Here is a 72089-nt window from a genome sequence, read left to right as displayed (position 1 = left end):
TATTTCATAAATTTTTATAACTCTAGGATAGCCGATCAATAGTGTAGGTTTTATATGTAATTTGATTACTTGTTTGTAATGTACATTTTGATTCTCTGAATTTATCTCTATATTTATGTATTTGTCTGGATGGGTACATTTTGATCAATATGTAGGTTAATTTATATGGTTTAGGGACAATACAGATTGCACTAAAAAAACACTATTTACAAGTGCGGTTATTTACCAAAGCCGCATTTGTAAATCAAAAACATGATTTACAAATTCGGCTATTACCAAAGCCGCATTTGTAAATCACATTTACGAATGCGGCTATGGTAATAGCCGCATTTGTAAACCCTAAACCCCCTCACCTCATTCAGAAGAATATACAAATGCGGCTATTTGAAATAACCGCACTTATCAATAGTATTTACAAATGCGGCTGTATAGCCGCATTTGTATCTCTCTGATTTATGAATGCGTGTTGTTCAAATGCGGCTCTATAGCCGCATTTGTAAATGTAAAATAACCGCACTTGATTAGCATTTCTAGGCTAGTGAGTGGTTTCCAACCGATTTGTTCTGCTTTTATACGATCATATGTGTTCTTTTTATGCTTTACCAATTCTCCCTACCCTTTTGTATCTGGTCTGATTTTTATTTTTTTTTAATATTAAATATTAATTTTCCATTTATGCCAATTTCATGTTATTTCAGATATTATAATAATATGAGAAGAAATAATGGATTGTTATATTTAATATTAATTATTATTTAAGATTGTTTTATATCGATTTTATTTATATTATAGCAAGAGTTTAAAAACTATTCACACCCTACCTATATGATACCACAAAACTTAATATAAATTACTTGATGACTCAAGCATTTTTAAGAGGAGAGAGAAAGAAAGAAGAAAAGAAGAATAAAAAGAGAAAACATTTTAAAAATAAGATATGCACACAAAACAACTCTTTTCTAATCAGAAAAAAAGAAATTAAAAAAGAAGCGGGTGCTTAACCTTTTAAAAAGACCATATCTTGAATGTACCGGCAGGTACCAGATGAGTCAAGTTCTACCTCGGTGACCAACCGTCTGAGTCATAACACGTAAAGGTACATAATAAATAAACAAGAAACAATAGTTATTATGACGTTGAATGAGTCAAATTATATCCCAAAATATACGAAAAATATCTCCAACATAAAAGATAAAACTAAAAGATACACGTTCCTAGTATTAAGGAACCACTATGCTGTTGGAGCAACTAGAGGAGTAGCTTCTCCGTATGAAGGCTGCCATCCACTCTTCTTTATGGGATTATACAGTTTTATAATTGTGCATCAATATAGAAACTCAAATTCTTATTCTTATCATGACTGTAATCTTTGGGTTATATATGATCTTTGTATGATTGTTGGTTCTTGTATAAGGGTTGGGACACCCCTAAAGTGTTTTTTTTAATTTAATTTTATTCTTTGCTGATAAAAAGAAAAGAACCACTATGCATGTCAATTAATAACTGATGTTCAGCCCATAAGGGTCAAAGCCCATAAACCAATACTATAAATAGAGCTCTTCATAGAGGAGTAAGGTACATTTTTCTCATTCACTAGAATACGCTTATCTGAGCACTTACTTGAGCGTCGGAGTACCTTTTGCAGGTAACCTCCAACCGAGCCTCAACATTGGAAGGAAGAGACTTAAAGGAGCAAGAAAGAGTTGAGCAAGTGAGTGGCTGATGAACAAAGGAGATGAAACGAGCAAGTGAGTGCGAATGAAGAATAGTGTGAAAGAGATAAATATCAAGTTCTTTCTGTTTCGACTATATTTGAAATTTTACTATTTTTCTTAATTAAAATTCCTAAGAAAAATTTCAATTTTTTTTTAATTTCTTTAGTTTCTTTTATACAATACCATTTGATATAAGTTACATTAATAGGAATAATATAAGCTCATTCTATAAGAGAATAATAAAACACTTAACTAACCAATAAACTTGTAATCAAATAACTTAAGATGTATATATGTATATATGTATATATATGTATATATATATATGTACTCGGTCAATATTTTATGTAAAAAAGATGGTAGCAAGTGGGATGTTGGTTTATTGAGCAGTTCGGGAATCCATTGGACATGTTGTGACGCGGAAGAAAAATATTTAATACTTCATAGTTTTCTTTTTTACGATTAAAACAAAAAAAATACTTCGTAGTCTTCTTTTTTGACGATTAAAAAAAAAACACTCCGTAGTCTTCCTCTTTCAATATTTTATGTAAAAAATGGTAGCAAGTGGCATTGGTTATTGAGTAGTTCTGGAATCCATTTGGAAACACTTTGCCAACAACCAAGTTGACTTAGAAACACTCTTTGGCCTTCCCATCTTATCCTCTCCTCTGCTGTTTGCATTCAAGACAACTATGGCCGAATCATTTCTCTTCAGCATTGCAGAGTCACTCATAGCAAAGCTTGCTTCTCATGCTTTTCAAGAAGCTTCTCAATTGGTGGGTTTATATGACAATCTTGGAGACCTTACAAAGACTCTCTCTTTAGTCAAGGCTGTGCTGCTAGATGCTCAGCAAAAGCAGGAGCACAATCATCAGCTGCGCGAATGGCTCACTCAGCTTAAAACTGTCTTCTCCGATGCCGAAGATCTTTTGGATGAATTTGAGTGCCAAACACTGCTTAAGAAAGTGGTCAAAGCTCATGGTAGCACCAAAGACAAGGTAAGCCACTTCTTCTCAACCTCTAATCCACTTCTCTTTCGTTACAAAATGGCCCAACAAATTAAAGATATCAGCAACAGACTAGACAAGGTAGCAGCTGATAGGCATAAATTTAGTCTTCAAATAATTGATGTTGACACACGTGTTGTTCATCGGAGAGATATGACACACTCCCGTGTCAGTGATTCGGATGTCGTAGGAAGGAAACACGATAAAGAAAATATCATAGAACTTTTGATGCCGCAGAATTCTAATGATGATGATACAAGTCTTTCTGTTATCCCTGTTGTGGGGATTGGAGGCTTGGGAAAGACTACGCTTGCAAAGTTTGTGTTCAATGACAGCAGGATCCAGGAGTGTTTTCCATTGAAGATGTGGGTGTGCGTTTCTGATGACTTTGACATTAAACAACTGATTATCAAAATCATCAATTCTGTCAATGATCAAGGTGCTCCTCCTAACCAACAGAATTTGAACATGTTGGATCTGGAACAACTGCAAAATCAACTCACAAACAAACTTTCCGGTCAAAAATTCTTACTCGTCTTAGACGATGTATGGAACGAAGATCGTGTTAAATGGGTTGAGCTGCGGAATTTAATCCAAGTAAGTGTATCAGGAAGTAAAATTCTTGTGACCACACGTAGTCATTCAATTGCTTCCATGATGGGCACAGTTCCCTCTCATACTTTAGAAGGTCTTTCTGAGGAGGATTCATTGTCTCTGTTTGTCAAGTGGGCATTTAAAGAAGGAGAAGAGGAAAAACATCCTCACTTAGTAAATATTGGGAGAGAAATTGTAAAAAGATGCAAGGGGGTTCCTTTGGCAGTGAGAACATTAGGTAGTCTACTATTCTCGAAATTTGAGGCCAATGAATGGGAATATGTGAGTGACAATGAAATTTGGAATTTGCCTCAGAAAAAGGATGACATTTTACCTGCCCTTAAATTAAGTTATGATCTCATGCCGTCCTATTTGAGGCATGTTTTGCAATGTTTTCCCTTTACCCAAAGGATTTTGCTTTCGATAATTATGAAATAACTGCGCTTTGGGGGGCACTTGGACTCATTGCACCACCAAAAAAGAACAGGACACTTGAAGATGTGGCCAATCAATATTTGCATGAACTTCTGTCCAGATCTTTTCTTCAAGATTTTTCAAACTTTGGCGCTGTTTATAATTTTCGAATACATGATTTGGTGCATGATCTCGCTCTATTTGTTGCAAAGGATGAGTATGTACATGTAAGTTCCAGTATTCAAAATATTCCAGATAATGTTCGGCATGTGTCTTTTGCTGAAAGCAATCTGTTTACCAATTTATACAACAAAAAATTGGTTGCTGTTAGAACCATACTGTTTCTAAATGATGCAGCAGAAGTCAACGTTGAAACATTACTAAATATGTGTCTGTCAAAGTTCAAATGCTTGCGTGTTTTGAAATTATGCAGTGCGACATTCGAGACTTTGTCTCGTACCATTGCTAAGTTGAAACATTTGAGATATTTGGAAATTGGCCAAAATCTCAACATTAAGAAACTCCCGGAGTCTATTTGTAAGCTCCAAAATTTGTTAATATTGAAGCTTGAGAATTGCACGGAGCTGGAAGCATTGCCCATAGGATTAAGAAAATTAATCAGTCTCAGGCATTTAGAGTTCAGCACAAAGCAATTTATTTTGCCTGACAATGAGATTGCTAGTCTGGAGTTGCTTGCAAATCTGTCTATTATATCAAGCTAATTTGGAGTCTATCTTCGGAGATGTGGAATTCCCTGCTCTTAAAGTGTTGAGTGTTGTTGACTGCCAGAGTCTAAAGTCTTTTCGGCTTGATGGTAAAAAATTTCCTGAATTAGAAACATTGGCTATTCATTCCTGTGGTAATTTGGACTTGGAACTGTGGAAGGTCAACCACCTTGAAGAACAAAGCCACAAGCTAAAGTTAAAAACTGTTCTATTTTCAAATTTATCACAGCTGGTGACCTTGCCTAAATGGCTTCAAGAAGCTGCCAACTCCTTACAGGGCTTGTTAATTATAGGTTGCGATAATATTCAAACACTTCCAGATTGGTTAACAACTATGAGTGACCTGAAAACTTTGATGATTGATGGTTGTCATGATTTATGTGAAAAATATCAACCCCATGTTGGAGAGTTTTGGCCCAAAATATCACACATAAAAAACATTTACATTGATGAACCAGAAGTCTAAGAAGAATTAGAGGAAGAGCAAGACGAAGAGGAATGCATTAAGGAGACAGATAAGCCTTGAAGCCCTATTTTTATTGGTTTTTTTTTTTTCTAGAAGTATTTTTCTTAATGAAGACTTTGCATTTGATAATTCTCTTAATATATGTTTGAACTTTTTTTTCACATGAAATTGCATTGGATCATTTGTTTTTTTTTTTTTTTTTATCAGCAATGAATAAATAAAATTAAAGGGGATACTTCAGGGGTATCCCAACCCATATACAGTACCCAGAAGTGGACTTCCTATAATATCCACAAGCGAAACTCTCCTTTATGGTTGGAGCAGAACAACCTTAAAGTGAGAAAACCCTACCCAAAAAAATAACCAACATCGGCGACCACCAATTACACAATGGTGAACGCCGCTTCATCGATCGGCGATCATGTTGATCTTTGCATACCTACGGCGACCTCCGACTACGCACATGGAGATTGCCGTTTCATAAACCGGCGATCATATTGGAGAACGCCGATCCATACCGGCGATCATGTTGATCTTTGCATACCTACGGCGACCACCGACTACGCACATGGAGATTGTCGTTTCATAAACCGGCGATCATATTGGAGAACGCCGATCCATACCGGCGATCATGTTGATCTTTGCATACCTACGGCGACCACCGACTACGCACATGGAGATCGCCGTTTCATCAACCGGCGATCATGTTGACCTTGTATAACTTCAGCAACCTCCGACTACACACATATGGAGAACGCCGCTTCGTCGATCGGCGTTCATGTTGACAGAACGCCGCTTCATCAACCGGCGATCATGTTGACCTTTGCATACCTTCGGCGACCACCGACTACGCACGCATGGAGATCGTCGTTTCAATCGACGACCACCGATTACGCACGCATGGAGATCGCCGTTTCATCGACCGACGGTCATGTTGACCTTTGCAACCCTTCGACGACCACCGACTACGCCCGTGTGGAGATCGCCGTTTCATCGACTGGCGATCATGTTAACCTTGTATAACTTCGACGAACGTGGCGGAATTTTCCTCATACAAACCTTACTGGATTTGAATCTGCACACATCAGTGAATACCTACAGCATATCATGGCCCCTTCTTGCAGCGTTTCCCCTTTCTTACACATGTGGATTCCATTGTAATTCAGTGTTTGCTATCCTCACGGTCTTTGCCCTGCACATCTTCAATATTCTTCTTGACAGCCATGACTTAGTAGATAGCCATCTATGGTAGCTGTACTGTTGTAAAAAGCCAGATTTTGCACCACAGGCCATCCCAGCTAGCCTTTAACGATATCAACAAGTTGACTCCTTCATCCAGTTGCCATCAGTTTTGGCCCTCCTACCTTCTCTCATTACAGCTACTCATACACAACCTTGGATTCATCATCCAGTCCGCAAAACAGCGAGCAACAACCTGTTCTTTATGTTTAAGCCATAGCCAAGATTTGAGTTGTGCCTTGTGGAAGATTTCTTCCGCGTCTGCCACTCCGTTATCAAACACGATCAAGTTCCTTTGTTCCCAAATGCACCGAACTACAGCTGCCCACACTCCTCTCCAAATCAGATTATGTTTGTTGCTACCTTGAGCCAAGTAGAAGCTTTCAAAGTGAGTCATAATCTCATTATGTTGAACAGATAAAATCCCAATCCATCTGTGGCACAGATTCCACACTCGTATGGCATGATCACACTCCATGAATAGATGCTGGCATGATTCTTCCATTGTTTGACACAAGGCACATAGAGTGTTCTGCATCACCACCCCTCTCCTACTTAAGCTCACTCTAGTAGGTATTCTACCCAAAAGTACCCTCCAGGATGTAATCATCACATTGGGAAAAGCCTTAGCCTTCCAGAGATTCTTAAAAGCTTGACACTGAGGGCCCCTATCAGGTTTGTCTATGAGATCATAAGCTGATCTCACAGAGTAACTTCCTGATTCATCACCCGTCCATACCTGGGCATCATTGACTTCCTTGACAACATGAGCACTAGCCAAAAGCACTCCGAGCTCAAGTTCTAAAGGGATTTCCCACTCAAATCTAGCTCGCCTCCACCTTAGGGACCACCTCCACTCCAGATCATCCCATACTCCAACCTCTTGTACCTTTTGGCCTTGGTTTAGAGATAAGGAATACAGTCTAGGAAACAAAGATTTGAGGTTGACTCTACCAACCCATGTATCCTCCCAGAACCTAGCTTTGTCCCCAGCCCCTACTTTCCAAACAACTGCGTCCTGAAACCACCCAACTCCACCTTCCTCCCCACATACTTTCCTTAAATCTCTCCACCACCATGATTGATAATTCAGGGGTATTTGTACAGCGTCTTGCTCCGTTCCATACTTTGAATCCAGGCACTCCTTCCATTTCCCTTTCTCACTTGATATGCAACGCCATTTCCACTTAGCCAGGAGAGCTACATTGAACTTGCGGATGTCTCTTATGCCTAGACCTCCCTCTTCCTTTGGTTTACATAAGTATTTCCACCTAACCCAAGATATTGGTTTTGTCTCCTTGCCCCAGCCCCACAAAAATCTCCTTTGGACACTGATGATAATTTTATAGACCGAATCTGGCACTTTAAACAGGGATAGGTAGTAGAGAGGCAGCGTTGATATAACAGATTTTATTAGACATATTCTGCCTACCATAGACAGGAATCTTCCTTTCCACATACTAAGCCTGGATTTCAGCTTGTTTATGACAGGTTCCCAAAACTTTTTCTTCCTTGGATTGCCCCCCACTTCTAGACCCAAGTACAGGAACGAAATACCCATCTGTGCACAATTCAAAGTCTTTGTGTAGCACTCGATATTTCTACTAAGGACATTAATACCAGCTAACTTTGACTTATTGAAGTTAATCTTCAAACCCGATGCCAACTCAAAGCCCCTGAGGATAGCCTTAAGAGTAACCACATTGGCATAGGAATCCTTGCACAGGAACAGGGTATCATCGGCAAACTGGAGAAGGCTCACCTCGACCTCCTTCCTTCTTATTTTTAGTCCGCTTAACAATTGGGCTTTCACTGATTGCCTTACAAGCCTCGCCAGACCTTCAGCTACTACTAAAAAGAGAAATGGTGCCAGAGGGTCACCCTGCCTCAGTCCCCTAGACGGCATAAACTCATTCGTAGGACTCCCATTAACTTACACTGAGACTGTAGCACTTTCAAGGCATCCTTTAACCCACATAATCCACCTACTATGAAACCCCAGCCTTTGCAACATATAATAGAGGAAATCCCATATGACAGAATCGTATGCCTTTTCAAAGTCTACTTTTAGGCACAAACCTCTTCTCCCTTCCCTCCTTAGGTCCTCCACCATCTCATTAGCCGTGAGCACACTATCTAAAATACCTTTGTCTCTAAGGAATGCCGACTGACTTTCATCTATAACAGACGATAACACTTTTTTGATCCTTTCCGCCAACACCTTTGCTATGATTTTGTACATGGCACCCACGAGGGAGATAGGTCTATATTGCTCTAGATATGCCGGATCCCTTACTTTTGGTACCAAAGCTATGAAGGAGGCGTTACACCCTTTTGGAATATACCCCGTTTCCTGGAAGAGAATCACTGCTTCCACCATGTCAACCTTAATGGTTTCCCAACAGCTCTTTAGGAAGTTAAAATTAAAGCCATCAGGACCTGGGCTCTTCGTGCCTTCACACTGCCACACCGCATTCCTTATTTCTTCCTCAGAGAATTATATACCCACTCTTTTGTGTGTAAAAATACATTTTATTTTTTATCTGGCAAAGACATTTTAATTTAGAAGCTCCATCACAGTTGTGTAATTGTGGAATATTTTATTATTTTTGTAATTGTAGATTTACTTGGATTTATCAACTGAAACAAAAATCTGTATTGAGGAGAATTAAATTTGTGGGTATTTTGGTCTTTATAGCGTGGAACGGAACTTCACACGTAAGTTTCTTATAAGTTATAGATTGTTCATAAAAATAGTGAATTCTGAAACAAACCCTACTTCGCCATTTTCGGTGTTAGCAATCACTTTTCTAATTCCAATTGGAAGAAATTAAAAATTTTAATTAATTTGTGGTGTTATGTTTGCAATCATTTCTTTCTAAATAGAAATAATTTAAATATTTTTATTCCAAATTCATGATTATATATAATTGTAATTTAAAACTATTAAAAATTGTAACAATACTACATAATTAAACAAAAAAAAAGTTGTAACACTATCACCTTTTAAAATTTCAATATTATAATGGTCTAGACTATTTTTTATATTAAATTATTTAGTAGAAACATTACTTTCATTAATCTTTAATTATAATACTCTATATAAATATTTATTAAATTATTTTAATTCAATTGTCAATCAAAATAACATTTTCCCTAAAAAATAAAATAAGAACTTTAAATTCACACTTTTAAAAAATAATAAATTTAAAATATCAAACCATAATCTATCAATATATTTCCCTTTCAAATAATTAATCGATCTCGTAGTTTAGGCTTTAATATGATCAACTTTTGTTTTCACTGTAAGAAAAATTTCCTTCAAATTGACTACCTCCATTTTTTATTTATTAAAGATAACATATTTTATAACATTTTTTTTTTCTTTTTCTCTGTTGGTTCAAAATAATGTTTAAATAGTTGTCATAATAAATATCACTTATTATGTCCGTTCAGAAATATTTCATGTTACTTATTGTAAGGCATGTATCTATATCTTCTGTCGATTATTACTAGTTATATAGAAAGTAGGATTTATTATGACCATTATTGCTAGTAAATCATAGTTTTTTTATCTTGATTTTAGTAGTAATTGACATAATTTTATTAATTTCAAGTATTTTTATTTCAGTGATTTTTCTTCCTGAATAGCAATATAGAAGATGTGCATATATCAATTTGCAGTTCCTAAACAAGCTTGTTCCTTTCAAATTAAATGCTATTCCAATCGCACAAATATTATTATTCTTAACTTAAATTAAAATTAAATTTTTTTATTAAAGTAAATAAACACAAATTAACTGTATAAACCGTACCAATATATAATGATAAACGTATAAGGAGGTCAAATGTAACATTTTCATGTACATTTTTATAAAACTGTAACCTGTAAAAAATACTTAAAAATATGAGGCTCTCTACTCAAGTGTTTTCTATTACTTCATACTTCTATTAAAATGAGTCACTCAATATTTATATATTCAAAATTTTAACAATGTTAATAAATATAATTGTGTGAATGTGTCTCATTATATAATATCTACATATCTACACTCGTGAGTCTTGTCACTACAAGAAAAAATGATTTTAACGATAGTTTATTTTTACTCAGGGTTATAGTTTCCCCGCTAAACCATCTCTAGGAAATGTGTTCCCCGGGGTTTTTTTAAACCTCAGGAAAAGCCTTTCAAAACTCTTGTTAAATACCATGAGTTTAAGAACCTCCGTAAAATACCATGGGTTTCAAAACCTCCGTAAAATACCACAGGTTTTAGAACCTCCGTAAAATACCATGGGTTTCAAAGCCTCCGTAAAATATAATGGGTTTCAAAACCTCCGTAAAATACCATGAGTTTCAAAACCTCCGTAAAATATCATAGGTTTCAAAATCCTCATAAAATACCATGGGTTTCAAAACCTCCATAAAATGTTTTAGAACCTCCTTAAAAAATACCATAGGTTACAAAATTATGAAATTTGTTTTTTTTTATTCATTTACCATTTAGGCATTCATGTGTTTTTTAAACCACAATTATTTACATCTATTGTATTTATTTATGTTTGTTAAAGTATTTTTTTCAATAAATAAAAGAAATAAATGGGACCAAGCTTTATCTTCAGCAATATCGTAGGATGAAGATTAAGCAAAGATAAGTTAGTGTTTAACAAGCACTAAGTAAATGACTTTTCTATGTAAATTAATACAATAGATAGTTATAATTGTTATAACATTTACAACTTTTAATTATAACTGAAAAAAAATAGTTATAACTAAAAATTAAAAATATTATATCAAAACATATTTATCATCTAATAATTCCCATCATTCCTGTGAGTTGGAGAACAAAATGGTATTAATTGAGGTCTTGAGTGAATTAAACTAATAATTTATATAACTTAATTATCAAATTCGGAGAGTCAGTACGTATTCCTTAATATATTATTAAAAAAGTAAGATTGATATGTGTAGACACAAAGCAACCATGAAGGGTTAATTTAGACAAAGTTCACAGAGAAACAAATCAACAACATGAATGGGATTATAGGTTCAAAGATATCCACTGCAAGATAAGTTAATCGCGTTCATTCGAAGGCTCTATTTTTTTATCTCTTATTTTTAAACAATATTTGAATTAGAGACAGAAATTGGGTATAGAAGCAATTTAAAAGCCACCAAAGAATGAAAGAAGCTGGATATGTAAGAGTTTATAGCATGGTCGGTGGGAAGTGGCAAGAGATTAATCTGACAGTTTCTGAGTTTTGGTGACGCTCACATTCATCAGGTAGTCTTTTACAGAGGAAGAAATTCAGAATTTATATCTATATATGCTCCTTTCACAAACAGGACACAAAGCTACTAAGTATTACCTTGTCTACTGCTCCTTGAATTATTGTTGCATCTGAACACCCATAGACAGTAGCATATCTCAAAGGTGCTAAGATGTATATGGCAGACTCGTGACAATTTAGAACCTATAACGATCAAACAGAATTTTTATTAGCATACTACATATAGTTATCAACCATAATTTGAAGTGACCTCTCTATTTCCAAACAAACATGATTCAAGCAGAAAAAACATATATTCACTCAAACAATACCATATCATAAAATGGTGACATATCATTTTTAAGGAACTAAATGTTAAAAAGTTTACTATAGATGTTCAAAAACTAAGCACGAAAACCAAACTTAACCCAATACAAACTGATCAGTTGGCAATTTTATGCCCTCATTTCAAATATGGCTATAACATAACCAATATCAATCAGAGTTGTTAAATAGCAGCCATAGAGATGATATAGCTCAACTGCATAGCGGTATTTCTTGGATCCACAATTGCGAATCCATCTTCAATTACAACCTCTATCATTGTTGTGGTTACAACATACATCCTCTAGTCATCTTTGGTGAAATTTAGGGGGGAACTTGGTTTAAGTTATATAATTGTAATACCAGGAATAACATTACAGAGAATTTTTAGTCAGAATCTTATTCCTAACAGGTAAAACCAGATCCCATGGAAATGTACCTTTCTCACCCCATTAGCACGTAAAATCAGTTCAGATAATGCAACTTTCCCAGGAATATAAGATACTGAGAAATATTTTGATAACCTCCTAACAGGTTTTGATAACGTTCTAATCCCACATGAATTTTTAATTTGTTGAATGAGTGTGTTTGGTGCATTATTATTATTATGGTTTTGGTTTTGCCTTCCTAATTTTTTGGCACACTTCCTTGATCAGACACCTACAATATAAACATATATCACAATTAAAAGTGTAAATCTGAAAAATAAAACAAGTTATTTAAATTTTTTAAACATTACCGATGAACGATTGAACATAGTCAACTCAGGAGGCAATTGACCTTGATAACTTTGAAAGAAAAAATTCATCATTATCTCAAATCTTTTTTCATGTTCTTCATATCTTTTTTCACGTTCTTCATATCTTTTATTTTGTTCATCCAATTGTGACTTTAATGCAATAACCTATATTAAAACATAATTTATCATGAAAAAGAGTGAGAAAACCATACACATTAAAAAATAACCAATTTATCAAAAAAAGCTATACTAAATTTCCTATAATTTTGTGTGAATAATATTCAACACAACATTTCCAATCTTGGCATGATAATCTAAAGTAAACAACACCAAATTGCTACATAAGAAAATGCATGTTCAAAAACTTGATTCTCCAATTCTCTATAAGAAGTAGTTGAAGATATCCCAGTGCGAGAATTTCTAGTATATCCAAACACATGAGAAGGGCAAGGTCCCAATCCCATCCCTCGAACACGACCACAATGTTCTTCACTTCCAAAGGCATGAGCTAGTGAATCATCAATTGATATATCATGTGAGAGGGAAGATGTATTTGACTCATATACTTGAATCTTTTCCTACAAATAATGAAAAAAGTTATAAATGAAGCTCACATCCAATTTGGTTGAGTTTTCATCTTTACAAAAATGATACTTACCCCAATCTCTTGCCCCATCATTCACAAATTCTCCGTTAGCATGTTTATGTGTTGCTACTCATACTTCTCCCCTACTAACTTTGCGACCAAGCTCTTTCTCCTATAAAATGTAACAAAAGTATATGAATCATGATATATGATATAAAAAAAAATTATAGGAGAATCAAGTTACCATCTCATCTTTCTTCCGTGCAATGCTCTTGGATCCACCAGTATGAGGAACTGTTTGCTTCTTTCTATTATCCTTGTTCTGTTTGGCAATTTCCTAAGCATACATGTAGTAAAAGAACTAAATATAAATAAATCAACACTTTAAAGAATAAAGTAGTTTTTATTACCTTTGTCCTTGAATTTAAACGGTAGTCAACAAAAGAAGCCCAATGGTCTTTATTCATTACTTTTAGACACATTGCAATAATTTCATCTCTATTGTGTGTTCCATTATTTCTTTGTTGCCATAGTTGTTGCCTATACGCAGTCCACTTTGTGTTAAGTGATTTGAAGATATATCTTACATGAGCATCAGATTCAACTTCAAACTTAGCCTTCAAAATTATTACACAAGTAAATGTAACGATAATTGCAATATAATATCAATTAAAAAACAGAAAAATCCAAAAATCAATTACTTGAATGGTTTTCTTAAGTATATCTTCTTTGTAATCTTTGGGAATCTTCCTCCAACTTTGATAGCTAATAGGAAATGCATGAACATTTATTGCAACATGACCTAAAAATCTATTCAACAATGCTCCATTATCATCAACTGGTTAGTTCTCGTTATTCCAGTTAACAAGAATCCTCTCACCAACAGATAAAAACCAGACATAATTTGTTGTTAATTGTTTCCTAACCTTTTTGCCTTCACTATCTGTCAAAATTATTGTTAGTTTAAGATGACGAACATAGAAAACAAATACAATGTGAGTTTGCAATGTATTGATTCAAGCTTACCAATGACATCAACAAGCCATGATCTTTTACGTGATACATGCTTTGATTGTTCAGTTTGCATCTCAATACCCACATTTTCTTCCCTTTCTTCATCAGATTGTAACCTTGGTGTAGGTTCAAATGTAGATTCATGGACAGATTCATTTGTATTATCAAATTGAAATTTAGGTGCAGAAGTGTTCTTAGTAGTAGAAATCAACCTATGAGGTGCATGTAGGGGAGAAGGCTTCTTATTATTATTCTCTATAGGATGAGAATTCACATGAGGTGTTGCATAATAATTAAATGAATACATGTGAAAAATAATATACTTTTAAAGAGAATGCCAAATTAAAATATAAGTACAAACATCTCACTAAATGGAAGTTGTGTATGAACTTACTTGAGTTATTAAGGGCTGCAAGTTGGTCAAAAGTGTTATTGAGGGTATCATGTTCTGTTGCTCTAGTCTTCTTGATGGACATTTTCTTCATCTTCAGGTATTCTTGAAATAATAACATTAATACAAGTCAAAATAGAAATTCAATAAATCATAATATAATGCATGTATAAACAATAATGTATAAGTAATAAGGATGATAATTTAAACAAAAATAATATACAAGTGTTCAATTAAAAATAGGACCTTGTTAACGATATACTCCCTTCTCCATTTACAAATAAAGTTTCAAAATTGTTTTGTACAAATGCTTCACATTCATGAAAAGTGACATCATTATCTTCTCCCATGTCATATAAGTCTCGTGGCTTTAGATGCACAGGAATGCTCTAATCTTTAGCTAATTCATCCACTACATAATAAACCATTTGTGCTTCTTTAGCTTGGATGTATGGTTCATCATCATCATTATCACCAATGTGTATCAAACGTGTAAAGTTTACTAGTGTAAATCCAAGATCATCTGTCATAATCCCTCTAGAAGTAGTTGTATTAGCCCACATACATTTGAACAAAGTAACAGAAAATCGACCATTATAGTTTATCTCAATTATGTCTACCAATTTTCCATAATAAGGCACACCCCCAAATAGCATTTGATTGTCGATGCTACTTGCATAACTCCTTGTCCCAAAAGTATCAAATATCCCACTGTTTTGTGTTTTAAGTCCTTCATCTCTCTCCAATGTACGGAACTTGAAGCCATTTACATTGTAAGCATTGTAACGTTTTGCACAATCAATTGACCCCATAGCTAAGAACTTTAAATCATTTGAGTGAGGTCCATTCAACTAATTTCTTATCTAAAAAAGAGGAAAATATGATCAAGACAATTCTATATATTCAATATAATCAAACCTCAACAATATAAATTATACATACACGACGAGAAAACCATTCTGCAAATTCTCTATGAACCCTCTTATCTATCACAGAGGATGACCGTGTACGACTTCTTAATTGTCTTCATATAATGTCTATAAATTCTCTAAATTAAATAAATAATAATTACATGGTTAGTGTTCAATTGCAGATGAATCATAATAAGTTATAAAATCAAAGTACTTACTGAAGGAAAGGGTCAACTTGAGCACAATTAGTCAATATATGACGATGTGCTTGTAACTTTTCCTTTGCTGATAAAGAGAAGTAAGTAAAAGACCCAATTGGTTTTCCAACACGTGGAAACAAAGTGCTTGCACTAGATAACATAGTGTCTGGTTCATCATTAACACGCCTTATTTGATTAAATACAGTCACAATTTCATTTAAATATCTTGAAGAAAAGGTTAAAGACTCTTCAGCCATGTAGCCTTCAGCTATTGAGCCTTCTGGTTGTGCCTTGTTACGCACATAAGATTTCAATTTTCCTAAATATCTCTCAATGGGATACATCCATCTATACTGGAAAGGTCCTCCAAGCTTGGCATCTTTCACCAAATGCACAATCAAATGAACCATGATTGTAAAAAATGCAGGAGGAAATAATATCTCCATGTGACATAATGTGAGAACAACTCTATTTTGCAGTTGGTTAAGTTCATCCACTTTTAAAACTTTACTACATAAGTTTCTAAAAAATGAACACAAATCAATCAAAACATAGCACACTTCCTTAGAGAGTGTCTTTCTCATTGCTAAAGGTAGAAGTTGCTCCATCAAAACATGTGAATCATGACTTTTCAATCCTCCAAGCTTACATTGTTTGACATCAACACATCTACTAATGTTACTTGAGTAGCCATCTAGAACAGTGATGTTCTTTAGTGTTGTCAGAAATGTATGCTTATTTTCTTTTGTCAATGTATATATAGCAGGAAGATATTTATTATTTTCATCAGGCCAAAGATCAGGTCTAACACCCCAATCTTTTAAGTCCTTTCGTGCCTTTAGGTTATCTTTTGATTTTTTACCTTGGTTCAATAATGTATACACCACATTATCACATACATTTTTTTCAATGTGCATAACATCTAGATTATGGTGCAATAAATTGTTTACCCAATAAGGAAGTTCAAAAAATATACTTTTTTTCGCCATTGTAGAGGGCCATCAATAGCATGGTGATCTCTGTGTTGTCTTTTCCCCAGTTCCTCTACTTCTGGTTCTTTCCCAAATATGATATTGACATTCTCAACTTGTCTTCAGACATCTGTTCCTGATATTGTCAAAGGACAATTTCTATTTTCCACACTTCCATCAAAATGAATGCGGGCTAATCTAAATTTGTGTCTTGCATTTAACCAACGTCGATGATTCATGAAACAAAATTTACCATGAATCTTCTTAGGAGTAGTGTCAAAATTACACCTAGGGCAAGCCAACCCAGTATGTGTATTCCACCCAGATAAGGTTCCAAGACCAGGAAAATCACTAATGGTCCACAATATAGTTGCATGCATATTAAACACTTCATTGTTATATGAATCAAAAGTTTTAAGTCCATTGTTCCATAGCTCTTTTAATTCTTCAATTAATGGCCTTAAATATACATCAATATCATTTCCTGGTGCTCTTTTACCGGGAATGATCATGGAAAGAATGAATGAACTTTGCTTCATACACATCCAAGGAGGAAGATTGCAGGGTATGAGTACAATAGGCCAAGTACTATGACTTGTACTCAAATCACCAAATGGATTGAATCCATCAGCAGCCAAACCAAGTCTAACATTTCGAGCATCTGAAGAAAATTGAGGATTCATTAGATCAAAGTTCTTCCATGCTTCTGAATCCCTCGGATGCCTTAGTATGCCGTCATTTGTACTTCCTGAAGCATGCCATTGCATATGCTCAGCTATTTTAGAAGACATAAACATTCGTTGTAAGCGTGGCCTCAATGGAAAATATCTTAAAACTTTAGCAGGAACTTTCTTTTGCTTTTTCATAGTACCATCAATAGTCTTGTTCTTCTTTCTTCTTTTCCATCTAGATTCATTACATTTCTTACAAACTTCTTTGTCTTTGTCTTTGTCTTCTTCATAGTACAACATGCAATCATTTGGGCAAGCATCAATTTTGGTGTAATGAAGGCCAAGCTTATAGATGATTTTCTTAGCTTCATAGAAGGAACATGGAATTTTAGCATAATCAAAGGCATCTGCTAACAACTCCAATATCATTGACAATGCCTTGTCAGTCATTCTACATAGACATTTCATGTGGTACAATTTGAGCAAGAAAGAAAGTTTAGAATACTTGCCACATCCTTCATACAAACTTTGTTGCCTATCATGCATAAACTTCAGATACTCGACAATTTCATCAGGCATCATTTCGCTTGATCTAGGACGCATATCCTCATCATCCTCCACGTTATCATCATAGAAAAAAATTCTGAATGCGTCATTAACCATGACACGTATGGGATCATTACCAGAAACTTTATGCTCATTTGATTGGAAAACTGGAGGTGTTTCAGTCATATTTTGTACAAAACTTGTCTCGCCATGTAGAAGCCAGAAAATGTATAAACTTTTGGAAAAGGATGAAGAATCAAGTGCTCATGTGTTGCTTCTCGAGTTTGCCATTTTTTAAGATTTCATTTCGGACATAGGCAAATTATCTTACCCTCAACGCTCTTATTAGCAAATGCAAAGTCCAAAAATTTATTTAATCCGTCCATGTACTAACATGTATTTCGAGGCATGTTAATCCAAGATTTATCCATATCTAAATGGAATTGTTTGATAAAAATAAAGCAAACCTAGCATGAAAGTTTAAAAAAATAACATGTGTCGACAAGAGCATTAGAATGCGTAAAAGAATAGAAGTGAAATAAGTGTATAAAGAAGTTGTACAAAGTGTATGAAGAAGATATGAAAGTGATAAAAAAAATATATTTTATTTCTATTTGAACTCAATTAATTATTAATTAGTATTCGAATCTCGATACTCTCAATTAAGACATGATCAAGATTGATCTAAAAAAGATTAACATGGAATATTACATGTGTGGACATTCAATTTTGAAAAGCAATGTTACAGGTGTACAAACAAAGCATATGTGAAGTTAACACCTAATGGTGTTAACCAAGGTAGTTGAATTGACACAAGTGGCTCCAAAACAACATGAAAAATATAGAAAATTGCAGCATGCACTTGTCTGTGTGTATCACAAAATGATATATATATATATATATATATATATATATATATATTGATGAATGTAGTGATTAAGGTTAAACTCACGTTTTTGGTTGCGGAGCTGAAAGCCTCCCTGTGGCTGATATTTGGATTACTAGCCTTAATTCTTTAGATTTCCTCCCTGCAAAATCAGACACTTGAAAAGACTTGCTATTTGTTTTTACTCAATGGAATCATCTTTAGTCTATTTTCATGTTTCTTTTTTAAATTATTTTAGAATTATAAGAGATCATTTTTACTGGACTACGTACTCCATATATTTTAATAATTCTTTTATGTCTTAGTCATTTCTTATCATGCAACATTTGAAACTTATTTCTCTAAAACTAAAAAAAGACAAGGAAAAAAGTTGTCTCATCTGAAATTGTGAAAAATAATAAAAAATTGGTGTTATGGTATTGAGTTTGATGATGGAAGAATTGATAGTGGCACTTTTACTTCAATTGTTTTAGACATGTTGGTGATGGAGGACTCCAACACTGACCTAAAGTACATATAAAAAAGATTGAGACGACCACTATACGCTAGGTTTTTCCTCTATTAATTAGAGTTAATCAAGCAAACTTGTAAACTCAATGGCATAATGGTATAATGACATTAGTTAGAAGATACAACAATTATAGAATTAAAAGCATCTAGTAACAATGAAAAAGTTAGAATAATAAATGTCAAATAATTTATGTAAAGCAAGTTTTTCAGGTGGTGGTGCAGAGGAGTTAGTCTAGGTGGTTAGCAATGTTGAAGGGAAGGTATCTGATGTATAGGACATGTTTAAATCACAGCAAATGGGTTAATATATCTTCAGCTTTTATGGCAGTCATATCACTCAGTTCCTGTTCAAAACCAAACATAACTCATTACCACTCTCATTCCCCTACAAACATTCACAATAAGGTAGCTTACCTTGATAGAAATGTTCCCCTTGTGCTTCTTCATAATGTCCAAGAGAACCCTTGTAGCTTAGCAGAAGTTAATTCAAAGTTAATTCATCATCTCATAACATTGAGCAACAAAAAGGAATGAATTGTTTCTTCAGCAATCATTTCTCATCAAATCTTGATTACTCAGTTATCCATATATAAATATATATATATATATATATATAATCAAGAAGTTCCAAAACCTACCGTTCACTGTTGGCCTATCGTGCCACCCGCTATCGGGCCGCTATCATGTTACGAAGTGGACTTTAAGCCTAACTCAACCCCATAAAACCGGCTCAATAAGGTGAGGTTTGCACCCATTTATATATTATGAAATGTCCTTATCTCTAGTCGATGTGGGATCTCCAACACACCCCCCTCACGTCGAGAGTGATAGATAGAAGCTCGTGCATGGGACTATATATTATGGGTGGTCCGATAGCGGCCCGATAGCGGGTGGCACGATAGGCCCAACACAAACACTCGCTAGGATAGGCTCAAAATGGCTCTGATACCATATTACGAAGTGGACTTTAAGCCTAACTCAACCCCATAAAACCGGCTCGATGGGATGAGGTTTGCACCCACTTATATACTATGAAAGGCTCTCATCTTTAGTCGATGTAGGATCTCCAACACACCCCCCTCACGCCGAGGGTGATAGATAGAAGCTCGTGCGTGGGACTATATATTATGGGTGGTCCAATAGCGGCCCGATAGCAGGTGGCCTGATAAGCCCAACAAATACTCGCTAGGATAGGCTCGAAAATATGCTCTGATACCATATTACGAAGTGGACTTTAAGCCTAACTCAACCCCATAAAACCGACTCGATGGGATGAGGTTTGCACCCACTTATATACTATGAAAGGCTCTCATCTTTAGTCGATGTGGGATCTCCAACATTCACCTTCCTGGTTTGTATGGCTAATTACCTCATCATCCACCAAAACCATGTTCTTGTTTTTCCTTTTTTTTATTCCCTTTCAAACCTTCAATCATATTACAAATATATATACATGCGTACTTGATTAAGTTTACTGGTAAAAAATAAATTATTTTAAAATCATTATTTTTCCCATGATGTGCTTATTAATTTCTTGGCTTTGGTGTAGGTTATGCAGAAGATGATATAGGTGCTCAATTTGAGTATGATTATAGAAGAGTTAGATTTTTTGGTGGACGATCACTTGGAGATAATAGATCAATCCGCTTCAACATTGTATATGCAGTTCCTATGAATTGTGATGTGAACAAGTTGAAAGGTATGTTCTAAGGAGAAATTTACAGTATTATAATGCAAAAGGTAACCATATCAAGTGAGAATGGTGAAATGGAAACTTGTGAGGAACCAAAATCAATAATTGAGAGTCAAATACAAGCTAATGAGGCTTTAACCTCACCAAAAGCTACAAGTGATTTTGTGCCTCAAAAGGGTGAAGAAGGAATTTCAAAAAATGCCAAGAATCAAAGAGAAGTAAATTTTGAAAGTAGTGAAAGGAAAAGGGTTAATGGGAAAGAAAGGAAGATAACAATTGCGAGCCACACAAAGAAAACAAGTACAAAGTCCTTCCAATAAATGTTTCCAAGGAAGTTCACCTGCATGCATAGACCTTCCTTTATGGCATATAATAGCTTAATTTGATCATGTTAAGAACAAATGGACAAGTGTATACCAACCTCAGTTTTTCTAGTATCCTTTGCAGCCCCTTCTTTTACACAACCTGGAAGATACTCAACCCATTGACTAATTGATGAGGCATTGTGATTTGTGAGTTTGTTATACCTGCAAATCCACCACATTTCACTTTTGTCAGATGTTTTAGTTTAAATTAGGTTATAGCTTTTGTCATAGTCTAGCATTATTATACATACTAATTTGTAATGGGATGAACAATAACACCTTACATCATTAGTGCATGAACTATGTACTCCTAAATTAGCTAGAAGAATAAACTACTCTAAATTAACTAGTAGCACAATTATTGGTCCAAATATTTATTTTATGTATACACAGTAATGGTTCTATAGTGGGTTTTGGATTGAGAACATTGACTGAAAATGAATCAGTTACTACTATTTCTTAGTGGAAGCACTGTTGTTATAAAAAGATTATAAATGCATGGATAAGATATAGAAACAATTTCATGATGTCGACACTGTTAATTGTAGTTAAATGGATCCTTACCAAAAATAACCTAATTTAATTCACCAGCAAACCCAAAGAAAACACCATTTCATTTTTTCCAAGTAAAATGCTAAATTCCTCCTTAATAAGACCTATAAGCACAAACTAATGAGTTCACGAAGAAACTTCAACCCTCTCTTCACAATAGCAGTCTTAATTCGAAAGTTTATAGGTCTTATCATAACTTAACTCAGTGGCCTCGTATTTGTTGGACCTGTAACAAAATCGTCAACATTTTTATTTCGGTCAAGCGTTAGGGATTATGCTTCAACTACTGATTCAAATAAGCATTTGCGAACACGACACGAGCAACTCAGAAAATTCAATGCCAACTGAAGAAATCGACAATGGAAACAGAGAAAGGATAATGAAAAAAAGAGCAAAATCGATGGTGATGACGGTGGTGTTGCGTTCGCCGGAGAGAACAATGGTGGTGGAGCGTATAGGGGCGTGAGAGAGAGAATATGTACTGATAAGAGGAAGAAGAAACCAATTACCGTGGTGAAGTAGCAAAAATAGGTCCGTGGTGGAGGAGAAGAAACTTTGTGGTAGAGGATGAGAAGTAGCTCTATGATGGAAAAGGAGAAATAGCTACGGTGGAGGAGGGAAACAATAATGAGTTTTTTAGTCAAAAGTTTGAAAAAGTGAGTATTTTCCTGAGGTTTGAAAATAAATCTTTGGAAAAGTTAAAAAAAAAGGATAATTTTTCTTTATTTTAATAAAAATATTTATATAAAATAAATAAAAAATTAATTAATTTTAATTAAATAAATAATTAAAATTAAGAATATTTTTTTAAAAAATTATATGTTTAAACTTACACATTCAAAAACTTTAAGAATTTAGTTATCAAATATATTAAAATTATTTTTAAAAAAAAATTTAATTATATTTATTTATTGAAATTTGAGAAAATTTAAAATATTTTATTGATGTTTTACAATAAACATTTCAAACTTAATGAAAATTAAAAAAAAACTCTATTATTTTGATGAGATTTTAGAATAAATTAATGAAACTCAACAAAGGTTAAAAAGTCTCAACTATTTTGCAGAGGTTTTAAAATAAACCTTTGGAAATTAACTAAGGTTAAAAAATCTCCGTTATTTTGTGGAGGTTTTGAAATAAACCTATGGAAATTAATGAAGGTTAAAAAAACCTCAGTTATTTTGCGGAGGTTTTAAAATAAACTTTTGAAAATTAATGAAGGTTAAAAAAATCTCCGTCATTTTGCCGAGGTTTTAGAATAAACCTTTGAAATTTAACTAAGGTTAAAAAACCTCCGTTATTTTGTTGAGGTTTTAGAAAAAACCTCCATTAATTAAATCAATTCCTAGGGTTATGTTAACCTCCGCTAAATAACCTCTACTAAAACCTTTTTTTCTTGTAGTGTGTTAATGTCAGCGGAAAATGTTAAATTTAGATAATAATAATACTGTACTTTATATATTACAATGAATAATAATTATGTAAATAACTTATATCAATATTTTGTACCTTTTTTTATAAGTAAAATCCTCGCAACCTCAAATGAAATTACATGGCTCTAAATTACATGGCTCTGTACAAATGTCAAATAAATTTATTAGTATTAAATTATAAGTATAATTATATTTTTTTTATCCCTATTAAGGGTCAATAATCAATTTAATATAGTGATTTAAAAAAAATAATTTAGTCCCATGGTTTTTTAAAAAGTATGCAATTCGATCGATTTTGATATATTGACATGAATGATGTTAGCTGGTTATGATGTGATATAATGAATGACAATGTTATGCACACATGGAATCCACATGTGTCCACCTGTCCAGTCTCTCTTGTTCCTCAACGACATTGTTTGCTCCTGCCTTTCAATTCCTGGAAGTTCCACGTTCGTCACAATTATTTGTTCCATCTCCATCGTTGTCGAGATCCTCCCTGTCTTTTCCGTTGACTGCCCGATTGCAACGGAGTACGGTGGTAGGATGCCCAAACTGCTCCTTTGGATTTCGAAGTTGGCTGCAATGCAGACGCTCAAGGGGAGTGATACTTTCTGGCAAAGTTCTACACAAGAATATTCCCCACGCTTTCTCTTATGCCTTACACCAGTCCTCCAATCAACTCAATGACCACCTGGGAGGTCACACGGGTGGTGGCAATGAGTACACTGAGCTTTTGTGACAACTTAATGTTGTTAGCAGTGTGCTTGACGTCGTTACTGTGTAGCCTCCTACGAGGTCATTGGGTGGATCAGAGGACTCGTTAAGGGCATCGGAGATAGCGTGAGAAATGTTCTTGTTTTTTTTTATCAGCAAGAAAAGATATAATAAATGTGACCCACTTTAAGGGTGGTCCAACCCTCTTACAGAGCAAAAGAAACATAGACTTGAAGAAAACCCCAACGGCTTACCCTGCCACAACTAGCTAAAAAATGACTTAAAATTCAAAGACCAACCCCGCCACCCTATCAACAACTATTAATTGAGTACATACATACCAGGGGTTCTGGGCACCAATCAAAGAACGGGAAATTCGCTGATGGTACCTTTGACGAGATCCAAGACCAAACTTTAACATGTGCCAAGGAGAAGACTTCATAATAGTCTACCACTCCTCCGTTGAATAAACAATTATTCCTATGCCTCCAAATATCGGTTACCAACGCAATCCAAACATAACCAAAATAACATTAACTGAAATTGTCGCATTAAGAGTGTTAAATTGCTCGAAATGTGACCCAGGAGAGAGAACATTTATCGAACTCACTCTTAACCAAGTGTAACAAAGATTCTAAGGTACCCAAGCAACTCTACAACCGAAGAACAAATGACTTGTCGACTCCTCTAATACCCTACATAAACAACAAAGATTGCTCTCAACCTGAACCCCTCGTCTCAACAGGTTGACCATGGTAGCAATCTTTTTTTCAATCACCCTCCAAGCAGTGACATGAGCTGAAGGAAAAGCCTTAATCCTTCCAAAAAAAGTTGTACATCCTCAAACAATCCTTTGCTTCCTCTTCCCTTAATAAACCGTAAGCAGACTTGACAAAAAACTCTATAGTCGCAACCCTTCCAAACCCATTTATCCTCAGTCTCCAACGCGAGGCTCTTACAGGATACCACCTTAAACAACTAGCATACATGAGACTCTTCCCAAGCAAAAAGCCCCCTTCTCCAAGTCAAGTTCCACTGCCAAACATTATTCTTGTGCAAAACATTGCCAAGTTGGTATCATTCCCTTTCAACATCTGCATCGCACCCAACTTCGACATCCAAAGGAGCAATTTGGGCATCCTACCACCATACTCCGTTGTGATCGGGTAGTTAACGAAAAAGGCGATAAAATGGATACAAGGAGTTGTCCAGGATGCAGAAGGCAGAAACAAACACGACGTTGAGGAAAAAGAGAGACTAGATAGGTGGACGACACACATGAAGTCCATATGTGCATAACAATGTCATTTTGTGTGTCACATCATCACCAGTTAACACTGTCCATGCCAATTTAACATAAGTGACTGAATTGCATACTTTTTAAAAAACCTTATGACCAAATTATATTTATAGTAGAATTAGAAACTTGTGCATACAAGAAAATCATTAAATAGTAACCAAATTTAGAAACCAAAAATAATTAGTCACTATATTGACTAAATTAGATACTATTTTATAAACTAAAAAATTATTGGTATCTAAAGTGGTTTCTATTATTAATAAAATATTATAAAATAGTTTCTAAATTGATATATAAATTAGCTACCAAAGTTTTAGCTACTAATATTTTAGATTCTAAATTAGTCTCTAAATGACTAATAGAGACTAATTTAGAACATAAGTAGTTAGTAGTTAAAACCTTTGTAGCTAATAGTTAGATACTAATTTAGAAACTACTTTATAAATTTTTATTTAATAATACAAACTACTTTATATATCAATAATAATTTAATGATAATCTCTAAATTTATAAAATAATCTCTAATTTAGTCAATATAATGACTAATTATTTTGGTCTCTGAAATTAATTTCTATTTAATGATTTTTTTGTAATGATATAATATATTTTTAATGATCAAAGTGTTTGTTTTTTGTGCAATGACCACAAAACACATGGAGTTAAAAAAAATAATGACTATCAAATTATCGACGGCTCAAAATCCTTTGATAATCTAGACATTGCTAAAAATTACAAACTTGTGCATCTAATATGTTCCTAATGGTAAAATATCATTATTTTTAAAATATTTTTTATCTATTATAATATTTTTTTTTATTTTTTTTAATATAATCATTAATGGTATTAACAATTTAGTTTAAAAGTCAACAATCTAGTATTGCAAGGAATCAAAGTCATGTCCGTGGAAGATGCTGAAAGCAAATCTAAAGGTATAGAATAGTGATGTTTTTTGGGATATAAATAAGAAGGGGGAAGATATTCAGAGGAGAATTCAAGAACTGGATGTGAGGGATAACGAGAGCGACCTCAAGGAGGAAGGTAGGGAGGAAAAGAGACTGCTTTTGGCAGAACAAATAAGGAATAGTCACAGGTAGGAAATTCTATTTCAATAGAAGGTGCGCCAGAGATAGCTAAAGCAGTGGGATTTGAATACTAGGTACCTTCACTCAGTAATAAAGTGGAGGAGGTCTAGTAATGGAATTAGTGGGTTGAGAGAAAACGGGCAGTGGTTTGACGATCAAGTGGCGATAAAGGAGAAGGTCAAAGAGTTCTTTAAAGAGCGGTTCAACAGAGGGGCCTGACAACAGGTTAGGATTGACAACGCAGAATTCACCTGCATCTCAGATGAGGATAATTAGAGGTTGATAGAAAGAATTACAGAGAAGGAAATAAAGAGTGCAGTGTGGAGTTGTGAGAGTTCGAAGAGTCCGGGCCCCCCGATGGGTTCAATTTCAGGTTTATAAAGTTCTGCTGGGAAGAAATCAAGTCAAATATCATAAAAGTGGTGTACGAATTTGAGGAGGCTGGGAGATGGCCAAGGAGGACGAACACATCTTTTATATCTCTAGTCCCTAAAGTGGATAACCCCTACTTTCTAAATGAATTTAGACCGATTTCCTTGGTGGGTTGCTTGTACAAAATAGTTGCAAAAATCATGTCCTTGAGGTTGAAGAAGGTATTACACAAAATCATAGATGTCAGGCAATCTGCTTTTTTGGAGAGGAGGGGTTTAATGGATAGTGTATTGGTTGCTAACGAAATGTTGGAAGAAATGAAGAAGAAAAAGAGAAGGTGCATCTTTTTCAAGGTTGACTATGAGAAGGCCTATGACTCAATTAATTGGGACTTTATTTATTATATACTTCAAAGGCTTGGCTTTTGTGAGCGTTGGATTGGTTGGATAAGAGTGTGCCTTCAATCTTCGTCGATCTCCGTATTAGTTAATGGAAGTCTTACTCAAGAGTTCAAACCTAGGAAGGGATTGAGACAAGAAGACCCATTAACGTCGTTTCTCTTTCTGATTGAAGCAAAGGGCTTAGTTGGAGTGATTAGGAAAGTTGTGGAGAAAGAGTTGCTGGAAAGCGTGTCCATTGGTGATGAGCTTGTCAAGGTGAATATGCTTCAGTATGCGAACAACACTCTTTTCTTTTGTGAAGCAAATCCTCAAAGTGTGTTTGCAATCAAGGCAATGCTTAACTATTTCAAATTGACATCGGGTTTAAAGGTAAACTATCTGAAGAGCAATATAGGTAAAGTGGGTTGTAGTCAGCAGATGTTACAGTGTTGCGCAACTATCTTGAATTGTGAAGTAATGAGAACTCCCTTTAAAAACTTGGGGTTGCTCATTGGGTGATGCCATAAAAGAATAACCTTCTGGGAAGGGGTGGTGGAGAGAGTGAGAAACAGGTTAGGAAGAAGGAAAGGTAAGTTCATTTCAATGGCGGGTTGCTTATTTTTGATCAAATTGGTACTTTCCTTTCTACCTTTGTTTTATCTGTCGATATACAAAATGTTGTCCGTGGTGGTAAAGGAGATGGAGAGATTGTAGAGGGACTTCCTATGGGGTTGGGGCACGGAAGGCAAGAAAATAGCTTGGGCCTTGTGGAAAAGGTGTATGAATCAAAGGGAGAGGGTGGGCTTGGAATGATAGAGATCAGAAAGTTCAATCTAGCGCTCTTTTAAGGAAGTGGACTTAGCAGCTGGGCACGGAGGAAAATGTCCAAGGAGGTTGTGGTTTCGAAGTATGGTGGGTGGAGAAATCTTATAGCTTAAGAGGCTTTGAGGTCTGACTCCTTGTGGTGGAAGGATTTGAAGGAGGTCTGGAGGTTTCAGAGATGGAAAGGAAATTTTGAGGACAACATTGTATGGGATATTGAGAACGGGAGAGAGATTAGTTTGTGGGAAGATAGATGGTTGGGAAATGTAACTTTGAGAGAAAATTTTCAAAGGCTATTCTCAATCTCTTCTTGCAGATAAGCTAAGTTGAGGCAAGCAGGAGGTTGGAATAATAATTTAGACTGGGTTTGGAGTTTAGGATGGAGAAGGAGCCTGCTTGATTGGGAAAAACATTTAGAGCAAGAGTTGGCTAGGATATTGGATACAAAGAGTATAAATGAAGAAAAGGAGGATAAGTGGGTTTGGAAAGTAAGTGTTGATACATAATTTATAGTCCAATCGACTTACAGAGTTTTACGTGGTGAAGGTCAGGAGGAAGAAGTTGTTATATACGAGGAGTTTTGGAGGATTAAGGCCCAACCATCAGCGTAGTTAATAGCATGGAGGGTGTTAGAGGATAAAATAACATCTAAACAAAATATAGTGAAAAGGAGGATAAGTATGGAAAGTAGTGTTTGTAATATGTGTGGGGAGGCCAAGGAAACCACGTCTCATTTCTTCTGTACATGCAGAGTTGCCTGACTTGTATGGTTTAAGTGTTACAAGTGGGTGAGACTGATATCGTTAGCACATCAAGAGCCGAAAATGCATTTTTCACAATTTAGGCTAATTGAGGAAAGTGTAGTTGTTAATCGGATTTGGTTGTGTGTGTGGATAGCAGTTATAGGAGAAATGTTGAAGCATAAAAATAAGAAGATCTTCAGGAATGGGCGGATAGACCACTTGGAGATTTTCTCGATGGCGTAGTTCAAGGTTTGGTCATGGGTGACATCAAAGGTATGTTTAACATGTTTTTCTTACTCTGATTGGTTTCTTGAACCTTTGGTTTGTATGTGGTATAAAAAAAATATAAAGATTAGTAGTGAGGTAAGGAATAGCAGTTTTGCTTATGGGTTAAAGATGTTACCGGTTTATTTTGTCTACACCTCTTGTATAAAGGTTGAAGTATCCCTAAACTAACTCTATTATTTATTTACTTTTTTGCTGATAGAAAAAAAGTCATGTCCGTGAATAAACATAAAACCTACACTAGATAATTTTGTTTTTATAGTTATCATTATTATTCTTATTATTATTATTATTAAGATTATGATGATTATTATTATTATAATTATTATTATTATCATTATCATTATTAATATTATTATTACTGATTAATAATAGTAATTATTATAATAACCATATTATTATCATTAATAATAAATAATAATATTAATAATATAATAATAATAATTGTATTATTATTATTAACAAGAAGAATATTAATTATAATTATTATTATTATAAAAACACATATTATTATTAGTAATATTTTTCTTCTACTTCTTATTATTAAATTAATAATTATTTTTCTTCTACTTATTATTATTAAATTCTAACTATGTAAAACTATTAAATTCTACCATTTAAAGGGAATGAATATTTCATGATCAGCTGATTAAGTCCAATACGTACAATTTTCAAAATAATACGGAGCAATAAAACACATGTCCAAAAATATCTATGAATAATTTCAAATAACTTGTTAATTAGGAAAATATTTTAAATCGTAAGATAAAAAAATGTTATAATGTTCTAAACAATTAATTGTATATTGCAATATGAGCACAATCAGATATTATATTAAAATCTTAGTTTTTTTATTCAAAATAAGTTTTTTTATTAGTAAAGAATTAAATAAATTAAAAATAGATATTTCAATAGTATTCTAACCCGTACAAAAAATCAAGAACTCCTTACCAACTATGAGCATAGAGTTCCAAGATAAAATTCATTCTTACAGTGAGAACCCTTCCACCAACTCATAAGGGACTACACAATTGGCCATAACACAAATATTAGGCACACAAAACACGGCAGAACAGTTCTGCTTCACAAATAAATAATAGCCTACTAGGTGTCTTTAATGTGCATTTACCGGCATTCACAAATTAGGCACACACAGACGCTACAGACCGGTTCTGTTTCACATCAAATGCTCTATAATTAAATACCATTGCCTATGCTCCTCCATTATACCACAATTACACAGCTGATATACATCACTTATGCCACATTTATGCATGAAAATTATGCAGAATTGTGGCTGCACCAAATTCTGAATTGAAGATAAATGCTGCTTGGTTCTCAGAAATTGAACCGCGAAGGCTTACACCCAAGAATTGACTCACCAATTACTCCAATCCTTCTAGCTCCAATTCCATGAAATTCTTCTCTACTCCACCTTGAAAGACTTGAGTCTTGATCCTTAAGTGTGTGGATTTCATCTTAATCCCCAAACTTCCAAAAACAGCGACATCCTGCTATTTCTTCCAACTGCATCCAACAAAAAGGCTTTGTTCCAATGGCTCTAAAAAAGCTTGGCAGCATACGCACTAAACTAAATTATTCCAGTGATTCACAAGAACGGAGTGGTTTTGCATCAGCTACTACATTATGGTCTACCCTGCGCCTCCAACCTCTTCTTCTATGATGCCTTCTTCATAGCTTAGCCTTCAAATTGCCTTCACCAACGTAATTCAGCACAAACACCCCATAAAGCACCACCTACAGGTTCTCTACTAATTCTGGATGATATTGTCAATTTAGAAGTGCCACAGCAGAACAACACCAGAGGTGAAGCAGAATATAAACCTGATTTTCCTGCATTTCAGCATAAACCAAACAAACCATGATTCCTCTTCTTTTAGCCAATCACCACTGTAATGCTAAGTGTTTAGTTTGCCACCATTCCAATCCTCACTCTCCTTCCTTCACACTACCTTCAGCTTCAGAGGAGAGTAACAACCTTCACTTTACCCCTCCCTCCTTATTTATAACTTTTGATACATAGGAGGGGGTTCAGATACCCGTCTGAGAAAGAATGAACAAAGGAATTCATCCTATGTTTCAGCCAAAGCCAAGTTTTCAGTTGTGACAAATGCTAGATTTCTTCCGAATCGGCTACCCCTGATTAAAGACCACACAATTCTTTTGTTCCCAAATACACCTCATCACAGCTGCCCAGAGACCTTTCCATATCAAGTTTTGTTTGTTATTAGTATGGGTTAGGTGAAAACTCTCAAAGTGGCGTTGCAGATCCTTATGTTGGACGAAAATAATACCAATCCACCTATAACATAGATACCACACACGTTAAGAGATAGCACATTCTAGAAAGAGATGTTGAGATGTTTCATCTGCATTTTGGCAAAGAGCACATGTAGATGAGTTAACCATCACCCCTCTCCTAGCTAAGCACAATCTTGTTGGGATTCTATCCAGCAAAACCCTCCATGCAGTGGCGATCACACTGGACAATGCTTTAACCTTCCAAAGTTGCTCGAAACACTCATTATTATCAGCATTGACATGATTTGATAAGCACCCATAAGTTGATTTCACAATGAATTGTCTTGATGCATCGCCTCCCCACACTTGTAAGTCGTTCACCTACCTATTCAAAATAAGTTGATTTAGAGTCCCCAGCAGCTTTTCTTTTTTTGCATTTTCCCACTCAAACATGTCACGTCCCCACCTCAACCTCCATTGCCATATTGATTTTGCCCACTCTCCTATATCTCCCACCTTTTTCCCTTGGTCCGAAAAAATTGAATACAACCTCGGAAACATTGTTTTAAAGTTGTTACTGTCTACCACACGTCTTCCCAGAATCTGACTTTCTCTCCAACTCCCACTTTCCATTCTATTATTGCTTGAAACCATCCTACTCCTCCTCCCTCCCCGGATACTTAAGATAAGTCTCTCCACCACCAGGATTGGCTTTTCACATTTGATTGAAAGTGATCTAAGTCCATGCCATATTTAGATATCAGTACCTCCTTCCATCTCCTTTTTTGTTCAAACAAAAGACGCCATTTTCACTTGGCCAGAAGAGCAGCGTTGAACTTTCGTACATCTTAATTCCTAGTCTACCCTCCTTCTTAGGATAACACAGTTTCTCCCACCTTACCCATGAGATAGATATAGTAGTCTGATGACTTTTTACGGCAAGTGCGTCGCATTGTCAGAAGTAAGATTCTAGATCAAGAGTTGGAAACAAAACAACAATACCAATAATCAATCAAAACCAGTTGCCTTTACATCGGACACGGGAGTTCGCGATCGACAAACAACTCAGAACAAAAAACAATTGTCTCTACATCGAACCCAGGAGTCCGTGATCGACAAGCAACTCGAAACAAAAACCAGTTGCCTCTACATCGGACCCGGGAGTCCACGATCGACAAGCAACTCGGAACTAAAACCAGTTGTCTCTACATCGGACCCGAGAGTCCGCGATCGACAAGCAATTCGGAACAAAAACTAGTTGCCTCTACATCGGACCCGGGAGTCTGTGATAGACAAGCAATAGGGAATAAAATTCAGTTGCCGCTACATCTAAATTGGACCCGGTAGTCCACGATCGACAAGCAACAGGGAATAAAATTCAGTTGCCGCTACATCTAAATTGGACCCGGTAGTCCACGATCGACAAGCAACTGGGAATAAAAACCAGTTGCCTCTACAATCTACATCGGACCCGATGAGTCTGCACTTAACCGCAATTCATAACAAAGTCTAGTTGCACCTACATCGAACTCGGGATTCTGCAATCAGTTGTAGCTTTGAAGCAACTCAGAATCAGCTCAGAACCAAGCTGCCCGATCGAACCCACACCCTCGCCAAAGGATAGGCCATTTATTTCTTAAATATAATGTTTTCAAAGGTAGATCCAACAAGCGGTCGAGCTTAACCGCAAGCGACTTCAACAAATGCTCGCACATATCAAAGCTCAGGTTTGAGTTTAACCTGAACTTTCTCACATAAAAACTTATACTACTCTTCAAGAAAAATGTATTGAACGGTTGAACTTAGCCACAAATGTTTTTTTACAAGCCTTTTCACCTCGCTCGACTCAAGGCTGGGGGGCTGTGTTCTGTCCCAGATTTGATCGGACACATACCGATCAAAGTCCAAGTCAGATGTATTCCATATCGGCCTAAATAGTGAGAGAACCAAACATGTCGACCTTCTCCATTCTGGAAGCTCGAGGTCCAGGCCGAGCATGCCGACCTCCTCCATTATAGCAGCTCGAGGTCCAGGTGGAGCATGCCGACCTTGGCAGCTCGAGGTCCAGGTCGAGCATGCCGACCTCCTCCATTTTTGAGGCCTAAGTCGAGCATGATGACCTTCTCCATTATGGCAGCTCGAGGTCTAAGCCAAGCATGACAACCTTCTCCATTCTTTGTACCATCTCGAGACTACTAGGAATTGAGTCGAGTAGACCGACTCATCAGGTATCACGATAAGGCCAATCGAACAGGCCCAAAATGCAGTAAAGTGGGCTTATGCCCAATTCAGTGATCTTGTTAAAATAATGTCAAGAATAAGCAATCTCGTCACAACATAATTAATGTGTTTTTAATGCACAATACCTCGATCTCTTTGAATGCTCAATTTATCAGCACAATGTCCCTAATTATATTGCATAAATGCTCTTATTTACTTACACAATATCTCTTATTATATTGCATAAATACTCCAATTATATTACAGAATACTCTGATATATATATATATATATATATATATATATATATATATTCATATTTGATGGAAAGATACTATAATCTGACACATTAAAACCTGGAGAAATCAGAGACAAAGATCCAAGCCCATGAATGCTTATAAATAGATAACCATTCATAGGGAGTATCTCAACTCGAAATTTAGCACTATATTCACTATATACATAAAATTTTATCCTCTTACTGACTTGAACGTCGGAGTATTTTCTGCAGGAGGAACTTCTCTCGTTTTCTGAAGGTTGAATCACTAGAATTTGAAGGGAGACCACTAGAAGCTCACCCAGATTCAAAATATTCCAGATAATATTCGGCATCTTTTGCTTAAAGCAGGTTAGCAAAATTTGGAAAACATTTTGAAAAGGAGATAGTGCACACAAAGCAAAGATAATGTACAAAGCAAGGAAAAAGTGGCGCGAGTAATGTTGGAGATCCCACATCGACTAGAGATAAGGACATTTCATAATATATAAATTGGTGCAGACCTCAATCTTATGAGTCGGTTTTATGGGGTTGAGTTAGGCTTAAAGTCCACTTTGTAATATGGTATCAGAGCCATTTTGAGCCTATCCTAGCGAGTATTTGTTGCGCCTATCGTGCCACCCACTATCGGGCCGCTATCGGACCACCCAAAAATATATAGTCCCACGCACGAGCTTCTATCTATCACTCTCGGCGTGAGGGGGGTGTGTTGGAGATCCCACATCGACTAGAGATAAGGACATTTTATAATATATAAATGGGTGCAGACCTCAATCTTATGAGCCGGTTTTATGGGGTTGAGTTAGGCTTAAAATTCACTTTGTAATAAGTAAATGCCTAGTGAGTCAATGATGAACGAACGAGAATGAAGTGAGCAAGTGAATGCGAATGGAAAATCGTGTGAGGAGAGAATGAAACATCAAGTTCTTTCTATTTCGAATATATTTGAAATTATACTATTTTGCTTAATTGAAATTCCTAACAAAAAAAACTCTTAAATTTCAGTTAACTCCTTTAGTTTCTTTTATACAAGCCCATATGATCTGAGTTACATTAATAAGACTAATATAAACCAATTATGACGCAACTAATTCTATAAGAGAATAACAAAATACTTAAAATGAACTAATAATCTAATAGCTTAAGAATAAGCACTTAAGACACATTGTAGACAAAAGAATATATAAATATATATATATATATATATATATATATATATATATATATATCAAACGGCTGTGCAATAAGACTATCAAATAAGCTTGTTAGATAACATTAAGACTAGATGCAAGACGTATTCAACAACCCTTCTAAATTAACCCCTCCAAATATATTACAAATATGTTTTGTCACAATTTTAATTTAAAATATATTATAAAATTGTTTGAATGATGTCAAATTGGATAGATATTCATATGCCCTCCAGTTATATTTTAACTCCTGCAAAACAATATATGTTCTTATGCGTAATAAAAATTATTTAACTCTTGCATCTTTCGGATTTCTGAGTGTGGAAGATGACATGTTGGAAGAAAAATATTTAATACTTCCTAGTCTTCTTCCTCTTTCGGTATTTTATGTAAAAAAGATGGTAGCAGGTGGCATTGTTGGTGTATTGAGCAGAGTTCGGGAATCCAATGGGCATCTTCTGACGTGGAAGAAAATGATTAATACTTCATAGTCTTCTTCGTCTTTCAACATTATATATAAAAAAGATGGCGGCAAAGCAAGTGGCATTACTTATTGAATAGTTCTTCAATCCGTTGGGCAAACACTCTCAACAACAAAGTTGACTTTCTTTTGCCTTTCCATCTCATCCTCTCCTCTCCTCTGCTGTTTGAATTTCAGACAGTTATGGCCGAATCATTTCTCTTCAGCATCGCAGAGTCACTCATAGCAAAGATTGCTTCTCATGCTTTTCAAGAAGCTTCTCGATTGGTGGGTTTATATGACAATCTTCGAGACCTTACAAAGACTCTCTCTTTAGTCAAGGCTGTGCTGTTAGATGCTCAGCAAAAGCAGGAGCACAACCATCAGCTGCGCGAATGGCTCACTCAGCTCAAGACTATCTTCTCCGATGCCGAAGATCTTTTGGATGAATTTGAGTGCCAAACACTGCGAAAGAAAGTGGTCAAAGCTCATGGTAGCACCAAAGACAAGGTAAGTCACTTCTTCTCAACCTCTAATCCACTTCTCTTTCGTTACAAAATGGCTCAACAAATTAAAGATATCAGCAAAAGACTAGATAAGGTTGCAGCTGATAGGCATAAATTTAGTCTTCAAATAATTGATGTTGACACACGTGTTGTTCATCGGAGAGATATGACACACTCCCGTGTCAGTGATTCGGATGTCGTAGGAAGGAAACACGATAAAGAAAAGATAATAGAGCTTTTGATGCCACAAAATCCGAATGATGATGCAAGTCTTTCTGTTATCCCCATTGTGGGGATTGGAGGCTTGGGAAAGACTACGCTTGCAAAGTTTGTGTTCAATGACAGCAGGATCCAGGAGTATTTTCCATTGATGATGTGGGTGTGTGTTTCTGATGACTTTGACATTAAACAACTGATTATCAAAATCATCAATTCTGCCAATGAGCAAGATGCTCCTCCTCACCAACAGAATTTGAACATGTTGGATCTGGAGCAACTGCAAAATCAACTGAAAAACAAACTTTCCTCTCAAAAATTCTTACTCGTCTTAGACGATGTATGGAACGAAGATCGTGTTAAATGGGTTGAGCTGAGGAATTTAATCCAAGTAAGTGCAGCAGGAAGTAAAATCCTTGTGACCACACGTAGTCATTCAATTGCTTCCATGATGGGCTCAGTTCCCTCTCACATTTTAGAAGGTCTTTCTAACGAGGATTCATTGTCTCTCTTTGTCAAGTGGGCATTTAAAGAAGGAGAAGAGGAAAATCATCCTCACTTACTAATCATTGCGAGAGAAATTGTGAAAAAATGCAGAGGAGTCCCATTGGCAGTGAGAACATTAGGGAGTTTACTATTCTCAAAATTTGAGGTTAGTGAATGGGAATATGTTTGTGATAATGAAATTTGGAATTTGCCTCAGAAAAAGGATGACATTTTACCTGCCCTTAAATTAAGTTATGATCTTATGCCATCATATTTGAGACAATGTTTTGCAATATTTTCTCTTTACCCAAAGGACTATGAACTTAATAGTTATGAAATAACTTCAGTTTGGGGGGCACTTGGACTCATAGCATTACCAAAAAAGAACAGGACACTTGAAGATGTGGCCAATCAATATTTGCATGAACTTCTGTCAAGATCTTTTCTTCAAGATTTTACAAGCTTTGGCTCTGTTTATCGTTTTACAATACATGATTTGGTGCATGATCTCGCTCTATTTGTTGCAAAGGATGAATCTCTATATGTAAGTTCCAGAATTCAAAATATTCCAGATAATGTTCGACATCTGTCTTTTGCTGAAAGCAGTTTGTTTAGCAATTTATACAACAAAAAATCGGTAGCTGTGAAAACCATATTGTTTCCAAACGGTACAGAAGAAACCAGCGATGAAGCTTTAATAAATACTTGTCTGTCAAAGTTCAAATATTTGCGAGTTTTGGATTTATGGTCTTCGACAATCGAGACTTTGCCCCATACCATTGCTAAGTTGAAACATTTGAGATATTTGGACATTGGCAAAAATCGCAACATTAAGAGACTCCCCGAGTCTATTTGCAAGCTCCAAAGTCTGCAAGTGTTAAGGCTTGACGGATGCATAGAGCTGGAAGCATTGCCAATAGGATTAAGAAAGTTAATCAGTCTCAGGCATTTAGAGTTCAGCACAAAGCAATCTATTTTGCCTGACAATGAGATTGCTAGTCTGGACTTGCTTGCAAATCTGTCTATTGAATCATGCCATAATTTGGGGTCTATATTCGGAGATGTGAAATTTCCTGTTCTTAAAGCATTGTATATTGGTAATTGTGAGAGTCTAAAGTCTTTTCAGCTTGATGGTAAAAAATTTCCTGAATTAGAAACATTGGGTGTTAATTCCTGCAGTAATTTGGACTTGGAACTCTGGAAGGGCAACCACCTTGAAGGACAAAGCCACAAGCTAAAGTTAAAAACTATTCTACTTTCAAATTTATCACAGCTAGTGACCTTGCCTAAATGGCTTCACGAAGCTGCCAACTCCTTACAGTGCTTGATAATTGAAAATTGCGACAATATTGAAACACTTCCAGATTGGTTTACAACTATGACTGACCTGAAAACACTTTCTATAACGTCTTGTCTAAGTTTGGTATCTCTCCCGGATAACATTCATCACCTAACTGCACTTGAAACTTTGAGGATTGAAGGTTGTCATGATTTATGTGAAAAATATCAACCCCGTGTTGGAGAGTTTTGGCCCAAAATATCACACATAAAAAACATTTACATTGATGAACCAGAAGTCCGAGAAGAATTACAGGAAGAGCAAGACGAAGAGGAAATGCATTAAGGACACAAAAGCCTTGAAGTGTGTTTTTTTTTTTTTTTCTGGAAGTGTTTTTCTTAATGAAGACCGGTGCATTTGATATTTCTCTTAATATGTGTTTTTTAACTTTCTTTTCACATGAAATTGGATTGGATCATTTGTTTCATTATACATCATTTATTACCCACTCTTTTGTGTGTGAAAATACATTTCAGTTTTTATCTGCGAAAGACATTTTAATTTAGAATGCTCCATCAGAGTTGTGTATTACTGAAATATTTGTTTACTTTTTGTAATTGTAGATTTAGTTGGACTTATCCACTGAAACAAAAATCTGTTCTGAGGAGAATTAAATTTGTGGGAGTTTTTCTATTTATAGCGTGGTACGGAACTTCACACTTAAGTAAGTTATATTGTTCTTAAAAATAGTGAATTCTGATGAAACAAACCTTACTTCGCCAGTTAGCGTGTTAGCAATCACTTTTCTAACTCCAATTCGAAGAATTTATTTATTTAATTAATTTGGGATATTTTTTTTCAATCATTTTTTCTAATTACAATAGGAAGAACATAAATATTTTTATTCCAAATACATGATGATATATAACTGTTATCTAAATATAATTTTAAAAAAAATTGTATCAATACTACATTATTAAACAAAAAAAATTGTAACACTATCACCTTTTAAAATTTCACTATATTATAATGGTCTGGATTACTTTTTATATTAAATTATTTAGTTGAATCATTACTTTCCTTATTATTATCTTTAATTATAATCCTCTATATACATATTTATTTAAATTATTTTAATTCAATTGTCAATAAAAATAACATTTTCCTTTAAAACTAAAAATAAAACTTTAAATTCACAAAAAAAATAATAAATTTAAAATATCGAACCATACTCTATCAAACTTTTGTTTCCAGGAAATATTTCCTTCAAATTGCCTAACTCCATTTTGATTTATTATAGATAACATATTTTATTAAATTATTTTCTTTTCGTTCAAAATAATGTTTAAATAGTTGTCATAATAAATATCACCTATTATGCCCTTCCGAATAAAATTATCTTATGGTACATGTTACTTATTGTCAAGATTCCCATCCGAATAAAAGAAGGTGGTATATGTTAGTTATTTTTTTTATTATTAAATAATTAATTAAATTAGATGAAGTCCTTAAGGAGTATTCCAATCCTATAAAAAATCTACAGTCTCAACCTGTCTCAACCTGCTTATCAACCTTACAGCTCAATCTAACCGAATTTCAACTGGATATAAATTTATTAGATTCCTAACAGTACATCATTCATACTACACCCACCTTCATATCTACATAACCACAAATTTATAACATCACATAAGCATAGACATGAGTCAAACACAAACTAATCCTATAACATTGCAGAATCATTAACATAACCAACAAACATAAGCCCTTACCCCAAAATGCACCATTTTCCGCTACGAAGTCGGGTAAACAACAACAAAAAAACAGTCCCTGAATAGTTTGTTTTACCACTGATACCCTTTTAACCTCTTCCAAACCCCTTATTAAGATGTTAACTGGTATTGAATCTTGCTCGGTATCTAGAGTAGAAGGTGTGTTCATATCCCTGATGCATCAGTGCATCACAGCTCTTCCAGCACCAAAGTTTCCTATAAGCTTTATGTTTCTCCAAAACCAATACAAAGGCACCCTTCCAGCCTAGAGTTGTGATCAGCAATACCTGCTCCCAAAGATAAACCTGCATGACAGTTTTAATACTAGCGCCAGACAAATAATGCAAATCAACAATCACATTCAAAAAAACTACCTTTAGAAATTCACCTTTTTAATATGGATTTTAAGCATTATATAGGATTCAAACACCATTGAGGGTATGCAAAATTTGTTAGCCTTTCTTTATTAGTTAACCAAGATCACACCTTTTGATGTGAGTTAATTGAGTCAAAGTAAAAGAATTTCCGCTATCCACTCAACTATTCTTAAAAATGATTTTATTCCTCTGTTTCCTTATCTCCCCTATCACTGTTATTCACATGCTTTCCCACCGTCTATTCACCTTTTTACTGGACCAACCCAAACTAAAGAGTTCAAAGTGAGACACCTACCCATTTAATGCATTGACTTTATACTAGCCAAACTACATTACATGTGAAAAAATATGGTTAGTCGTCTCTTCTTCAACACCGCACATTACGCACAAGTTACTTTCCAACACCACCCCTCTTTTCACCAAATTGTTCCTTGTCGGAAGCTTGTCACTTAAAACCCTCCAAGCAACCGCTTGTGTTGACAGTAACACTTTAATACTCTAAAAAAGCTCGTATAACCGTCTTTGCTTGCCACTTGCTTCATTCCTTAATATTCTATAAGCTAATTTTATTGTAAAAACTAACGACTCATTCTCTTTCGAAACCCAAGCGTCCTTTGTGTCCTTAACCAGATTATTCCCTTTAATTTGTAGCATCAACTAACGCTCCTCATCTTTTTCCCACTCAAATTGGGCGTTCTCCAATCCAACTTCCACTGCCAAAGATTTCCATACTAGACCCCTTCCTAAGCCAGATTCGCCATTTTAGACGAGGATATGTTAAATATTCTAGGGAACAAAACTCTTAAAACACCATTCTCAACCCATTTATCCTCCCAAAACAGAATACTATCACCGTCACCTAACTCCCAGGTCACTTTATCCTCAAAATTATTCTCCCACTCTTCTAATGCCCAAACTCTCTTTAAATCCTTCCACCATAAGGATTCTCTATTATTTTTCCTATCAATCATGAGATCTCTTCAACCTCCATACTTGGACACTAATACTTCTTTCCACAAACCTCCCCTTACTGATTGTAAACGCCAGATCCATTTCCCTAACATAGCATAATTAAATATCCTTATATCTTTAATCCTAGTCCACCCACTTCTCTTGAATCGCAAACTTTTTCCTAGGCAATTCTTGAGAGACGTGGAAAAGTTTGTATTACAGTAAATGAAGATGAATATTCCTTGTCTGATGTGATGCTTTTAATGTAGCATACGTAATCGCACGTAATCGTAATGAAGAAAGAGAGGTTTTGATGAACCCTAATTGTAGAGAAAAATAAATATAAAAGAAACTTTTATTCACTTGTATATTAGAGAGTAAAATACATGGTGTATATATAAGAAAAAGATTAAGACCTAGCTGAAACAGAAAAAGGAAAGTTGGGTCAAACAAACAAAGCCCAATAATTTAAAATAGAAAAATAAATATATTAACACCCCCCCTCAAGCTGGGGAGTAGATATTTGTCAGGCCCAGCTTGGATTTGAGAGTAGAGAATTGTGCGGAAGCAAGGGGCTTGGTGAATATGTCAGCAACTTGCATTGCAGAAGTAATGGGTAGTAGTTTGATGAGACCAGAGTTAAGTTTTTCACGAACTAGGTGGCAATCAATTTCGATATGCTTGGTTCGTTCATGAAAAACTTGATTGGAAGCTATTTGAAGGGCAGATTTGTTGTCACAGTACAGGGTTGCAGGCTGGGAGAGAGGAAGATGTAAATCCTGAAGGAGGTAAGACAACCATTGTAACTCACATGTGGTGGTGGCAAGGGCTCTATACTCGGCTTAGGAGCTGCGGGAGATAGTTGACTGCTTCTTTGATTTCCATGATATTAGGGAGTCTCCTAAGTAGATGGAATATCCAGTGACAGATTTGCGTGTGGTAGGACATGTTGCCCACTCAGAGTCACTAAAACCACAAAGGTGAAGTGAACTAGTGTGAGAAAAATATAGTCCTTCACCAGGGGTGCCCTTGAGGTAACGCAAAAGACGTGAGACAGCTTGCTGATGATGAGTTGTGGGTGCAGATATGAATTGGCTTAAATTGTGGACAGCGAAGGCGATGTCTGGTCGCGTGTTGGTTAAGTAAATTAGACGTCCAAGGAGTCTTCTGTATTGAGAAGTGGCATCAGCATCGAGAGGTGAGCCTTGGTCGGGAGAGAGACGGGAGGTGTGAGTCATAGGAGTGGCCACAGGTGCAGAGTCAAGCATGCCAGTTTCTTGAAGGAGATCAAGAGTATACTTGCGTTGACTTAAATGAAGACCAGTACTGTTGCGAGCAATTTCCAGTCCCAAAAAGTAGGTGAGATTACCTAAATTTTTTATCTTGAAGTGATGGTGAAGGGATGCAGTAATTGTATTGATTTCCTCCGTGTCATCACCAGTTAAGAGCAAGTCATCAACATAAACAAGAATAACAGTGAGTTTATCATTATTATATTTAAGAAAAAAAGAGTGATCAGCAACAAAAATAGAGTAATTATTTGATAAAAGAAAAGTAGAAAGTTTGGCGTACCATTGGCGACCAGCTTGACGAAGGCCATACAAAGACCGTTGAAGCTTGCAAACATGCTGGGGAGAAGGAAGAGAGAGGCCAGGTGGGGGGGTCATGTATATCTCTTCATGGAGATCACCATGAAGAAATGCATTATTGACATCAAGTTGTTTTAAAATCCAATTTTTGGTAGTGGCAATAGCAAGCAGAAGGCGGAGGGTAGTGAGTTTAGCAACAGGTGCAAAAGTGTCTAAGAAATCAAGTCCTTCAAGTTGGGTAAACCCTTTGGCAACAACTCTAGCTTTGTGGCGCTCAACAGTGCCATCAGAATGGTATTTGATTTTATATACCCATTTACAACCAATAGTTTTCTTTCCTGGAGGGAGAGGGGTAAGTTGCCAAGTATTGTTAGCAGCAAGAGCTTGAAGCTCATCTTGCATGGCAGATTGCCAAGAAGCATGTTTGGAGGCTTCGTTATATGTCCGAGGTTCAGGATGAGAATTGATAGAGGAAATAACATTTCTAAAATTGGAAGATAAGGAATTGTAAGACAAGTAATTATGAATAGGATATCTACTACTTACAGTGTTGGTTGCAGTGTGGAAATCTGCAAGATAGGCAGGTTGTCGGTGAGGACGAGCTGATCTTCTTGGAAATTGGGGTGAGATGCTTCCTGGAGATGCAGGCCGTGATAATTCTGATGGAGGTGCAATGTTGGATGCAGGAGCAGAGGCACTATTTGTTGGAAGATCATAGGATAATGAGGCTGGTGGAGGAACAGTATTGGGTGCAGGAGTACTCGACAGGAGGTGCAATATCAGAAAAAAAATCAAAAGCAGAATTATATGCATTAGAAATAGGGAGAGATAAAGTGTTAGGGTCCTTAGGCAAGCCACTGTCCAATTTATATGGAAAGTGGTTTTCATGAAAGATTACATGTCTTGATATCTCTATGCTATGAAACTTTAAATTTAAGATAATATAACCTTTTGTATTTTGCGGGAAGCCAAGAAAAATACCTTTGATAGATCTATCATCTAATTTTTTCCTATGTGCAGTAATGGTACTAGCATAACAAAGACAACCAAACACTTTTAGAAAGGAAATGTCATATGGTTTTCCAAACAACTTTTCATGAGGAGTGATGTTATCAAGTAATGGAGTAGGAATAGCATTTATTAAGAAAACAACATGATTTACAGCAAATTCCCAAAAAATAGGAGGAAGATTTGCTTGAAAAAGTAAAGCCCGGGTTACATTTAGTATGTGTTGATGTTTACGTTCTACAATGCCATTTTGTTGTGGTGTTTCAACACAAGATTTTTGATGTATAATTCCCTTTGAAGCATAAAAAATTGACATAGCAAACTCAACACCATTGTCAGTACGAATCGTTTTGATATTAGTTTTGAAATGATTTTGAACGAAAACAGTGAAGTTAATGATGTGCTGACGCACTTCAGATTTGTTATGCAACAGAATAACCCAAGTATAATGCGAGTAATCATCAACAATAGTCAAGAAATAACGAAAACCTTGCATAGAAATTATGGAACATGGTCCCCAAATATCAAAGTGTACAAGATCAAAAATAGCAGAGGTAACAGTATTACTTAAAGTGAAAGGAAGTTTTCTCTGTTTTGCACGACTACAAGTGTCACATACATGATGAGTATCAACAGTAATAAAAGAGTATTGTTTGCTTAAGACATGTAATCTTTCATGTGAAGGGTGTCCTAGTCTATAATGCCATAGTGTTTTGTCTATGATATTACAATTAATAAAAGGAGCAAAACAATGCGGTTTAGATTGACTAGAAGCAGGCAAGGTAGTGACAAGATACAAGCCAGCAGTGGCTTTAACTGTACCAATCATCTCTTGAGTGAGATTGTCTTGTATAATGCAGTGGGTTGAAGTGAAAGTTAAAGTGCATTTAAGTTGGTGTGTGAGTTTAGAAACAGATATTAAGTTTAATTGAAAATGAGGCACGTATAACACATCAGACAAATAAAACTGATCAGAAAAACGTACTAAACCAGAATATGTGGCATAAACAGTTTGGCCATTTGGAAGACTAATTAAGACAGGTTTAATTTTAGTATAAGTAGTAAAAACGTTCAAATTGTGACAAACATGATCAGTGGCACCAGAATCAATAATCCAAGATTCTTTTATAGAAGATAGTGAAGAGAGAAACTTACCTGTTGAAGAATGCTCAGTATTGGGGATTTCATCCGTAGAGATGCTGCCGACTTGATTAATTTGAGTGTGAGAGGCAGGATCCTCAAGGTTTTGCTGACGCAAAATGTTGGTAAGGAATTGGCACTGTTGTGATGTAAGTTGAATCCCCTTTACATCCTGTTCTTTAGGAAAAAGCTCAGAAAAAGTGTCAGTAGTAATCATATTATTGGCTTGGGATGTCCAATTGGTGAATTTGTAGCCAGGAGGGAACCCATGCTTTTTATAACAGGTGTCAACAGTGTGGCCAAGACGATTACAAAAAGTGCAGACTTTTCTAGTAAAAGAAAACTTTGAGGTTTTAACATTACCAGGAAAACCCACTTTGTGAAAACAAACAGCCTCAGTATGACCATATTTACCACAAAAATTGCATGTAATAGTGTGACTACTATTAAGACTATGAAGACTAGGGTTTTCATTAAACATTGCCTAAAAGATTTTTAAAAACAATCAAGATTTTGAAAGAGAACAGAGAAAAAAAAAATAACCAAGAACAGCAAAGAGGGAAATAAAAATCAGAGAGAAGCGCAGCAGAACTCTTCATTCGAAGAGCTCTGATACCATATTACAGTAAATGAAGATGAATATTCCTTGTCTGATGTGATGCTTTTAATGTAGCATACGTAATCGCACGTAATCGTAATGAAGAAAGAGAGGTTTTGATGAACCCTAATTGTAGAGAAAAATAAATATAAAAGAAACTTTTATTCACTTGTATATTAGAGAGTAAAATACATGGTGTATATATAAGAAAAAGATTAAGACCTAGCTGAAACAGAAAAAGGAAAGTTGGGTCAAACAAACAAAGCCTAATAATTTAAAATAGAAAAATAAATATATTAACAGTTTGTTTGAAGAGAAAGGTTGAGATTGAACTTTTGATTGAAAATGTGCTTTCATAGAAGATTTTGAATTTGATTTTATGAATTTAAAAATAAATGATGAAAGAGATACGAAATGCTATATCTGCAAGATCACTCCTTTTCAATCATTCAACCAAACTTTTCTTGGGTCCTTCAAACCCTATTCTTCTCCCTTTCTTCTTCAATGGGTCAAAAAGACCACTTGCGCCCTTCAACGACCCTTCCGCAACGTCATTGAAATCTTCGAAGACGCGATTTGGGTGAGTCCATCACCAACGATTAACATAACAGTTTGAATCAACAAACAATTTTTTATTTGATAAGGAGCAGTTTTTCATTTGATTTACACAACAATTTTTTTATTCAAATAGATGGTCATTTCTTACCCTTTATTCTTTCATTCCAAGAAACTTACGCATTGGTACATGCTCCTTTTCTCTTTGTTCGTTTTGCTCCTTTTCTCTATGTTCATGTTGCTCCTTTTCTCTCTCTTTTAATTTTTCAAATTCTCATTCATTTGTTGTTTTATTGGGATTCCATGTCCCTGTTTCATTCGAGCAGGGCATATAAATTCGTTTTGGAACATAAACGTCAAATCTCAATGGCAATTGGTGTTTCTTCTAGAAAAATCTCACTTCGCAAAATCCTTTCTATTTTGCTTTTATATTCTATTGGATGAAAATTAGTGTTGCATTTTTTGTTGATTGATTGTGGATTTTAGGATTCTACATTGGCTTTGGATCACTGATTGGAAAATCTCGAGAAGCTTTGGTGTTTTCGGTATATTATGGGAGCATCTCTCCAAGGTTTATTTGTTTTCAATGAACAAAATATTGGTTGTTGTCTAATGACTATGCAAGTTTTATTGTCTAATAAGGGATCTAGCCTATACTCAAGACTAGAAAAGATATTGATGTAAGTTCTTGGGAAGAAGAATTTGTTGATGACCTTCCTGAGCAGCATAATGAGTTAGTTTTCTGATCATTAGTTTAACATTTCTTCCATTTAAATATATAAAAAAAATATCTTTTGTAATAAAAAATAATCGGTGGTAAATTACCACTGGTGATCAATTATATATATATATATTTTATTCACTATAAAAAAAACGTGTATGTAGTTGTGGTTATTTTCGTATAACCTGACGTCTATAACCACCATATTATACGTGTATGGTGGTACCGCATACCGCTAGAATTCTTACCGCCACAAAGTTTAATGTGACGGTCAATTGAGAACCGATGTAGCAAACTGTCATATAATACATTGTATAAAATGACAATTTTAAGCGCGTAATAAATATTAGTTATAAATATCATAATTTTGAAACTGAGTAAACCAATTTTAGTGTAAATAATGATAATGTTAAACATCACTTAATACAGTATAATATAACATTTATAATAACCATTATGACTTTTGTAACAACGTGTTTTTTTAAAAAACAGAACCCCCTGCACACATTATTCTTCCTTATCTCCATTCTCTCTCTCCAATTCTCTTCTCTCCCTCTCTCTTAATTTCTCTCCCAATCTTCATCTATTTTAGAATCTGATCATACCACGTTGTAGCTGGCGAGTTAAGGAACATTTCTACCCGATCAGATTTTCAAACAGAGTAAGTTCATTTTTACTCTAAATATCCTTTGTTCTCTGTTTTTCCTTAGGATTTAGTCATCAATCTTGGTGGGGTCAGTTGAGAAGTTTAATCCTCTCAACTTATTCTACTATATACTGAAATTTTGTTCTGTTTGGATAATTTGCATTAGGCCCGTAAATCTTGAAGCTTATCCAAACGGTGGGGAATAAAATTCTAAAAGTTGTTTGGAAAGCAAGCAATTGAGGTAAGGGAAGCTAAATTTAATTTTTAATAGCACCCTAGGATAGAAAATCTGAATGCGGAAGGGACGTGGTCCCAATATTCAATTTTTCTTGCAGGGATGTCGTGTGTTTATATATTGGGTTGTTTGTTTATATATTATTTAAATTTGTAAAAATATTATATTTTGATGGTTTAATATTTAAGTGTTTTTTTATGTTAATTACGCTTTTGAATATTGTGGATCACTTTTTGAATGATATTGTATGACGGAATGGTATGGAATTGAATTCATACATTTGGGATAATGTATGGACTGATGTTTGTTGTGTATTAAGTATTCATGCCTATGTGGTAACAGAGATCTCCGAGCTTCACTGATGATCTAAGTCACATAGACTAAGATATCAGGTGGTGAGAAGCTGATGGGGGAGTTCATGCACACCGTGACATATGAGATGCACGGCTTGGGTTGTATTGAACTTACCCTGATCCTTTCTGTTGGATTCGCTGGTAATCTTTGGATCAGGTGTTAGTCTCTGGTAGGACTTACTTAATACGGGTCTTCCGGAAGATGTTGTTTGTTGAATATCTTGGATGTGTAGATCCATGTGAGATCTATGTGATTGTTTTAATGTTGGGATTTGAAGAAGATTGTATAATTTGAGAAATTAATCATGTAACTTGGTTTTCTCTTTTGATTTAATTGCGTATATTATAAAATTCTATTTTCACTAGCTTACCCTTGCTTTTCTTGCTGTGTTTGAACTGCGATGACTGTACTACGTACACGAGCAGATGATCTTACAGGTGTCTGAGGATCAGAAGAGTTTTAAGGCGTTGATTTTGAAACTTATATTGTAAATATTTGTATTTCTATATATCCTAATCACGTATTAGGAATATTTTGAAAAACTGTAAGCTTGTATAGAAATATGTAGAACCGGTATTGTAATAGTTATATGTAAATTATGGGGTGTTACAACTTTCATAATATGAGTATTAAATATTTATTTTATTTTTAATATTTGTAATAGTTTATTCAATTCAGTTTTATAATTTGAATTCATAATATTATTTAATTTGATATTATAATTAAATTTCAATATACAGTTAAATTTCATTATATAATTAAATTGTAACATAAACTATAATTAAAATTAATAAATATAATAATTAAAATTGATAAATATAATAATCAAAGAAAACTTAAAGAGAATCAAAATGCTAACATTAAGTTATCAAAATATCAATCAATTTTAGTTTTCAACTTCAGTATATGCAAGAAAGAATATGCCACTCTAGTCTTCATCAGCAAACTTGGTCCTTTTCCCAGCATGATCAATCACAAAATTAAATTTCAGTACACAATTAAATTTCATAATATAAATAAATTATAAGATAAACTAATTTCATAATATAATTAAACTTAATATATATTAATAATTAAATAATAAATTAATTTCATAATATAATTAAATTTGATAAATATTAATAATTGAATAATATAAATGAAGATCAGGATTTTTTTAAATGGAAAACAACAAATATAAATGAAAGGTGGCCCACGTACACAGCAAATGAATCAGCAAATTGAAAGCACTTTGTTTGCAAAATGCATATGCATGTAAAAGCAATAAATGAAAAAGTGAATGGTTCCACATATACCAACAATTGGTACATAAACGTAGACCATGCAACAACAAAAGTAACAAACCCAAGGCCTTAAAATATGAAAATATATATAATGCTCTCAGATTTGCATGCAATTTGGCAATAAATGGTGGTGACCAACACGCATGCTAACATGTCATGCGAGAATGGAAAAGAAAGCATGCGAGAGAAATGAATAGCGAAATATTAAAAAAATAATAATTATCAAATTATTTAATAATAATAAAATTTTATGATTAATGGATCTATCTAATTAAATTGTAATTTAAAGGGAGACTCCCTACATTAGTATATATTTCGTATATATAAAGTGATGTAAATATACAATAAAAATTTATTTCTTCTTACCATCTTTTTACATACAATTTTTTTATACAAAATTTAACAATAAATAGTAAGATGCAAAAAGATCGTTGTCATAACAAAGAACATCCCACAACAACTAGCCTATCCTACAACAACTGGCCTGCAAAATTGGAGAAACCTCAGAATAATTAATTAGTTAATTACAACTTTTTAAGCTTCAATGAGATAAGGTACATCCCCATAAAAGAATCATATCTCATGTAATTTATGTAGGATTAACTGCACTGCAGAGTATTAGAGAACTGAACTATGGCTAACCAAATTGAAAAGGCTTACATGAGCTCAAGGACATGAGCAAATGCCACACCAGAATTATAAAATATAACGGATAATAGGTGTATGATTTACAAGTGCCAAGGATGAAAGAAAATGATAAGTAACCAAGGTCATAATTTACCCCTATTAATGTGACTAAGATTCGAGCTCCACTGCAATCCAAAGGATGCCCCAATGATACAACTCCACCATGTACATTAACTTTTTCCTACATTTGATAGGAAATACATGAATTATCTATTATTAAGTCATTGATGAAAATCAATTGTCCACTTCTGGTTCAGGATGTATTTTAGGCTGTAATGATATTTTTTTTTATAATAAAATGCCTATTTAATAGGTAATGCCTCCATCTCTGTATAGCCTACTTCCAACAATTCCTTTTCATAAGTTGAATAAGACTGTTGTTGCTTATTAAAAGCTTTGCTAATATAAGCAATAGGATGATTTTCTTGCATTAAAACTGCCCCAATTCTGTAGCCAGAAGCATCCACCTCAATAACAAAATTTTGTGAGAGGTTTGGGAGTGCCAAAATTGGTGTGCTACTCATTATTGTTTTCAGTTTTTCAAAAGCTTGTACAGTTGTATCAGTCCATGTAAAATTGTCTCTCCTTAACATATCATTTAGGGTTTAGTTATCACTCCATAGCCTTTAACAAATCGCGTGTGAAAATCGGCTAGCCCCAAAAAACCCCTTAACTGCTTTAGTGTCTGAGGTAAAGGCCAGTTGACAATGGTTGCAATTTTATTAGGATCAGTAGAAACACCTTTCCATGATATGATATGTCATAAGTATTCCACGCTATCCACTGCAAAATAACACTTAGATCTTTTCGAAAATAAAGAATTGAGTCTAAGGGTTACCAGGACTTGTCTCAGTTGTTTGTAGATGTTCCGTCAAATTCCTACTGTAAATGAGGATGTCATCAAAGAAAACCAATAAAAATTTCCTCAAAGACTGTTGAAATATTGTGTCATGAGGCCCTGAAAAGTATCAGCTGCATCAGTAAGCCTGAAGGGCATCACCAAGTATTCATAACGCCCTGAGTGTGTTCTGAATGTTGTTTTCCATATATCTGTAGGGTCCATTCTTACTTGATTGTACCCTGCTCTCAAGTCAATTTTCGAAAAGATTGTGGAGCTTTTAAGTTCATCGAACAAGTCATCAACTAAGGGAATATGAAACTTTTTTTTCATTGTACCCTTGTTTAACTCCCTGTAGTCCACGCATAACCGCCATGATCCATCTTTCCTTCCCACCAAAACTACTTGACTTGCATAGGGGCTAGTGCTGTTCTGAATGATTTCAGACTTCAAATATTCCTGTATAAGTTTGTCAATAATGTCTTTTTGGTTTTTAACATACATATATGGTCTCCTATTTACCGGGTCTATGCCTTGACTCAAGGTTATTTGGTGATCATGTGTTGTCCTGAATGGAGGTAAGTGAGAGGGTGTTGATCTTCCTCAGCAAGTATATTGAATCAATTGTAATATAGTACTATTTAAAGTACGAATGTCGAATCCACAGGGAACGATTCTAATTAAGATGTTCTGATATAAAACTCATTAAGTATAGAAAATAATTGTGAGAACTTGTTCATAACCAAAATAAAACCTTCATCAGAAATAACCCTAAGTTTAATATTTGATTCAACAAGTAACAAACTAACTTACCAAATATAGATAAAAATAGTTGGGATTGAATTTCTATCTCAGTCACCTATATTTTGGAATAATACAGTACATAATTCTCAAAACTACTTATTCTTGATGTTGTAATTTAAAGTTATTCACCTTGATTCCTCACAGATGAAATTTATAAGATAATTTCTCAAATACTGATTCCTCATATATCTAACAAATCATCCAACTTTATGAACATAATTATGATGCAATTAATAACCTGAAATTTATTCCTAGCATTACAAATTATCAAGTATTTTCGTCTATTTAAGATCCTTAAAAATACTTTCCAATTAAATTTAAGGACCAAAATCAAGACTTCATTGATCAGACAGAATCAAACAATAAGCATGAAACGAAAATACCAAGAACAAGTAGAAAAGAGAATATTATATATATATATATATATATATATATATATATATATATATATATCACCAAGAATACATTTGATAAGAGTAGATTATATTCTTTACCAAGTTGAAAGCACTTAGCCACTCATGATAGCTTCTTCAATCTTCATTCCTGGTCTGAATTGTATAACAAAGTTGATATGAGCAAGTTCTTCTCTAAAGAAGAGAGTTTTCTTCTTTGTCTCACTAACTTCTCTCTAAAGACCTCCTATCTTTTTCCATCGCCTCTGTTTTAACTCTGTTCAAAATTTATTTAATGAAATCTAGCTCAAGCGAGCCAATTTAGCTTAGGCTAAACTTTTCGGTGTTGTTTTAGCTTGAGCTAGCGATTCTAGCCTGAGCTAGACTAGTATTGCACCATTAATTTAATATGGATAATTTTAGCCTGAGCTAAATCTTCTAGCTTAAGCGAGATGCTTCCTTTAATTTTTCCTTCTTTACTCATTCTTATGATCCAATTAAGTCTTTGCTTTCTTTCTTTTAATGTTTCATATTCATCTAAAATTTACACAAAAATTGAGATTAAATTTCTTCATTTGTTTCTCGGTTCAAAATATATAATCGGATTCAATAATTCTCATATTAAGGTAATTTTTTGACATTAAGCAACAATTAAGTTCCAAAGTATTCAATTTTCTCAATTATAAATACTACACATTAGCACTTATCAGTGGGTTCTTGAAACACATCTTGAAACTCGTCCAATAACTCTTCTACTTCAAGAGGTAATTTTGATTGGTCCACCTGGACATGGGCATGGGTTGTTAAAGACTATAATAAAGTTCCCGTTTCATCCCTTACTTGCATCAACGAGAGGTGCACTCCATCGGCTAATGTTTTACAAAACTGTTGTTTCTTAATAGTTTTTACCTTATTTGTTGTCGCTACTCTTAACACATGTCTCATTCCTTAGACTTTAAACTCCATAGTAAGTTTATCAAAGTTCCAGATGATATTGCCTAGTTGTATTAGCCATTCTATGCCCAAGACCAAGTCGCAACACCCCAATGAAAGTAACAACATATCTGCTCTACAATTTGTATGTTGAATAGTCCACTTGAAATTCTTGACCATAGAAGAAATTGATATTTTAGATCCATCCGCCACCACAACATTCAAAGGTTGCATTTGTTCAATTGTACACCCATAGTTTTTAGCAACTTGAACATCCAAGAAATTGTGAGTACTGCCACTGTCAATCAAAATGTGCATTGTTTTTTTCTGATAATATCCCGTAATCCTCATGGTTCGAAGCCTTGTTACCCCCGTTAATGCATTAACAGAGATCTGTGGTTCAGCCGACTGTGTTGGCTCCCTCTCCTCATTGATAGTATCCTTAACGTTAATGTCATCGTTGTCCATCTCCATCACATGAATCTGCAATTTCTTATGAACCAAACTATGCTCCATAGAATAAGGTTCATCACAAAAATAGCATAGTCCTTTCGCTCTCCTCTCTGACATGTATGTCGGTGTAAGGTTTCTCTGAAATTTGGGTTTGGTATGTGAATTTGGTTGAAACCCCATTGGAGATGCCGGTGCAGGACCCAATACTCCTCTTTGATTCTTGTTAGAATTAAAGACAAGATTAGCAGCCTCATACATCCTTGCAAGGGAAAAAGCCCGACTCATAGTTGGAGGCTAAAACATTCTAACAATCATTTGTACATCCTTCTTGATGTCACCAAGAAAACAGCTTAAAACATAAGTATCGGAAAGATTCAATCTTATAATAATTGAATCAAATTCTTCATGATACTCAGTCACGAAATTCCTTTGCCACAGTCTCATTAGCTCTGCCATAGGATCATCACATATATTGTCAAATCGCTCGGTCAATCGTTTAGTAAAATTAGACCACAACAATAAAGAGGAATGGGGAAAAGTCTTGGTTAAAGTCGTGTGCCACTACAAACTTTACCTTCCAAATGAAAAATAGCCAGTTTCACTTTAATTTCATCTGGGTATTATCGATCAAGAAGTAATTATCGCATTGATGGATCTAAGAATGATGTTGTCTCCATTAAATCTAGGAAAATCAATTCTGGCCAATCGGATACCGCAGATGTATGAAGAAGAAGAATGACGTTTTGTGTGCGCAGCTGACTCTGGTGGCAGATTGATGCTTTTAACATTAGTATTTTGTTTCACCAGAACTTGGATGGTTTCTTTCAAGGACATAACTAATTCAATAAATCGAGAATCCATGTGTGTTGACAAACGTTCTTCCATGTCTTTCATGGCTTGAGCGAAACGTGTAGCATCGACCATAGTCACAAGGTCTCCAAAATACCAAGATGATACCACAAGCTTAAGACATGTTTATGAGTTCATATGATCACGAAAATGGAAGAAATAGATGAAGAAGAGAGAAGACTTATGTGGTTGAAGAACTTGGTTGATGAACACGCCACTTGAAGTGTGAATGCTCCAAGATAAGTGTGCAATGCCGCCACTTGAGAGAACCAAGGCACTCAAGATGAGACTAGGAAGAGGAGAAGACAAGTTCTCACTACACTCAATCACCAATTTGGGAGAGTTTTGATACTACAAATTCCAATTCTGAATTATGAAGGACCCAAGCCGTCTTTTTATAGGAGCAAGGGCCGGTCATGAAGCTTACAAAGCTTGTACCACAAGCTACTCAAAAGTCTCCTAAGCTAACGCCTATAGTGACTTTATGAAGAGTCACCTTCTAGAAAATTCTAAACTAATGCCTAAAGATGTTTTACAAAAGAGGTATCTATGGTTTTCCTCTAAGCACCTTCCTAAACACTATTCTATATTATTTACAATTTTATACAAAAGAGACTATAAAGAGAGATATTTAAATGAAGCCTATTCTTGAAAGTTTGTAGACTTCTTTGGCTTTAGGCCTGATCCTCTCTTTATTTTATGTCTTCTTTTAATTTTGAGAAGACTAGAAGGAAGAACTTCAAATGTGTAGGTGAATGACCTCTTTCTTCATTAATAAAAGCCTCCTTTATTTGATTCTCATCATACTCCTCGAGTTAGAGAGAATTCGACCGCGAATTCTGAATCCCTGCATATAACAAAGTCAGTTTATTTTTACAATTAAAAGTTGAAGAAAAAAGCAAACATGAATTAGAAGTTGGAAGCAGTGGGAGTTCAGAAAAAGAAGTCCTATAAACATACCAAGTTGGAAAAATTTGTTTGGGAATGATGATATCTTTTGGAAAAAGTCCTCTTAAATGGTGAAAATCATTAGGAGGTATGAAAAAATCATCCCTAACATTCTTTAACCAAGTTGGTGTTGAAATAGGAACCTTGGGTAATGAAAAAGATAAAGAATAAAAAGACCTTGGAGGTTCAACTTGAGGCATAGCACGAGTCAACATGATGGATTTAGTGGAGAAAGTGGTGTGACTCGGTTTAGTACTTACTTCTTTTTCTTTCTCATTTTCTCTTTTAGTTTTCATTTTCATTTGGTCCTCATGAACCTCTTTGGGAGAGAGGGGTTTTAAGATAACCTTGCGCCCTTAGAAGGAAAAAGACATTGTATTGGATAGGCCATCATGTAAAACATGTCTATCATATTGCCAAGGCCTTCCTAAAAGAAGATGAGTTGCTTCCATGGGTACAACATCACATAAAACCTCATCTTTATACTTTCCTATTGCAAAGTTAATGAGGACTTGTTTGTTCACCATTATTTCACCTTCAGTACTTAACCATTGCAACTTATAAGGCTTGGTATGAGAGATAGTGGGTAAGGCTAACTTCTCCACAACTCTTGTACTAGCCACATTGGTGCAACTACCCCCATCAATAATCAAGGAACATAACTTGTTGTTGATAAGGCAGCGGGTGTGAAAAATATTTTCCCTTTGAGTATCATGCAAAGATTTTGGAATTGTGCCCAACATACGCCTTATCATCAATAAGTCACCTTCACAAGGACTTTCGCTCTCAATCTCACTTGATGGCTTAGAAGGTGAAGAATGCCTAGATGAATTGGAATCATGCTCACTCATCACAATGCCATTATGCACAAACATATTTCTTTTAGAAGGACAATTAGCCGCAATGTGACCATAACCCATACACTTAAAGCATTTCTTACTAGACGATTTAATGGGTGATATATGAGTAGAAGTAGAAGGCTTAGACTCTTTAGGTGTGAAAGAAGAATCTTTAGAAGGAAATTTTGAAAAAGACTTTTTATTTTTCCAAGAATTGTTGTAGTAACCATCATTAGGAGCATTTTTCTTTCCAAGTTGGGCTTCCACCTTCATTGCAAGATGAACCAAAGAACCCAATGATGAATACTCTTGAAGCTCAACAATATCTTGAATATCCTTCTTTAGACCACTCACAAACCTAGCTATCATAGCTTCCTCACTTTCTTTCAAATTAATTTTAAGTAAAAGCATTTCTAACTCCTTAAAATAAGCATCCACACTTAGCGTGCCTTGTTGAAACCTTTGGAGCTTCAACATGAGGTCTTTCCTAAAGTGTGGTGGCACAAATCTAAGGCGCATGCGTTCCTTTAAAGTGTCCCAAGAGTCCACGTGAGGACCCTTGTTATAGATAATGTCTTTTACAACACTATGCCACTATTTCATGGCATAAACAATGAATTCTAAGGAGGCTATCTTAACCTTTTGATCTTCTTTGACCTCATGGACATCAAAGATTTGTTCACATTTAGCCTCCCAATCTAAGTACACATTAGGATCACTATCACCACTAAAACTAGGGACTTTTACAAAAGAAATTTTAGCCTTGGCTTTTTGGTGATATCCATCTTCACGGTAATGTCTATCTCCATGAGCGTGAGGTCTATATCCATGAAAATGGTGATGATGTCTCCTTCTTCTATGTTCCTCTTCACGGCCATGATCATTGGAAGAACCTCTAGATGAAAGTCTATGAGAATGACGCTCTTCATTGATAGAATTAGAGGACCTAGGTTGCTTCATGTCAACTCTTTGTAATCTTTCCTCCAACCTTCTTATAGCTTCATCTTTGAGAGTAATGGTTCGTTTTGCTTTTTTTAATTCATCAAGAACAAAAGCTTTTCTAGGAGAATGTTGTTTAGAAGAATCACTGCTGGAATATGAAGCCATTTATAAAAGAAAACAGCAAACAAAATAGCACACAAATGTTAAGAAAACAATGTTAGCAAACACAAAATGTAGAACAAATGCCGAAGTGAAGTGTCACTTAAAGCACTCCAAAGAAAGAATACTCCCCTTTACCAATCTGATCTTGAGGCCTTTAGTAACCTCAAATGAAAGATGTCAAAGCAATAGCACATAATCTCAAAGCTAATCACCACAAAACCAATGAACAATGAAAGACAAACAAGAAAAGGCTATAACAAAAGGAATACAAGATATATGACAAACTCAAAGAGTATTGAAGAAAAGACAAGCAAGAAAATAAGGTACTCAATGAAAAAGAAGGCACACAAAAGAGACCAAAAGAAAAGCACTAGATTAGATAAAGAAAACAAAAACAGAACTACTTGGAAAAAAAAAATTAGGCAAACTGTGCGAAATGTTTACTGATTTATCTGGAATGATATAAAGCGAACTGGATTATGAAATTGTAACCACAGAAAGTTCAAGATCTTAGCTTACTCAAAAACAGTCACTACAAAAAAAAAGGTTTTAGTGGAGGTTATTTAGCGGAGGTTAACATAACTCTAGGAATTGATTTAATTAATAGAGGTTTTTTCTAAAACCTCAACAAAATAACGGAGGTTTTTTAACCTTAGTTAAATTCCAAAGGTTTATTCTAAAACCTCGGCAATATGACGGAGATTTTTTTAACCTTCATTAATTTTCAAAGGTTTATTTTAAAACCTCCGCAAAATAACTGAGGTTTTTTTAACCTTCATTAATTTCCATAGGTTTATTTCAAAACATCCACAAAATAACGGAGATTTTTTAACCTTAGTTAATTTCCAAAGGTTTATTTTAAAACCTCCGCAAAATAGTTGAGACATTTTAACCTTTGTTAAGTTTCATTAATTTATTCTAAAATCTCATCAAAATAATGGAGTTTTTTTAATTTTCATTAAGTTTGAAATGTTTATTGTAAAACATCAATAAAATATTTTAAATTTTCTCAAATTTCAATAAATAAATATAATTAAATTTTTTTTAAAATAATTTAAATATATTTGATAACTAAATTCTTAAAGTTTTTGAATGTGTAAGTTTAAACATATAATTTTTTTTATAAAATATTCTTAATTTTTAATATTTATTTAATTAAAATTAATTAATTTTTTATTTATTTTATATAAATATTTTTAATAAAAAAAGAAAAATTATCTTTTTTTTTAACTTTTCCAAAGATTTATTTTCAAACCTTAGGAAAATACTCACTTTTTCAAACTTTTGACTAAAAAAATCATTATTGTTTCTCCTCCTCCACCGTAGCTACTTCTCCTCTTCCATCGTAGAGCTACTTCTCATCCTCTACCACAGAGCTTCTCCTCCTTCACCACGGACCTGTTTCTCCTCCTCCACCACGGACCTGCTTTTGCTGCTTCATCACGGTAATTGGTTTCTTCTTCCTCTTCTCAGTACTTATTCTCTTTCACGCCCCTATACGCTCCACCACCATTGTTCTCTTCGGCGAACGCAACTCCACCGTCATCACCATCGATTTTGCTCTTTTTTTCATTGTCCTTTCTCTGTTTCCATTGTCGATTTCTTCAGTTGGCATTGAATTTTCTAAGTTGCTCGTGTCGTGTTCGCAAATGCTTATTTGAATCAGTAGTTGAAGCATAATCCCTAACGCTTGACCGAAATAAAAATGTTAACGATTTTGTTACAGGTCCAACAAATACGAGGCCACTAAGTTAAGTTATGATAAGACCTATAAACTTTCGAATTAAGACTGTTATTGTGAAGAGAGGGTTGAAGTTTCTTCGTGAACTCATTAGTTTGTGCTTATAGGTCTTATTAAGGAGGAATTTAGCATTTTACTTGGAAAAAATGAATTGGTGTTTTCTTTGGGTTTGCTGGTGAATTAAATTAGGTTATTTTTGGTAAGGATCCATTTAACTAAACTTTGGTGTTGCGAAGAGAGTTGCTGAATTGGTTGGGAAGAGGCCTTATTTCAGCACTGAGGAGCATGATGTGTGTCAGATTCTAAATTTTGTAGAAGAAGAAGGGTGGTGAATTGATCAATGATTCAAGGTTTTATACATCACTGATTAGAATGATGATTGTTGGGTTCTAAATTTTGCAATAGAAGAATGAGAATGGATTAATCAATGATCCAAGGTTCTAAATTGCAATCGCATATTCAAATTATTGTGAGCCAGTTAGCTACGAGCTCACAAAAGTTGTTTAATAATATGGAATGGTAACGATTTTCTTTGGTTTGGTATTTTTTTTACCTGGTATAGACAGAACTTCCTAAGTTCTAATTGAATTTTGCGAGCTGAACCACGAGGTGAAAGTGCTTTGATTGGTTTGTACTTGGTCTTTTATATGTTGCTAAATAATGAGAAACATGTATGGTTCTTTCAAGTTGTATATCATGTTATTATTGTCTTAGTCATTTGATATGGTTTGATGAATGTGCATAGTTTGTTTGATTTCTCTGTAGAGGGTGTTTCTTCTTTCTTAGAAGATTTTTTTAGGTTTTTTTAAACTTTGTGTAGTTTGTTTCTATTCCGTTTTTGAAGGCTAGATCAAATGCAGGAGGAAAATTTGTGTTTTGATTAGGATGCGAAAGAAAAACAGTCAATCATGTTAAATTTACCATGTTTCATCTTTCATGTTTTATGTTTAGGAGGTGTAAAGGCATCTCTTTCTGCACATAAATGTCCTTTAGACAGTATAAGATGGAGACCTGTGTGTGCTAATAACAAACTGTGTTAGTTACCATTAAGAAAGCAATTTTGCTTATATTATTACAAACTGGTTGCTGAATGTTGCAGGATACATTACTACTAACTAATGGTGAGCTAGACACAGTTGTTGAAGCTTTGAGCACAACAAGTTCTCACATTCAGTAAGTTGTTGGAATTTTGCCAATCCATTACCTTTTTGCTATTTGAACTAATTTTTTTATCGCTGAAAAGTTGAATATGCTTAAATCCATTTGGATGGGTTCAAGTCGAGATTTAAACCATTTAGAATTGCTAACCACCTAGACTAACTCTCCTGCACCACCACATGAAAAACCTGCTTTTCATAAATTATTTGACATTTGTTAGTCTAGCTTTTTCATTGTTACTAGATGCTTTATATCTTTTAACTCCTTCCTGGGCTAGCAACTTCTGTTTTCCTATTTTTGTTAAAAACTGTTTCACTTTTGTTATGTGTTGGGCTGGGTTGATATTATGGTTTTTGAGTAGTATCTTTTAGCCCTTTCCTTTCAGCAAACCAATAACATCTAAATCTCTTCGTACTTAAGCATCCAAGGGAGAATTGTGTCCTTTTCCGGTTTGTCATTAATTTTCACGTCCCCATTCTGTTAGTTTATTTGCACATAATGCCAAACCAAGTAGCTAGGCAACTTGCGGAATTAAAGAGAATAATTATACTGACTGCAAGTTTATTTAAATATAACCATATATAAATTTAATTAAAAAAGAGATTATTTGGATTGAATAATTGGTTGTTACTGAATGAATAAAAATCAATTAAACATTATTTATATCAGATCTTTATGGTCAAACAAATATTATCTTAGTTCTTATATGTAAAAATCATATATTTTGTACTATTTTTTATCTTTAATTTCTGAGTTTTGATGACAAATATAAAAAATACATCGAAAATTATAAACACATGGACCAAGCACAAAACCTAGCGTATAGTGGTCGTCTCAATCTTTTTTATATGTACTTTAGGTCAGTAAAAATTATTAAAATATATGGAGTACGTAGTCAAGTAAAAATAATCTCTTATAATTCTAAAATAATTTAAAAAAGAAACATGAAAATAGACTAAAGATGATTCCATTGAGTAAAAACAAATAGCAAGTCTTTTCAAGTGTCTGATTTTGCAGGGAGAAATTCTAAAGGATTAAGGCTAGTAATCCAAATATCAGCCACATGGAGGCTTTCAGCTCCGCAACCAAAAACGTGAGTTTAACCTTAATCACTACATTCATCAATATATATATATATATCATTTTGTGATACACCCAGACAAGTGCATGCTGCAGTTTCCTACATTTTTCATGTTTTTTTGGAGCCACTTGTGTCAATTCAACTACCTTGGTTAACACCATTAGGTGTTAACTTCACATATGCTTTGTTTGTACACACTAAATTGTGCTTTTCATTTGTAACATTGCTTACCCTTAATTGCACCTGTGATGTGTGCTTTTCATAATTGAATGAACACACATGTAATATTCCATGTTAATCTTTTTTAGATCAATCTTTATCATGTCTTAATTGAGAGTATCGAGATTCGAATACTAATTAATAATTAATTGAGTTCAAATAGAAATAAAATATATTTTTTTTATCACTTTCATATCTTTTTCATACACTTTGTACAACTTCTTTATACATTTATTTCACTTCTATTCTTTTACGCATTCTAATGCTCTTGTTGACACATGTTTTTTTTTAAAACTTTCATGCTAGGTTTGTTTTTTTTTATCAAACAATTCCATTTAGATATGGATAAGTCTTGGATTAACATGCCTCGAAATACATGTCAGTACATGGACGAATTGAATAAATTTTTGGACTTTGCATTTGCTAATAAGAGTGTTGAGGGTAAGATAATTAGCCCATGTCTGAAATGCAATCTTAAAAAATGGCAAACTCGAGAAGCAACACATGAGCACTTGATTCTTCATCCTTTTCCAAAAGGTTATACATTCTGGCTTCTACATGGCGAGACAAGTTTTGTACAAAATACGACTGAAACACCTCCAATTTTCCAATCAAATGAGCATAAAGTTTCTGGTAATGATCCCATACGTGTCATGGTTAATGACGCATTCGGAAATTTTTTCTATGATCATAACGTGAAGGATGATGAGGATATGTATCCTAGATCAAGCGAAATGATGCCTGATGAAATTGCTGAGTATCTGAAGTTTATGCATGATGGGCAACAAAGTTTGTATGAAGGATGTGACAAGTATTCTAAACTTTCTTTCTTGCTCAAATTGTACCACATCAAATGTCTATGTAGAATGACTGACAAGGCAATGTCAATGATTTTGGAGTTGTTAGCAGATGCCTTTGATTATGCTAAAATTCCATGTTCCTTCTATGAAGCTAAGAAAATCATCAATTAGCTTGGCCTTCATTACACCAAAATTGATGCTTGCCCAAATGATTGCATGTTGTACTATGGAGAAGACAAAGACAAAGAAGTTTGTAAGAAATGTAATGAATCTAGATGGAAAAGAAGAAAGAAGAACAAGACTATTGATGGTACTATGAAAAAGCAAAAGAAAGTTCCTGCTAAAGTTTTAAGATATTTTCCATTGAAGCCACGCTTACAACGAATGTTTATGTCTTCTAAAATAGCTGAGCATATGCAATGGCATGCTTCAGGAAGTACAAATGACGGCATACTAAGGCATCTGAGGGATTCGGAAGCATGGAAGAACTTTGATTCATATAGCAATGAAGTGTTTAATATGCATGCAGCTATATTGTGGACCATTAGTGATTTTCCTGGTCTTGGAACTTTATCTGGGTGGAATACACATACTAGGTTGGCTTGCCCTAGGTGTAATTTTGACACTACTCCTAAGAAGATTCAGGGTAAATTTTGTTTCATGGATCATCGACGTTGGTTAAATGCAAGACACAAATTTAGATTAGCCCGCATTCATTTTGATGGAAGTGTGGAAAATAGAAATTGTCCTTTGACAATATCAGGAAAAAATGTCTTAAGACAAGTTGAGAATGTCAATATCATATTTGGGAAAGAACCAAAAGTTGAGGAACTGGGGAAAAGACAACACAGAGATCACCAAGCTATTGATGGCCCTCTACAATGGCGAAAAAAAAGTATATTTTTTGAACTTCCTTATTGGGTAAACAATTTATTGCACCATAATCTAGATGTTATGCACATTGAAAAAAATGTATGCGATAATGTGGTGTATACATTATTGAACCAAGGTAAAAAAATCAAAAGATAACCTAAAGGCACGAAAGGACTTAAAAGATTGGGGTGTTAGACTTGATCTTTGGCCTGATGAAAATAATAAATATCTTCCTGCTATATATACATTGACAAAAGAAAATAAGCATACATTTCTGACAACACTAAAGAACATCACTGTTCCAGATGGCTACTCAAGTACCATTAGTAGATGTGTTGATGTCAAACAATGTAAGCTTGGAGGATTGAAAAGTCATGATTCACATGTTTTGATGGAGCAACTTCTACCTTTAGCAATGAGAAAGACACTCCCTAAGGAAGTGTGCTATGTTTTGATTGATTTGTGTTCATTTTTTAGAAACTTATGCAGTAAAGTTTTAAAAGTGGATGAACTTAACCAACTGCAAAATAGAGTTGTTCTCACATTATGTCACATGGAGATATTATTTCCTCCTGCATTTTTTACAATCATGGTTCATTTGATTGTGCATTTGGTGGAAGATGCCAAGCTTGGAGGACCTGCTCAGTATAGATGGATGTATCCCATTGAGAGATATTTAGGAAAATTGAAATCTTATGTGCGTAACAAGGCACAACCAGAAGGCTCAATAGCTGAAAGCTACATGGCTGAAGAGTCTTTAACCTTTTGTTCAAGATATTTAAATGAAATTGAGATTGTATTTAATCGAATAAGGCGTGTTAATGATGAACCAGACACTATATATCATCTAGTGCAAGCACTTTGTTTCCACCTGTTGGAAAACCAATTGGGTCTTTTACTTACTTCTCTTTATCAGCAAAGGAAAAGTTACAAGCACATCGTCATATATTGACTAATTGTGCCCAAGTTGACCCTTTCCTGCAGTAAGTACTTTGACTTTATAACTTATTATGATTCATCTACAATTGAACACTAACCATGTAATTATTATTTATTTAATTTAGAGAATTTAGAGACATTATAGGAAGACAATTAAGAAGTCGTACACGGTCATCCTCTGTGATAGATAAGAGGGTTCATAGAGAATTTGCAGAATGATTTTCTCGTCGTGCATGTATAATTTATATTGTTAAGGTTTGATTATATTGAATATATAGAATTGTCTTGATCATATTTTCCTCTTTTTTAGATAAGAAATAAGTTGAATAGACCTCACTTAGATGATTTAAAGTTCTTAGCTATGGGACCAATTGATTGTGCAAAACGTTACAATGCTTACAATGTAAATGGCTTCAAGTTCCGTACATTGGAGAGAGATGAAGGACTTAAAACACAAAACAGTGGGATATTTGGTACTTTTGGGACAAGGAGTTATGCAAGTAGCATCGACAATCAAATGCAATTTGGGGGTGTGCCTTATTATGGAAAATTGGTAGACATAATTGAGATAAACTATAATGGTCGATTTTCTGTTACTTTGTTCAAATGTATGTGGGCTAATACAACTACTTCTAGAGGGATTATGACAGATGATCTTGGATTTACACTAGTAAACTTTACACGTTTGATACACATTGGTGATAATGATGATGATGAACCATACATCCAAGCTAAAGAAGCACAAATGGTTTATTATGTAGTGGATGAATTAGCTAAAGATTGGAGCATTCCTTTACATCTAAAGCCACGAGACTTATATGACATGGGAGAAGATAATGATGTCACTTTTCATGAATGTGAAGCATTTGTACAAAACAATTTTGAAACTTTATTTGTAAATGGAGAAGGGAGTATATCGTTAACAAGGTCCTATTTTTAATTGAACACTTGTATATTATTTTTGTTTAAATTATCATCCTTATTACTTATACATTATTGTTTATACATGCATTATATTATGATTTATTGAATTTCTATTTTGACTTGTATTAATGTTCTTATTTCAAGAATACCTGAAGATGAAGAAAATGTCCATCAAGAAGACTAGAGCAACAGAACATGATACCCTTAATAACACTTTTGACCAACTTGCAGCCCTTAATAACTCAAGTAAGTTCATACACAACTTCCATTTAGTGAGATGTTTGTACTTATATTTTAATCTGGCATTCTCTTTAAAAATATATTATTTTTCACATGTATTCATTTAATTATTATGCAACACCTCATGTGAATTCTCATCCTATAGAGAATAATAATAAGAAGCCTTCTTCCGCACATGCACCTCATAGGTTGATTTCTACTACTAAGAACACTTCTGCACCTGAATTTCAATTTGATAATACAAATGAATCTGTCCATGAATCTACATCTGAACCTACACCAAGGTTACAATTTGATGAAGAAAGGGAAGAAAATGTGGGTATTGAGATGCAAACTGAACAATCAAAGCATGTATCACGTAAAAGATCATGGCTTGTTGATGTCATTGGTAAGCTTGAATCAATACATTCCAAACTCACATTGTATTTCTTTTTTATGTTCATCCTCTTAAACTAACAATAATTTTGACAAATAGTGAAGGCAAAAAGGTTAGGAAACAATTAACAACAAATGATGTTTGGTTTTTATCTGTTGGTGAGAGAATTCTTGTTAACTGGAATAACGAGAACCAACCAGTTGATGACAGTGGAGCATTGTTGAATAGGTTTTTAGGTCATGTTGCAAGAAATGTTAATGCATTTCCTATTAGCTATCAAAGTTGGAGGAAGATTCCCAAAGATTACAAAGAAGATATACTTAAGAAAACCATTCAAGTAATTGATTTTTGGATTTTTCTGTTTTTTAATTGATATTATATTGCAATTATCGTTACATTTACTTGTGTAATAATTTTGAAGGCTAAGTTTGAAGTTGAATCTGATGCTCATGTAAGATATATCTTCAAATCACTTAACACAAAGTGGACTGAGTATAGGCAACAACTATGGCAACAAAGAAATGATGGAACACACAATAGAGATGAAATTATTGCAATGTGTCCAGAAGTAATGAATAAAGACCATTGGGCTTCTTTTGTTGACTACTGTTTAAATTCAAGGACAAAGGTAATAAAAACTACTTTATTCTTTAAAGTGTTGATTTATTTATATTTAGTTCTTTTACTACATGTATGTATGCTTAGGAAATTGCCAAAAAGAACAAGGATAATAGAAAGAACCAAACAGTTCCTCATACTAGTGGATCCAAGAGCATTGCACGGAAGAAAGATGAGATGGTAACTTGATTCTCCTATAATTTTTGTTATATCATATATCATGATTCGTATAATTGTTACATTTTATAGGAGAAAGAGCTTGGTCGCAAAGTTAGTAGGAGAAGTATGGGTAGCAACACATAAACATGCTAACGGAGAATTTGTGAATGATGGGGCAAGAGAGATTGGGGTAAGTATCATTTTGTAAAGATGAAAACTCAACCAAATTGGATGTGAGCTTCATTTATAACTTTTTTCATTATTTGTAGGAAAAGATTCAAGCATATGAGTCAAATACATCTTCCCTCTCACATGATATATCAATTGATGATTCACTAGCTCATGCCTTTGGAAGTGAAGAACATTGTAGTCGTGTTCGAGGGATGAGATTGGGGCCTTGCCCTTCTCATGTGTTTGGATATACTAGAAATTCTCGCACTGGGATATCTTCAACTACTTCTTATAGAATTGGAGAATCAGGTTTTTGAACATGCATTTTCTTATGTAGCAATTTGGTGTTGTTTACTTTAGATTATCATGCCAAGATTGGAAATGTTGTGTTGAATATTATTCACACAAAATTATAGGAAATTTAGTATAGCTTTTGTTGATAAATTGGTTATTTTTTAATGTGTATGGTTTTCTCACTCTTTTTCATTATAAATTGTGTTTTAATATAGGTTATTGCATTAAAGTCACAATTGGATGAACAAAATAAAAGATATGAAGAACGTGAAAAAAGATATGAAGAACATGAAAAAAAGATTTGAGATAATGGTGAATTTTTTCTTTCAAAGTTATCAAGGTCAATTGCCTCCTGAGTTGACTATGTTCAATCGTTCATCGGTAATATTTAAAAAATTTAAATAACTTGTTTTATTTTTCAGATTTACATTTCTAATTGTGATATATGTTTATATTGTAGGTGTCTGATCAAGGAAGTGTGCCAAAAAATTAGGAAGGCAAAACCAAAACCATAAAAATTAGGAAGTTGCATTATCTGAACTGATTTTACGTGCTAATGGGGTGAGAAAGGTACATTTCCATGGGAATGAGGAAAGTTATTTTTTAACTCTAGTTTAACTTCCATTCCATTTTTATATCTTTAATCATTTTAAAATTGAAAAACATTCCAAGGAATATGAAAAATGAACCAAACATATTTTTGGACATGCATAGGAATAAGATTCTGACTAAAAATTCTCTGTAATGTTATTCCTGGTATTACAATTATATAACTTAAACCAAGTTCTCCCCTAAATTTCACCAAAGATGACTAGAGGATGTATGTTGTAACCACAACAATGATAGAGGTTGTAATTAAAGATGGATTCGCAATTGTGGATCCAAGAAATACCGCTATGCAGTTGAGCTATATCATCACTATGGCTGCTATTTAACAATTCTGATTGATATGGTTATGTTATAGGCATATTTGAAATGAGGGAATAAAATTTCCAACTGATCAGTTTGTATTGGGTTAAGTTTGGTTTTCGTGCTTAGTTTTTGAACATCTATAGTAAACTTTTTAACATTTAGTTCCTTAAAAAGGATATGTCACTATTTTATGATATGGTATTGTTTGAGTGAATATATGTTTTTTCTGCTTGAATCATGTGTGTTTGGAAATTGAGAGGCCACTTCAGATTATGGTTGATAACTATATGTAGTATGCTAATAAAAAATTTGTTTGATTGTTACAGGTTCTAAATTGCCACGAGTCTGCCATATACATCTTAGCACCTTTGAGATATGTTATTGTTTATGGGTGTTCAGATGCAACAATAGTTCTAGGAGCAGTAGGCAAGGTAATACTTAGTAGCTTTGTGTCCTGTTTGTGAAATGAGCATAATGATTATATAAGGAATGAACAATTATGAAATTTGATTTTGTACCATAGTGCAATATTGTTAAATGTCGGGAATGATGGCATATTGGCAGTATGTTTGGATCAAACTGTTGTTTTCTTTCTACAAAGCTTCTCCATTTAGGGCCAAAATGGTTTGTCCAATCTTCTTGTGTGAGGTAGTGGGGAAGATATTGCTTAAAATGTTTTTCAGTGCTTTTATTAGGTGTTTTGTGTTATTAGATAAGATTATTTTTGTTGTAGTTTGGAGGTTCTCTAGTCAAGGTTTTGTACCCATGGGGTTTATGTGTGTTTGATACTGTTTAGTCAAACATGAATTGATTCTTTTTCAAGTTTTCCTTTATCTCGTAGCAAAAAACTTGGAGGTTGTGAACGAAGGCAGGGGATTTTTTTTTGTGGGGAGGAAGGGTTAGAATTATTGGGACTTGCTCAATATGATATTATAGGGGTGACCACGTTCAATTTGGTCAAGGTTAGAAATTGGGATACCTTAAGCTTAAAATAACTCACAAGTTTCTACTATAAGATAAATAAATCCACTTCAAAGAAGATAGATAAATATCCTATTTCATTGATAATGCTTTAGTCATGATTAGTTTAGTAAAACTTACAATATGTTGAAGCCCAATACAATACATTGCCATAAAATAAGTGCGACTTCAGAACAAATTCCTTTGAAGGGAGTATTGTGCTTAAAGTTAATTATTACAATAGATTAATATTTTGATTCTCAAAAGATTATTTTAATATCAATCTAGTCCTTCAAGTTTTTATGAATTTAATTTCTGGAGAACTGAATTTTCTTGGGATAAATTTGAAGAATGATGTAGTCTATTGATATAAGTAATCTTTTTGAACTAATAAAGCGGAACAAAATAAATCTTTGGACCAATATGTGTACTTGATCTTGATCATCGTCGAGTTGTTGATTTATTGTATGCATGGTGTTTAATGTTAAAATTTGGTCGAAAAAGAAATAAATAAAAAGCTTGATAAACACTAACTTATCTCTGCTTAATCTTCATCCTAAGATATTGCTAAAGATAAAGCTTGGTCCCATTTCTTTCTTTTATTTATTGAAAAGAAAATACTTTAACAAACATAGATAAATAAATACAATAGATGTAAATAATTGTGGTTTAAAAAACACATGAATGCCTAAATGGTAAATGAATAAAAAAAAACAAATTTTCATAATTTTGAAACCTATGGTATTTTTTAAGGAGGTTTTAAAACATTTTATGGAGGTTTTGAAACCCATGGTATTTTACGGGGGTTTTGAAACCTATGGTATTTTACGGAGGTTTTGAAACTCGTGGTATTTTACGGAGGTTTTGAAACCCATGGTATTTTACGGAGGTTTTAAAACCCGTGGTATTTTATGGAGGTTCTAAAACATGTGGTATTTTACGGAGGTTTTGAAACCTATGGTATTTTACGGAGGTTTTGAAACCCATGGTATTTTACGGAGGTTCTTAAACCCATGGTATTTAACAAGAGTTTTGAAAGGCTTTTTCTGAGGTTTAAAAAAACCCTGGGGAACACATTCCCCAGAGATGGTTTAGCGGGGGAAACTACAACCCTGAGTAAATGACTTAATGGAGGTTTTAACCCTGGATAATGTAAAAATAAACCCTAAATTTTCTAAAATCACTACCAGATTACCGTATTCTTTTTGGCAGAATTGCACACTTGTTGTATTTTATTTATCATTTTTTTTGTACTTTGAATTTTTAAGTACTTCTTTTTTTCACTCTTTTATAACACTTTAAAGAACACAAATCCAAAATTTCAGAAATTTCCATTAAGTAAATCAATTGCTATAAGGCAAAACAGTCAACACATTTGCATAAAACAGAGGAATCCTAACAGGAATGAAAAACAATATTAAGAACTAGCAAAGACATAATGGAAATGATGTATAAGAACTTGTATAGATCTAAGATACAAGTATGAACTCCTAACTAAACATAAAATGCATAAAAGGATCAAGAAACAAGTTCAGAAAAACTGTATCACACAAAAGCAAGAAACAAAAATGACAATAAAAGGACCACAAAGAATTGATAACAATCTTGGAAAAACATGACTATGACAAAACTTAAAAGGATTAAAAAAGAAAAAGACACAAACACATGATAGGCACAATTAAGAAAACAGCAATAAAACTCAAAATTAAGCCTAAAAACAGAAAGATAAACACAAGAATGTAGAGTTCTTGAATTAAAAGGGCAAAACAACTCAAAATCAAACAAGAACAAACCTAAGACTCATGATACCACATGATATCACATGATATGATTCCAATAGCAAAATATAGATGATTCTTTGACATTTTATGGAATCAACTTGAGTTGGAGATTGAATAGGCACTTTTATAGAAATGGATCAATGTTCTATGTTTCAAGAACTCACCAAAACTTGCACCACACACTAAAGCTCACATGGAAGTTCCATTTCTTGCCAATTGAACCGATTAAAAGATGCAAGAGTTCAAATGAACTGATTAAAAAGCCTTAAAAGTGAAATGAACCGAACAAATCAAGCTAGAATGAAGATGAACCGTTTAAACTCAGCAAGGAAGAAGATGAACCGAACAAAATGTGAAATAAAGGCAAAGCACCAAATAGAATTGCAAGAAAAGAACCTAAGACATGTTTATGAGTTCATATGATCACGAAAATGGAAGAAATAGATGAAGAAGAGAGAAGACTTATGTGGTTGAAGAACTTGGTTGATGAACACGCCACTTGAAGTGTGAATGCTCCAAGATAAGTGTGCAATGCCGCCACTTGAGAGAACCAAGGCACTCAAGATGAGACTAGGAAGAGGAGAAGACAAGTTCTCACTACACTCAATCACCAATTTGGGAGAGTTTTGATACTACAAATTCCAATTCTGAATTATGAAGGACCCAAGCCCTCCTTTTATAGGAGCAAGGGCCGGTCATGAAGCTTACAAAGCTTGTACCACAAGCTACTCAAAAGTCTCCTAAGCTAACGCCTATAGTGACTTTATGAAGAGTCACCTTCTAGAAAATTCTAAACTAATGCCTAAAGATGCTTTACAAAAGAGGTATCTATGGTTTTCCTCTAAGCACCTTCCTAAACACTATTCTATATTATTTGCAATTTTATACAAAAGAGACTATAAAGAGAGATATTTAAATGAAGCCTATTCTTGAAAGTTTGTAGACTTCTTTGGCTTTAGGCTTGATCCTCTCTTTATTTTATGTCTTCTTTTAATTTTGAGAAGACTAGAAGGAAGAACTTCAAATGTGTAGGTGAATGACCTCTTCCTTCATTAATAAAAACCTCCTTTATTTGATTCTCATCAGAGGGTTTACGCTAATGAGAGTGGGAAGATTTAGGGTTTACTGAGAGGGTTTGAAAGACTGCTTTCTGTGAGGGGTGAAAGGGTCACTGTGAGGTTTCCAAAGAGATAAAAATGTGATTCCAAAAGGGTTAAAGGAAAAAGAAAATTGGAAAAAAGGAATGTATGGAGGGAACGAAAATGCGTGAGAGTGAATATTTCGAAGGAGAATTGTGACGGTTCTAAATGACACTTTTTGAAGGAGAATTCTGGTGGTTATTAAAGTATCGTATTATACGAATAATTGTGACAGTTTTTATAACCTCCACCACATACACGTTTTTTTTTAGTGATTAGCTCACATTGTTACAAATGACCCGTTAACAGAGTGAGTGGATGAGGATTACGTTTAACATTCCCATAGCCTCTCATTTTTATCTCCTTCAAACACAGACACAATCTTACTAATATTCATCTCTTCTTTTTATATTCAGAAAAGATCTTCATATAATACTATAATGTAGAGTGGGAGTTAATTTCTCATAATCTATTGAAAGTGTCTTAAACAAAAACATCATCTATGATTTCTTTCTTCATATTTATAATATAGTTTTTCCACTTTTCTTTTTCAAACAATCACTGCGAAATCCAAACAATATCATCCGATCTCAAGAACCTACTTTTGCAAAGGTTCTTTCGTTGTCACCCTTTTCATTTTTCTTCCTTTTCTTCTTTTTTGGATAATTCATTATCTACCATGAATTTGAATTATATGTATATATATTATGTTATGTTTGACATTATGTAACTTCTCCAAATGCTTGTGTTTGAATGCTAATGAAGTGTGTTTGGTTGAATTTATATTGAGAAATAATTACTTACTTTTGCC

At 34.3% G+C, this 72089-nt stretch overlaps 1 protein-coding gene, 1 long non-coding RNA gene and 4 pseudogenes across 3 annotated transcripts; 5 read left to right on the top strand and 1 right to left on the bottom strand.

The window, feature by feature from the left end:
• The first annotated feature begins 2285 nt into the window (after positions 1–2285).
• Positions 2286–5078, top strand: LOC137814058 (putative disease resistance protein RGA1; annotated as a pseudogene).
• A 10529-nt stretch (positions 5079–15607) lies between these two features.
• Positions 15608–18212, bottom strand: LOC137815989 (uncharacterized; annotated as a pseudogene).
• Positions 18213–35392: 17180 nt separating this feature from the next.
• LOC137814054 (putative disease resistance protein RGA1) lies at positions 35393–38325 on the top strand. The gene has a single exon (XM_068616590.1). The coding sequence runs from the start codon at positions 35535–35537 to the stop codon at positions 38160–38162; it is 2628 nt and encodes an 875-aa protein (XP_068472691.1). The 5' UTR covers positions 35393–35534; the 3' UTR covers positions 38163–38325.
• Positions 38326–47032: 8707 nt separating this feature from the next.
• On the top strand, positions 47033–48288 carry LOC150029634 (uncharacterized). Its single transcript, XR_016518498.1, has 3 exons — positions 47033–47189; positions 47341–47415; positions 48189–48288. It is a non-coding gene; the product is annotated as an uncharacterized LOC150029634 (long non-coding RNA).
• Positions 48289–63092: 14804 nt separating this feature from the next.
• Positions 63093–63923, top strand: LOC150029633 (uncharacterized; annotated as a pseudogene).
• Positions 63924–65114: 1191 nt separating this feature from the next.
• LOC137814056 (uncharacterized) lies at positions 65115–67103 on the top strand (annotated as a pseudogene). Its single transcript, XR_011081590.2, has 7 exons — positions 65115–65581; positions 65666–65872; positions 65950–66042; positions 66112–66211; positions 66291–66501; positions 66743–66867; positions 66947–67103. The product of XR_011081590.2 is annotated as an uncharacterized LOC137814056 (transcript).
• The last annotated feature ends 4986 nt before the right edge of the window (positions 67104–72089 follow it).

The sequence above is a fragment of the Phaseolus vulgaris genome, chromosome 1 (genome assembly GCF_051622355.1).
Source record: "Phaseolus vulgaris cultivar YP4 chromosome 1, ASM5162235v1, whole genome shotgun sequence".
Taxonomy (NCBI): Eukaryota; Viridiplantae; Streptophyta; class Magnoliopsida; order Fabales; family Fabaceae; genus Phaseolus; species Phaseolus vulgaris.
The sequence above is the reverse complement of the archived record's forward strand: the minus strand, read 5'-3'. Positions and strand labels throughout refer to the sequence as shown.

Excerpts from the sequence above, each read along its gene's own strand:
- LOC137814054 (XM_068616590.1), top strand. The coding sequence starts at position 35,535 with ATGGCCGAATCATTTCTCTTCAGCATCGCAGAGTCACTCATAGCAAAG.